Source organism: Capsicum annuum, chromosome 12, assembly GCF_002878395.1.
Source record: "Capsicum annuum cultivar UCD-10X-F1 chromosome 12, UCD10Xv1.1, whole genome shotgun sequence".
NCBI lineage: Eukaryota > Viridiplantae > Streptophyta > Magnoliopsida > Solanales > Solanaceae > Capsicum > Capsicum annuum.
The window spans coordinates 217,603,017-217,670,100 of record NC_061122.1 but is presented as its reverse complement, the minus strand read 5'-3'; the positions used below and the strand labels follow the sequence as shown (position 1 = coordinate 217,670,100).

The 67,084-nt window shown below is 32.0% G+C and overlaps 2 protein-coding genes, 1 non-coding gene and 1 pseudogene across 3 annotated transcripts; 2 read left to right on the top strand and 2 right to left on the bottom strand.

Moving 5' to 3' along the window:
- Window positions 1-12,128: 12,128 nt before the first annotated feature.
- LOC107851860 lies at window positions 12,129-16,191 on the bottom strand (annotated as a pseudogene).
- A 2,456-nt stretch (window positions 16,192-18,647) lies between these two features.
- Window positions 18,648-21,261, top strand: LOC107849789. The gene is made up of 8 exons (XR_007048420.1): window positions 18,648-18,731; window positions 18,833-18,917; window positions 19,527-19,629; window positions 19,853-19,940; window positions 20,026-20,119; window positions 20,207-20,250; window positions 20,360-20,778; window positions 20,875-21,261. It is a non-coding gene; the product is annotated as an uncharacterized LOC107849789 (transcript).
- Window positions 21,262-21,336: 75 nt separating this feature from the next.
- On the top strand, window positions 21,337-21,837 carry LOC124889749 (digalactosyldiacylglycerol synthase 1, chloroplastic-like). The gene is made up of 2 exons (XM_047401724.1): window positions 21,337-21,391; window positions 21,497-21,837. The coding sequence occupies exons 1-2, from the start codon at window positions 21,379-21,381 to the stop codon at window positions 21,835-21,837; spliced, it is 354 nt and encodes a 117-aa protein (XP_047257680.1). The 5' UTR covers window positions 21,337-21,378.
- A 346-nt stretch (window positions 21,838-22,183) lies between these two features.
- Window positions 22,184-23,746, bottom strand: LOC107844255. Its single transcript, XM_047401723.1, has 4 exons — window positions 23,559-23,746; window positions 22,521-22,749; window positions 22,301-22,421; window positions 22,184-22,206 (listed from the first exon to the last, which is right to left on the bottom strand). Exons 1-4 carry the CDS (start codon window positions 23,744-23,746, stop codon window positions 22,184-22,186), a joined length of 561 nt encoding a protein of 186 aa, XP_047257679.1.
- Window positions 23,747-67,084: the final 43,338 nt, after the last annotated feature.

The window sequence follows — 67,084 nt, the reverse complement described above, 5'->3', positions numbered from 1 at the left end:
TTTTCATGAGGTTGAGCCGCCCCTAGATGTTATCACTATCTATTCTCACGACTCTTCGCATTCACTACAAATAGTAACAACCCCCAAGAAGAAAAAGAGAAAAAGAAATCAATAATAATTGGAATTCGATAAATAAAAGAATCATTGGTAAATTAATTTCAAATTAATAATGTTTCTGTCGTTTAATTTATGAAGAAATGTTCTTGAGAGTTAGTTTTCTATTTTTTAGTGATAATTTTGTTGTTATTATTGACTTGCATAAGAGATAAAAAAAAAAAAAGAATAATAGATAACAACAATCGAAATATGAATTTTATTGATGTAGTTGACAAGTTTAAGTTTTTTAAAATGTATTTGATATTATTGTTGTCCATTTTAATATTTTTTAAACTTCATATTTTTTCTATATTTAATTCAATTGTATGCCATTCATAATTGTTTGATTTCTATATCTTATATCACATTCATATATTTACTTTTGTTAGGAGGATTATAAAAGAGATTTGTAAACGATATTTAGATATCTTAATTTATTAATCCTCTTTTAATTTTACTTGCAAGTTTACATTTATGTATAAACTTTTTAGAAAGTGATTTTGGGATTCATTTAATTTCATCATATAAAGAAGAAAATAAAGAACACAAAGGTAAATCATAGAATATGAGGTGAAGTTATATTTCAATTGTGTGAAAGTGTGTAACTTGAATTTTAAACCATAATCATTTCTAACAATCTACTTAATATCTTTAAATTGTGAATAATATAATTAAAAATATTTTAAAAAATATTTTCTTACAATCATACACAAAGGTAAATCATATAGTACGAGATAAAATTATATTTCAATAGGGTGAAAATGTCTAACTTAAATTTTAAATTATAACTATTTCTAACAATCTACTTAATTTCTTTAAATTGTGAATAATATAATAAAGAAAAATATGAAAAACAAAAGATTCTTTTACAATTACATGATTGTTTTTTCATATATATTTGATTAGACGTCAATGGGTTTGGGGGAGGGGATAGATTATTTTTGAAAAAAAAAATTGAGGTTGGGTGGAGGTGGGGGATAGGGCTGGGATTAGGGAAGGAGGGGGTAATTTTAACTAAATTTGAGAATATATAGTGAACTTAATAAGATAATACATACATATTTATAAATTTTCAATGAAAAAGATGGGAAGGCAATAGCATAGCAATTTAAATTATTTTTGATAATTTGAAATCTATTAATTGTTACACGAAATAATAGAGTATAATAAAGGAAACATGAAATTTAATAACTTTTTTTATATGATTGTTTTTACAGATATAAATTTGGTTAAAGATGTGTGTGTGGAGGCGCGGAGGGGAAGGAAGAGAGATATTAACAATCTACTTAATATCTTTAAATTGTGAATAGTATAGTAAAGAAAACTATGAAACATAAAATATTTTTTACAATCATATAATAATTTTTTCATATAGATTTGATTAGAGGTGGAAAAATTAGGGTGGGCGGGGGTGGGGTGGAGGAGGGGAGGAGAGGAAGAAAGATATTAACAATCTACTCAATATCTTTAAATTGTGAATAATATAATAAAGAATGATATGAAACATAAAATATTTCTTTACAATTGTATAATTATTTTCTTTCATAAATTTGATTAGAAGTCGGGGAATTGGGGTGGGTGGGGGTGAGGAGGAAGGGAGATATTAACAATCTACTTAATATCTTCAAATTGTGAATGATATGGTAAAGAAAACTATGAAACATAAACTATTTTTACAATTATATAATTATATAATTATAATTTCATATAGATTTGATTAGAGGTGGGGGAACTGGGATTAGGTGGGGTGGGGGGTGGGAGGGAGATATTAACAATCTACTTAATATCTTTAAATTGTGAATAGTATAGTAAAAAAAAATTATAAAACGTAATATTTTTTATAATTATATAATTATTTTTTCATATAGATTTGATTAGAGGTGGGAAAACTGGGGTGGTGGGAGTGGAGGGGTGGAGTAGAATTTTTTTTTTTTTGAAAGAAAATTGAAGATGACTGGGATTAGGTCGGTGTGAAAATGCAGAAAGGTAGAATTTTTTCTTTTCATATTTTATTGAGAAATAATATGATAGTTGATCTTTCTTTTAAGATAATATGATTGAACACTAGACGTTTCCATATGAAATGATTAAAATTAATATTATAATATTATTCACGCATCACGCGGGTATGTATACTAGTATATTTAAAAACACTACTAAAAATTTGGTCAAACACTAATTTATGCTCAAAAGTGATTTTTAGATTTATTGGTCGAATACAAATTGTTTCTCACCACTTTTGAAATGAACACTTCAAAGTTCAAAATAAATTGATTTTAGAAACTTGGCCAAGCAGACTATAAGTTTTGTTTTGGTTATTATTTAATAATGTAAAAGTTAAGTGAAACAGAAAGCTGTTAGTTTTTATGTATTATACTCTCTTCATTTACTTTTACTTGTCACATTTACATTTGTCACACCCATTAAGAAAACAATAATTGACATGACTATTTTACCACACTATGTCTCTTAATTAATGTCTAGTATTAAGTCTTGAAAAAATGATTGAAGAATAAGTAATTAACGTCAAGAGTAAAACACGGAAAAAGTAAATATTTTTTCTTGATATATTAAAAGTGACAAATAAATGTAAAAATCTATTTTAAAATAGTGAATGATAAAAATCAACAGAAGAAGTAACATCATAATAACGTGACATTCTATTTTTGGATATTGAGTGATAAACGATGAAAGAAACTACAAAGACAAATCAAACTACACAAAGGTTTTGTTATGTGTATTCCATTTATTCTCAAAGTTTATAAGACCATATAGTATAATGCATAGGCAAATTAAGTTCTTCCACAAGAAGGTACCACTTGCTAGAGGTCTCGGTATCCGCACCAGAAAACCATATTATTCTACTCAATACAAATTCGGACTAATGAGACTATATATTAAATTTCGATACACGATGCTAAAAGGAAAAAAGTACATAGACAAATTTACATTTATGTAAACGTATAACCCCGTTTGACAGCATATTGAACAAGTTCATTTATCTCATTCTCAGATATATAACAATCATTGTTTTTATCAACAATGTGCATTGCTCGATAAGAGCCCAAACCAGTAAACCATATTTTGTAAGCAGCCATGAATTCTTGTTCGTTCAATTTCTTATTGCCCGCTTTGTCATACTTCTTAAGAAAATAGTTTCGCTCCTCCTCAGATACCCATTTTTTGTGGTTCTTGGGCTTGAAGCTTAGCTCCTCCTTGGATACCGGTTTTTCGAGGTTCTTGTGCTTAAAGAAGAACACCATGTTGGATACTGTTAAGTGTTAATGTAGTGTTCGTTTTGAGATGATTTGTGTTACAATATGCTTTTCATGAATCACATGAAATGGGGGTTTTATAATGCTAAAAGTGGTAAATAAATGTTCTTAAATAGTGGATTATGTTGCATTCAAGAATTGGATTCTTGATCTAAACTGGAGTACATGATTTATCTTTACTAGTTTAGAGTACGCGCTTCGCGCGTGTACCTTGCTTTAATGAGTTCAGTTATATAATATTATTAAAGAAAGTATGTCTTGAATAAAAATAAATTGATGATTTTATTAAATACGAAAAATACTTAAATAGAAAATTAATATATTCATACAAAATCATATAAAAGCATTAAAAAGAATTTTAAACTAAATTAAGAAAAACTACAAGGAAACTCCAAAAAATGCTTAAATTTTTTTTTTCGATATGACATATGAAGCAAGTCATATGTGTGTCGTTAGAAGTGTAGAGGGCAACAAATTAGTATTTTTACTATTATAAGAAAAAGTAATATGCTACGGAAAGAATTTTAACAAAGAAACACTAAAGACAATCAGCAAAATATTTCAACATGAACTATATGATACAACAAACAAGCAGTGCATAAAAAACATGTCGAAAAGGAGAAAAATAATAACAAAATTAATTGAAATCACTATAATAATAGTGTTATTTGATGTTGCTTTAAAAAATTTAGCACTACACATTATCGGAATATATAGCAAATATACTTATAAATTTTCGAATACATGTGAAAGGAGTAAAACTTGCAATAGTTGGAAGGAAAAATATAACTCCCGTAAAAAGTAGTTGGAAAGGGAAAGAGATAAACCTTCAATTTTTTCAGCTACTTCATTCGACGGCAACATGCTTGTTTCGTATAATTTTTCAACTGAAAGAGAAACATGAGAAATTATTAAAAAAAAAAAAATCCCTTGTCAATTATGTATAACACATATATATAATATTTAAATTTCATTAACTAAAAGGAATGAAGAAGAAAAAAAGGATGATAATAAGGTATCGAAGAAGAAAACTTTAATCAATCATCAATCAAAATATCAAATAACAAGAAAACGTAGAAGCACAACAAATTATAAACATATCAAATCAAAATAAGAAGAATACGTAGAAGCACAACAATTTATAGACATATCAAAATAAGAAGAAAACGTAGAAGTACAACAATCTATAGACATTCTTTTTTTATATAAAGTAAAATTCTAACTAATTTAAAAGTGTTAAATTTTATAATTTCTTACCTACCTTATTTTAATTAATTTGAAAGTCCTAAATGTTAGGATAATTATTATACTTTCTCATATTTGCTTCTTAATTATTTTCTTTCCATTTATAACTTTTTTCTTATTTTGATTATTAAATTTATTCCTTTCCATGCAGAGCTTTTTACATAAAAAGTGGTTCGGACTTTTGTTTCCCACTAAAAATTTAGTAATTCTTTTACGTACATTGCCCCCCTCCCCCGCTCCCCCGGTCAACCTATGGATTCCTCAAAGTTTGACATTTTTAGTTTCTTCTTTATTGTTCTACAAATATATTGATTTAAAAGTGTTAAATCCGCTTAAAAAAACCCTCAATGACTGTTAATGGTGGGTTAGAACCCAAAACAAAGCATACAACAGCTGAATGCCAATAGTCAAGCTCCTCTTTAACATCTTCAAGTGTAATTTTGACATTTGTCCCCAAATTCTACTCACTTCTCAAGTCGAACCTCTCCGTTGGTACAAATTTTTCCACAATAGTACTCCATGATTTTGCCTCAATTTCTGACTGCACCTCCTCCGTCTTACTCACCTCTTCCTCTTGCTCTACTTGCTCTGCCCACGATGTGGATCCTGGGCTTCGAGGTTTGACTGTTTTACCTTTTGTCAATGGTGTGCCTGCTCTTCTTTGTAAGTCAATGGATCAGACTTAATGGTCTGGACCTGAAGTATTGGGGATGAAATGCACTGACTAAAATTGCAGGGCTTATGGGGAAGCCAATGAAGGATGACACATCCACTACTACAAAAGAGAAACTTATGTATGCTAGGGTGATGGTGGAAGTGCCCTTGAATAAGACATATCCTGATAGAATAATGTTTGAGAATGAATTGGGACAGATAGTGGAACAGGGGGTGGAATACGAGTGGAAACCAACACTCTGTGAGCATTGCAAGATTTTTGGGCATACTAAAGAAAACTGCAGGGGCTTGATGAAAAGAGCAAATGACGCAGAGGCACAAGAAAAAGGGAAGGGTGTGGTTGATACGTCTACACCGGCTGAAAACAAATTGATATCTAGTAAACCACAGAGCCCCAAGAAAACTGGGATGCCGCAAAAACACATATCAATAGGTAACTCTTTTGATGTGTTGGGGGACGAAAAGGTAATTGGTGAAGAAAAGCAAAGAACTGAAGAGGCTATTGCTGAGACGAGAAGGGGAGTGAAAGGTCCTGCTACACATCAAGGACATGATAAAAGGAGCCCTAGTATAAAAATAGTGGGTCCAAGCACAGGGAGAGGGGTGGGTATCCCCTCCCCCAATGAATAGCCTAGGATTTTGGAATATAAGGGGCCTGAACAGGCAGGGAAAACAGAAAGAAATGAATCTGTTTCTCCACAATAAGAGAGTTGGCCTGTTTGGGTTCCTGGAAACAAAGATTAAGAGAACTAACGCTACAACAGTTGCTTTTAATCTTTGCACTGGATGGTCCTTTAGTACTAACCTTAGTTACAACCCTAGTGGTAGAATTTGGGTGGTATAGAAGCCGAATATCTTTCTTGTAAATTTACTTAGAATGTCTGCACAAAGTATACATTGTGAGGTGGAGCATCGAGGCACTAGGCACAAATTTTATGTCACATTTGTCTATGGATACAATGACCACGCTTTAAGGAGGGAACTGTGGCAGTATCTGGTTCAAATAAGTGGTGCTACTACTGCTGGTTGGGCGGTAATAGGAGATTTCAACAATGTGCTAAGTAGGGAAGAAAGAATAGGAAGGCCGGTTACTTTGGCTAAAACTTGGGAGTTCAAACAATGTGTAGGACCATGTTCCCTGCAGGTAGGGGTGTTCATGGGTTTGGTTAAAAACCAAACCGAACCGTAAACTGAACCAAACCTACTAAAAAAATCGACGTTTGGTTTGGTTTTAAATTTTAAAAAAGCGATGGTATTTGGTTTGGTTATGGTTTTACTTTTAAAAAATCATGAAAATAACCAAACCGAGCCGATAAATTTTATATATATATATTTTATAATTATTTATATATAGTTTATAAACAAAATATAAATATTTTATTAATTTAATCTAAAACTAAACTTTAATCTATGTTTAACCCAGTCAATACTTTAGCCCAATTGCTCAAAGCCCCAAACCCAAGCCCTACTCTGCCTACTATTACTAATAAGTTAACCATACGGTCCCTACCTCACTTTTTCTACTTCAGCTTTCACAATACGAGTTACCATGGTCCCTGGTTCAAATGGTAGTTTTATGTCTCCTTGTTTTTTCAATAGTTTCCCTATATGATTAGCTCACCTAGTTAGTCTTTAAAGTAAATTGATAACTCAAATTTGCCCAACTCTGTCTCTTCTTGCAGTACACTGCAACAGAATACAAAACTCTATTTTATGATGTACATGTATGTGTTTGTATGTTGTTGGATAATCTTAGTGCCTATAATACAAAGCTGGTGCTTTTCATCTCAATGTTGGTTATGTTTAATATGTTTGTTCTGATTTTTAAGAGTTTATAGTATCATTTGTCCATCACTGTACAAATATTTCATGAGAAATTGTTCAATGTGATACTCTTTTCTATGGGTCAGAAAAAGAAGTTTATTCTAGAGATGGTTGGAGTAGGCTAGTCAATAACCGAAAAATCCAAAAAAACGAACCAAACCAACGGTTATTTTCTTTTTGTGGTTTGATTTGGTTTTAGAAATTCGAAAACCGACTAAATTTGTTTTGGTTATGGTTGTAACCACTAATCGATCTAAACCGACCCATGAACACCCCTACCTGCAGGACCTGAAGTCCATCGGGCCTTACTTTACATGGAATAATAAACACTTAGATGAAAGTAGGGTGTATAGCAAAATTGATCGAGTTTTGGTCAATAATGCTTGGCTGATAACTTTGCCTGCATCAGTAGTACACTTTGGAAACAAAGGGGTGCTAGATCATTGCCCTGCAATCATTAACTAAGAGAATGGTGTGCAGCATAGAGCTGTCAGATTCAGTTACTTTAATATGTGGAGCCAATCACCTGGGTTCTTACAACCGGTGAAGTCTATCTGGGAACAATCTTTAATCGGAACAAGTATGTATAAGCTTGTGGGAAGATTGAGTAGATTGAAGAGCATGTTGAGAAGAATAAATAGAACACATTCAGTGATGTCGAAAACAGAGCAATGCAAGCTAAAGCAAGACTGGATGCTTGTCAAACTGCGCTCCAGTTAGACCCTAAAAATTTGACACTGATTACACAAGAGGCGAGTCTTGCTCAGGATTTTATAAAATGGAACAAGGCTAGAGTTATGTACCTACAACAGAAGTGTAAGGCTCATTGGTTGAAAGATGGGGATCTAAATACAACTTTTTTTCATAGTGTGCTTAAGACCAGACGAAATGCAAATAGGATATTCAGGATACAAGATCAGCAGGGAAAGGATATCACTGATACCCAAGGAATTGCTCAATCCTTTGTGCATTTCTATACCTCATTGCCGGGTACATCAATGCAAAATTGAGTAAGTGTCTGCAGCTCCATAGTGAAGGAAGGTCTTATAATCTTGGCTAATCAGAGAGAGATGTTGAGTCAAAATTTTACTGAGAAAGAGTTTAAAAAAACCTTGTGGGGCATTGCAGGGTATAAAACCTCTGGGCCTGAAGGCTATGGAAGCCAATTCTTTAAGGACTGTTGGGAAATAATACGTATAGATCTAATTGCAGGAATGATGGAATTTTTTCGGACAGGAAAAATTCTTAAGGCTTGGAATACCACAGTGCTAACAATTATCCCCAAGCATGAACATGCCAATACAGTGGAAGATTACCGTCCTATTGCATGCTCAACACAATTTATAAAGTGATATCCAAGATGTTGACGAATAGGCTAAACAAAGTTCTGCCAAATGTTATTTCAGATAACCAGTGTGTGTTTGTGGAGGGTCGAACAATTTCTCAGAATATCCTCATTTGCCAAGATCTTGTTCGATTCGAAATAGGAAGCAAACTTCTAGTAGCTGCTTGATCCAAATAGACCTACGCAAAGCGTACGACACAGTTGAATGGGAATTAGTTAAAAAAATGATGTATGCTTTGAATTTTTCAACTAGATTTATTGTATGGACAATGAATTGTATTTCTACAGTACAATTCACTGTTGTATTGAATGAATGATTATATGGGAGTATTACAGGGAAAAGGGGACTTCGTCAAAGAGATCCCATTTCCCCACTTCTTTTTGTCATTTTTATGGAGTACTTCACTCGTATTATGGGGTTTGTTGCACGCCAGGATGGGTTTAGGTTTCACCCTAAATGTCATAGCCTGCAACTGAATCACCTCTGTTTTGCGGATGATGTTCTGATGTTTAGCAAAGGTGATTTCTAATCATTTTGCTTATGCTTAGGGGACTGCGCACATTTTCTGAGGCTTCAGGTTTGCATAGAAATGCTATAAAATCTAATATTTTTGGAGCAAACATGATGGAGAGCACACTCAATGTCTTGGTGAAAGTATCCGGCTATGCTAGAGGTTCTCTTTCTTTCTGCTATCTCGGGGTTCCGATTTCAACAAAGAAATTATCCAACATAGATTGTGAAATTTTGATAGATAAGATCACAGCTCGTGTCCAAAGGTGGGGGTCCCGACATTGTTCATATACCGGAAGAGTAATGCTTGTAAACTCTGTTTTGTTGCACATTCAAAGTTATTGGTCATCAATATTCATGCTTTCGAAACAGGTACTGAAATGCATCACTGTTATTTGTCAAAAAATTTTATAGGAAGGAAAAATTACAGCTACAAAGGCCCCATTAATAGCTTGGGATCTGATATGTCGGCACAAGAGAGAAGGTGGCTTAGGGATAATGAATTGTATTAAATGGAATGAAGCATCAACAGGAAAATATGTCTGAAACATTGCACAAAAAGCTAATTATTTATGGGTGCGATGGGTCAATGCAATATATGTCAAGGATGTGGACTGGTGGGATTATCTCCCCCCCAAATGATTGTTGTTGGTACTGGAAAAAGGTGTGCATAATACGAAATGTGTTTGCGCAGGGTTATAGACGAAATAACTGGATGCAGGTAGGGGGGAAGTACACTGTAAAAAGTGGCTATTGATGGAGAATGGGGACTAGAGAGATATGCTCTTGGGGAAGATGGGTGTGGAACAAAGAAAATCTGCCGAAGCACAGCTTCATATGTTGGCTAACCATGCATCATCGATTGATGACCAAGGACAGGCTGTATCGGATAGGTGTGAGCCAGGATAACAAATGCACCATATGTGGGGAGTACGAAGAAACAGTGCAACACCTATTTTTTGAATGCACAACGGTGTCTTAGACTGTCTGGGGAAAGGAACACATCATACAGATATTGATGGCATACGGAGACGTGTGACACAGAGCACAACTGGCAAGGGAAGCAGAAGTTTGGTTTTGGCTGTTCTAGCAGCAACAATCTATAGGATATGGAAGGCACACAATACTGCCTTATGGGAACTTCGGGTGCTTAAGTCGGAGAAATTAATTGACCAGATTAAGCAGGAGTGCAAGATGTGAAAGACAACATTTTTTATCAAGAAAATGAGCAGTAAAGATAGGCATTGGATTAACTATATTCTTAGTTGAAATTGATCTGTAAAGAGAGGATGAGAAGGATGCTGTAAATAGATATAAGTTTTAACTGTTTTGTGACGATGAAATAATATTTTTCCTTCATAAAAAAAAAAGTGTTAAATAATATGATTTCTTACCTTAATAAAAAAGAACTCTAATTAACTTTAAAATACTAAATATTAAAGTAATAATTTAATATTATAATAATTTAAGAAAAAAAGTGAAAAAATGATTTTGTCTAAAATAAAGACATTTAATGAAGGACAAAAAGTTTAAATTACTTTTCTAAGAGTCTTCATACTTTTAATATATTATAGATATAAATTATAGATTATAGATATAAATTAATAAATAATAATAGAATCTAGTTCTTGTTGCCTTAGGTAACTTTTAATTTAAAATGATATCTATATTGTTATGAATCAATTCCAACCCACACTAACCATCATTGGGTCGAAAAGAAGCAATAGGGTCAAAAGACTTTCAGAAAGGTTGATTTGGGATCTAGACCTATCAACTAGATAAAAAAAAAGATGGAATTAGAAAGAGAAGTTATATGTATTCTGAACTCTGATTATGCTTAGGCAAAGATTGTACTTATCATCTCTAATTCTCATCCCCTTAGGTTATTAATTCAACAATCAGCCTTTTCTATTATTGTGAGTGTTTGTATTTGGAGGCTGTTACATAATTAAAAGGGAAACACTTAATTATTAGTACTATACTAGGCAACATGTCCGCGCTTCGCGCGGTCGTATAACATGTTTAAAATTATTAACCTCCTTTTTTTATGAAAATAAAAACATTTATAAAGAACATACATTTTGATTCACTTTTTCTCCATTTGGATTCATTCAACAATGTGAATGTTAACAGAGATCTAGAAATAGTAGTGAATTATAGAACTAAAATTAAATTACATCCGGTGAGGTTACGTTTTACTTTTGGTAATATTAATTTTTTGGCAGTACTTTGAGCTTTTGATATCCAGATCATCAGCCTCGTCAATAACAGTTAATTATCTATAATCACATTTATATCGACGATCACAATAACAGTTGTCACATGTTAAACAAAATAAAGCACTCAAATTCCTTTAATCACGTTCCTTAAAGTTCAATATGTCCCCTCGATGGAAGTTTAACAAATTGATAGTAAATCTCTAACCAATTGGTGGTATTTAAGTATCAATTTGAATATAAATCTTCTAATATTATTTCTAAAAGACATTATCTCTCGACCGGATAAAATTACCAATACAAGTATCACCGTATTGTAATATGAAGATCTAACCACACAAAAATTTGAAAAAAAATTACGTTACTCTCTAATTTACTCTAATTTTTAACATCGAAGAGAATGTGTAACTACGTAACGTCACTTTGACCAAGTCTACCTCTTTTCTCAATGCTGAAGGAAACGTCAATAACCTCCCAATTCACCTATGGAAATTTCACAAAGTGACAGAAACTTCATGCTACTAAAGCTCGTTGGCAACAAAAAGCAGACAACTTTTTCTCAAATGATCAATAAAGCAAAATTGACTCCACAACTATGACGTATGAGGACTGAAATATTATCCCACTAACCCACCTTCAAATTTCAAATATATGACAAAACTTTTATTGATTGTGAAAATATTGCATAACATAGTATAAAATTCCATCAAGATAGTTACTGTATATATAAGATTCTTCGGTCTCCGCACATAGAGGAAGTTTTAGTACATCGGACTTGCCTTTTCTTTTATATATATTTTTACTTCCACCCGACTACCTTTTTACACCCTTACATGCTATTCAACTTACGGTAACAGTTCCTGCTCATCATGTAACCAAATTAACTTGTTAAATATAAATGCAAACAAAATTGATATTTCATAATCAAGTATTCTGTGAAAAGGTGGATGATAAACATGATAATGTGATTTCTAAGAACTGACAAAGAGATAAGAAAACTCAACTATAGAAAAACAATAGTAGAAAGAAAACAAAACATTACACTTATAGCAGACAGTTACATGCTGTCTATGTTATTGCCTCAGATGTTTCCCTCTACCCACAATGATGTTTTGATCTTATCATTTTCTTGCTCCAACAGAACCTGAGCAACCTTTGGGTGGATTATTGGGCTTGATATTTCTGGGAGAAGTTGACTGGCTTCCTGCGGATACCAACAACTGATACTCAGCATCCACACCAGTCCAAAGACCATATAGTTACTTAAGAAGGCATACAATGATGATTTCTTTACTTTAAAACAGAGAACGTGAAAAGAGAATAACCAAGTCTATTCATGTTGTAGAAATGACAAACGTTAAAACAATTCATAAGATGTCCAGGTATAAATATAAAGCAGAATTGGTTTCATCACATAAATTCTGGCACATGTTACAACTCGTTAGAGAGCAAATATGAGATTAACAATAATATATAGGACAAGATTATAAGATGACTCGGCCTACAACACAGTACTCTCAGCAGGTTTCCATCCTTACCCTCAGAGCCGGAACTCCTTCATCATCTAAAAGGGAAAATGTAAAGGATTCCAATAGCGAGTGCTTGGTCACACCAAAAGTGGCAGAAAAATCATCAATGATGTGTCTCCACCCCTCATCAGGTACTGTCCATGACGGTCAAACATAAAATACAAGAGCTTTGAAGGATCAAGGAAAAGAAAAAGGGAACATTCTCATGAAAAAATCGACTAATCCAAAAAAAAAAAAACACTAAACTAAATATTCTATTACAAAAGGATACAATTGCTTGTTTTGCAACCACCAAGTCTGAACTTCCTCATAAAAAGAGAATGTCAACAGTAGCTCGCAAAGTTTCAAATAGATAGCATCCAGCCATTCCCTGTATTTTTGACCATGAATATAAAGAGCCCCCACCCTTCTGCAAATAGGAAGTGCTAACTCTTCTTCATGGTCATCCAAGTCTCCCTACTCTGCTGCTTCAATATTTGAAAGAGCATCTTCAATAAAGAGTGTGGAAGCATTGTATTCGTCAGAATGACTTACTGAATCGGGCCATGCACGTTTAATTGCAGTAGATTTCCTTTCACGGATCAGAACTCGCCAAGATTCAAAATTTTTATGCCTAGACTTCACATTCTCCAAGAACTCATGTCTTATACACAAAATCATTATCTCCATGTGCTGAAGACTGGCACAGTAGTTATAATCTCATAAAATGTTATCAAGAAGTTGTCAGGACGGCAAGATACAAAACAAAGCAAAACAAAAATTGGTAAATTACAAAATCAGATCTTTCTGACATATAAATACAGAAACACACATTGGAACTGAAGTTTTTCAATCAACGTGCATGTGTTGATAGATAATCACTAGCTCATCACACCAACCAAGATCTTTAATTAATGCAAGTAGCACAAAGAAACAATAAATCTACCTTATTTTTGTGCTCATATATATGTGTTTCTTCAAAAAGCAAACCAATAAATAAAACTGGTAAAATAATAAATGAGGAAAAAGTGGCTAAGGTCTACTTGACAAGAATCTCAGGAAAGTTAACCTATTTTGTCTTTAAGATGCACTCTTGAAGGTGGTGTAAATCATGAAGTTTTGCGGAGAGAGAGCCTTTGAATAATGATTTCAAGACATCAATAACGTTAACTTCATAGAGAACTTGAGAAATAAACTCAAGTTTTCTTTCAGTTTACTCATGGTTAGATTATCTATAATGAAATCAAAGGAACATTAACTGATCATTTTTTCCCTTTTTACAAAGAATTAGAAACACAGTATTAAGTTTAATAATTAGGATACATATCACTTGAGTCTCAGTTAAAAAATTGTTGAACGTCCTCTTGCACCAATCTTTGACCACCACTTCGTCAAGAAAGAAAGCAATGATGGGAGAACCGGACACAACACTTTCATCCATACAAACATCTGTCACATATGTTTGCTGCTGTTAAGACAACATAATAAATTATGTAGCCATCTACTAAGAATTTAATTGGTTCTACTTTCTAAAGATCTTTTTTTTATGGTTATCTTCTGACTATACATTACTAATCCTTCCTTTCATAAAGAATTAACAAAAGGAAAGCCTGGTGCGCTAAGCTCACGCTATGTGCGGGGTTTGTGGAAGGGCAGAACCACAAGGGTCTATTGTACGTAGTCTTACCCTACATTTCTGTAAAAGACTTTTTCCACAGCTCGAACCAGTGACCTCCTGGTCACATAACAACAAGACAACAACTTTAACAATAAAGAAAAAAAGGATTAATAACTTTTTAACTCATTTCTTTGCAAGAAATTTAACCGCAACTCGGAGGATGTTAGTCTACCATAGGTCTTAGTATGAAAAGGATACAATGAAATATTAGAGAAACCAGATTGTTTTCCCGTGCCACATCAAACAAAGCATAAAGCCGCTCAATATCAGCAACCAATTGTTTACACGATTCTTTTTCTCTTGTAATCTATCATCACATTTCTTGGAGATGAGACCTGCCTCTATGCACTCATAGTACAGGCTTAGTCGAAGTCTACAGACATCTTATGGTAAAGTGATTCTACCTATAGGGAAAACATCACATCTCTGACTGCATTCCTCGCCTAAAGAGGCATGACCACCTTATGCAATTTGATCTTTTAGAATGAGAGCCGGAATCTAAAATAAACTCAAATGTAGAATTTTAGTTTGCAGGCTTTGCTACAGCGGTCGTATTCCCGCTACAGTGAGCTCTATATGCATTCTGCTATATTTATACCTATTTCTCTCCAATACTAATTTTAAGCTATACAAATATTTTAAGCGAACTTTTAACTACATGCATATGATTTCAAATTTTAAGTTTGCGAAGAGGGTAAGATACTTACCAACAGACAGATGGCACAATAAAATTTAAACTGATAGGAGAGGAAATAAATATAGACTCTACTTAAATAGAATCGACATAAAGCAGTCTCACCTTCCTTATTCTTTCAAAGTGGTACAACAGGTTATTCGGCTTCGCTACAACAATCGTATTCCCGTTACAATGAGCTTTGTATGCATTCTGCTATATTTATACCTATTTCTCTCCATTAGTAAGTTTAAGATATACAAATATTTCAAGCGAAATTTTAACTATATGCATACGATTTTGAGCTTTAAGTTTGTGAGAAGGGTAAGATAAGTACTTACCAACAGGCAAATGGCGCAATCAATTTAAACTGATAGAAGAGAAAATAGACATAGACTCTACTTAAATAGAAGCGACATAAAGCAGTCTCACCTTCCTTGTTCTTCTGAAGTGGTAAAACAGGTTATTCAGAGGGTTCTCAATAAAAGAAATAGCAATTAGAATAAAGAAGAAATATACAATATACAATCAAGGGAAGGCGTAGAGAAATCTTGAACCTCCTAATACACTTTGGATGAATAGAACTCAAAATAGTGTACTTTGGATGAATAGAACTCAAAATAGTGTGACAACCATTAACAGAGGACCAATTGCCCTGCAAAAATGGAAAGTGATATATCACAGATGGTGTGCATTCATAATTTATGTATCAATCTTATACTTACCAGAGATATTGCTGAAGAATTAGAGATTGAATATTCTAAAGCACCATCTTTTGAAACGCTGTCGAAGTAAGATGGTGATGTTTTACATGCATACTTTGTCAAAACGTGATATAAGGAGCTGAAAAGAAATTAATTAAGAAGACAATAAAAAACAAAAACCAATCAAATATTAAGAATTTGTACCCTCTGTCAAAACTTGATGTAAGGAGGTGAAAGAAATTAATTAAGGAGACACATAAGATCAAATATCAACCAAATATTAAGAATTTGTCTCAAACAAAAGTTGTTTCTCTTCTATGGCTGCCATTAGAAGTGAAATTAAGTTTTGAACCGATAGATCCGACGGTGATTTATCTATATTGGTGAAAGTTGTTGCAGTAAAAGAGCTTTATTAGGTTAAACCAAACGACAAGCTGGGCACCGTTGGAAAAGAAAATGGGCATAACCGGTGTTTGTCAATTATTGCTTATATTAATTTAATTAACTAGAGTGCCGTGGTGTATGCTTTTTGCAGATGATGTAGTTCTGATAGATGAGACTCGAGGGGGTGTGAGTGACAAGTTAGAGGTGTGGAGGTAAACCCTTGAGTCTAAAGGGTTCAGGGTGAGCAGAAGCAAGACAGAGTATGTGGAATGCAAGTTTAATGACGTGAGGCGGGAGAATGAGGTAGTAGTGAAGCTGGAATCACAGGAGGTAGGTAAGAGGGAGAGTTTCAAGTATCTCGGATCCGTGATCCAGAGTAACGGTGAGATTGACGAGGATGTCTCGCACCGTATTGGGGTGGGGTGGATGAAGTGGAAGCTCGCGTCGGGGGTGCTGTGTGATAAGAAGGTGCCGCCTAAGCTTAAAGGCAAATTCTACAGGGCGGTAGTCCATCCGGCCATGTTGTATGGAGCGGAGTGTTGTCCAGTTAAGAACTCCCACATCCAAAAGATGAGGGTGGCAGAAATGTGGATGTTGCGCTGGATGTGTGGGCTGACTAGAGGGGATAGAGTTCGAAATGAGAACATTCGGGAGAAGGTTGGTGTGACACCAGTGGAGTGCAAGATGCGGGAAGCCCGATTGAGATGGTTCGGACACGTGAAGAGGAGGGGCATGGATGCCCCGGTCCGTAGGTGTGAGAGGCTAGCGTTGGATGGTTTTAAGCGGGGTAGGGGTAGGCCGAAGAAGTACTGGGGTGAGGTGATTAGGCGAGACATGGAGCAGTTACAGCTCACCGAGGACATGACCCTAGATAGGAAGGTCTGGAGGACGCGAATCAGAGCAGTGGACTAGGGCCAGTCTGAGTCGCTAGTATAGGGAACTACTGGGTGGGGGTTTATTCCTGTTAGGAGTCCGTGTCCCATGTTTTATTATGAATCTGTGTGCTTTTCTCTGTTTTATATTACTTATGGGTGCCGTATTTATGTTATGTAATCTTGTAACCTTGTGCTGTGCTTTACTATGTGTTTGTGTGGTACCGCGTGTCTTGAGCCGGGGGTCTATCGGAAACAGCCTTTCTACTTCTTCAGAGGTAGAGGTAGAGGTATGGACTACGTACATCCTACCCCCCAGACCCCACCAGGTGGGAATACACTGGGTTTGTTGTTGTAGAGTAGCGTACTGCATTGCACGTGTCAAATATTTTTTTAGAATAACCGTATGTAGAAAATATATTAATTATGCATGTGTTATTTTATTAAATACAAAAACATTAAGAAAACAACACAAAATTTTCAAGATAATAAAATGCAGTTGATTAAAAAGGAATTTTGTCAGTATACTTAATTATTTTATACTTCTAAAATAACGTTATTTCTAGGATAGGTTTTTTATATTCTTAGGATATATATATATATATATATATATATATATATATATATAACGCAAAATATAATTATAATGAAATGATTTTAAAATATAAACCAATTTAAACCATAAATAGTAACAATTTTTTTTTAATTTTATACTCTTTTAAAATATACTAACTAAATTGATAAATAGTGAGTAAAATTTATACAAAATTTTAAATCTTATATATTTAAAGAAGCATATTGAAGAGTGAAATGGTAAAGGCCCAAATTTATAAAGGCCCAATAACTTTAAAATTATGAAAAAAAAAAAAAAGAAGAATTAGGAAAGTATACAAAAAATAAAAAAAGAATTAGGAAAGCATACAAATACAGTAATACTTACTATTTGTTTTTGTCTGAAGTCCATAAGGTTTCTTTGAAATTATTTCTTTCCTCAAACATGTTCTTTATTTTTTCAATGTAAAAATTTTAATATTTATACTCTTCTTGGTTTAGAACTCTAAAATCTTGAAATTTTGTTTTAAATAGCAGTATAATCCAATTAATTGTTCTGGGGTAACAAATTTTTTATTAATAATGCTGATTATAATAAAGTTGAAAATCTAATTACCATTTTCTTGTTAAAATGTTTGAATCTTTACTAAAGAAATGAACACCATTCACTTTGATGTCTTATTTTTTCAATTTTTTGGGGGCAAAAAGTCTCAATCTTTACTACAGAAATGAAGGACTTTTGGGGCTTAAAGCTTGTAACTTTTCTTGTTCTTGGGATTTGTGCATTCTTGATTCTTGGTGTAGAGTGTGAAGATGATGATGCTTCAGTAATGTTAGTTTTGAAAAAGAGCTTAAACTCATCTAAAAAAACAGGTTGAATAGACCCAGATCTATGTAAATGGGAACCATGTTGGTTGTTCTGACAAACGGGTCATGAAGATTCAAATTGGGAACCAAAATATTCAAGGTACTCTACATCAAGAATTTTCTTCATTTTTTGTTCTTCATTTTGCTTTGCATGTTTGATTTAATTTCTTATTTTAAGTGTGTTTTGCTTGATGTTTACATATAATATGTGTCAGGTATGCTTAATGTTGCCAATTTTGCATGTTCTGATGTTTGCATGTCAGCTTATATAGTTGAATTTGAGGTATGAAATAAAAATGGAAGCAGGTAAATAGAAATATTGTGATTTTGTTTCTCTTTTCTGGGTTATTGTACTTGAACTCACCATTTAAAATTTTAAAGTCATAAAGATAGGGTAGGAATCGCAGGTAATGAGCGGCTTGCTGGTGTTGTACTATTTGCAAGGGAAAGACTTCTACAGAGGTTGACAGGTGTATCTATATCTGGAAATAGGTTGGTAGTTTCAATCCATGAAACCCTATAGTATGAGCTTTTCTTGGCAAGCCATTGTAGTTTATGATATTTTATGTCCAAAATTCAATCTTTGATTAAACAAATTCAGAGATGGTTAAGTGTACATTTCAAAGAAGATAAATTTCTGACAAAGCGACCTCAAATCAATCTGTTTGGGTCATTAAGAATATGCTAAGATTATTTCTTGTCCGCTATTTGGTTTGGTATATTAAGGACAATTCTATCTTCAACCTTGTTTATCTATATATTAATGATGCGAAATGGAAAAGGTTCCTGCACTTTCATTATTTGTAAAGTTTATATAGATACTGAATTGTGACCTGGCTGTATAAAAAATCATATGTTTTTGGCTCCATTCAGTAAGACATTGATAATATGGGAATGTAGGTTCATTGTTCGAGTCTTTAAAATCAGCATATGACTTCAGTAATTTAACTTTTTTAATCAAGGGTAAGTTGTTGAACTAATGTGCAATAGTCTTCTGACATATTTGAAAAAAAATGTAAAAGGCGAAAAGGATATTCAATATCAACCTACACTTCATTTGATAACAATACTAAGATTCGACATGTCTCTTTTGTCTTTCAGTGATTTTCCTTTTAGGTGGAGAACAGTGAGCCAAGAGACGAAATACCTTACACTGATGAGCCCAAAACTGATTTCTAGAATTTTATAAGAATGGGGAGGGATGGTGAGTTCACATACTGTGTGTAGGTGTAATGTAATTGTGCCAGTTAGTTCTATGTTTTTGCATGTGTTGCACCTCATGATTTAATGTTGTGGTCACCTGAGAAGTGTCTTTAAAAATAATATTTAGTTCTTATTTTGAGAGGTTTCTTGCTGTAACTAATGTTGAGCTTGAAATGTTCACTGCATTAATGAGTTTTGCTAATGCAGTCCGGTCATTTTTGTAGGGGTGCTGGAAATGTTTTATATGACCATCGTCCTCTTCAGTTGAATGAAGATGACCATCAATATGTATGCCAAATTTTCAAGAGAAAGGTATAAATTTTTTCTGTCATGTCATTGGTGGTAATTAAGTGATGAGCTCCTTGTGGTGTTGAATTCTTGAGCTCTTTGATTGTAGGGTGCAAATTCAGGGACTTGACTGGAGTTCAGATAAAAAAGTTGAATGGGACCCAGATGAGAAGAGAGTATTGCTACCTTTAGGGAAGCCTTTGGTATGATTTTTTAAATTAATATTTAATGGCAAGACTTAGTTATTGTTTTATTTGGTTTCTGGATCTTATGATGCTTAAAATCAGCAGGTCCCAGAGTATGCCATGAGGTTCGTTGGTGGTAGTTCCGCAAAGTAATGATACATCTACTATTTTTCTGATTTAATATCCATTTTGCATTTTCACCTGCCTTTTCTTCTTGCCAAATACTGTTTTTAATTATGTGACATGTTACATATACAGACCGTTTGGTCGTTTGTGGTGGGATGAAACTGTCGCAACAGTTGTGACGAGAGTTGAACTACATAATCAGGCATCTTTTTATCTTTGTCATCTTATTCAATCCATAAAATTAGCTTGTATCATCCTAAAGCCTTATCTTTTATTCTTGTACTCCTTTCAGACCATAATACATCCACTACATGATAGAGTTCTCACTATTCGTAAAAATGCAAGGCTCCAAAGTTTTCCGAACTATTACAAGTTAATAGGTCCAATAAAAGAAAGGTATAGCATCAACTAACATCTAACTGTTTGGTTGAAGATCTGATTTTTGTGTAAGGCTGATGAATGATGACCGAGGAACACAACAAAGTTTCAAATTGCCAGCTCAAATATTATTTGATTGCTGCAGGTTTCCAAACATATGGGCATTGCAATTAGTACGTGAATTATTACAATGGAATACTGTAAGCTATCTTTAAACAGTCAATGATAAAACCTAAATTTGATACATATGTTGTCTATTTGTGTTTCAGGCTGTTGATTCTGTATTATGTTGGACTGCATCTTTCATTTCAGGAAGATTGACAAAGTGTTGATGAGGTTCTAAAGCACCCCTACTTCTCGTAAAGGTGATAAAAATTTCAGGTGGTATACCTATTTCCATATGAACAGCTAAAAGAAACACAACCTGCAGACCTTTTACTGAGGGTCTGTGATTCAAGTGAACCAGATATTCTTGACCAATATTTTACACCCATTGCCTTCTACTCAAACCATACATATATACTATTTTTTGATACATATATTTATACAGAGTTTTGATCCTTTGTCGCTCGGGAGAAATGATTGCAATGGTACTCTACATGCATACACTGACCTTTAAATTGTGGATCCACTTCTGTTGTCATGAAATGTTAAAAATGACTTGCCAGAAAAGTTAAAAATGACTTGCCAATGAACTAAATAGTATCTTTTTACTTTTTTTATTTGTAGCATGGCAGTGAATCGGCTGATGTTCATAGTTACAGTGGGGTTCAATGTTGTTGCTAGGTCAGTTTTCTTTCTTTACTACCCATTAACCATTCATTGTATAAATATTCTATTTAAATTATATATAATGACTGTTCAAATCACATCATCTCTCCTATTACACAGGATTTACCCAGGTCTGTGGTCTGCAATGTTCATGGTGTAAACCCGAACTTTCTAAAAATTGGAGAAAAATGGCCGCAGAAAGGCAAAGTGGTCAGCAAGTTTTCTCTAAAGGTGCATACGTCTTAGGAAAAATGGTTTGGGCAAAAGGCTACAGGGAGTTGATAGACCTGTTAGCAAAGCACAAAAGTGACCTTGATGATTTTAATATGGACGTGTTTGGAAATGGGGAATATGCTCATGAAGTGCAGACAATAGCTTGGACGTTAAATTTGAATGTCAACTTCATGAAAGGCAGAGACCATGCCAATGATTCTTTTCATAGGTATGAACCCTTTAGTTAAATCCCTTTTAATGCGAAAATGCTAGTATATGTAAATACTTAAAGCTGCTTTAAAACGTCTAAGTTTGGATAAAACATAGGGACCACCGATACTTTACACATGCATACATAGTCTATTTCTTCAATGCTAGCTATATGATTATAGTAATAAAAATACTAATATTAATACTAATAAACATGTGCAAAACTGTGGAGGGGAACCAATAATCGGTTTTCTACTGAAATCATAAGGAAAAAATTAAAATCAAGTGACTGTAGGCTTGTTTGAATTTAGTTCTCAGTAACACGCTGATTCTAAATTAGTTTTCGTTTGATTAAAGATCTTTCAAAGTGCAAGTGTATTCCTATCAACACTGTGTATCTTCTGAACCTGCAAAAAAGAATAATTGACGTGAGTGAGTTATAGTATATTTGAAAGTGTATAAAAAAATTTGTATCATGCATTTTCATGTATTGTAACTAACCTAATATCTCTTTACAGACGATGTTTTTAGTGTATGTCCCTTTTCTTCGCTTAAGCTGTTCCGTCATGACCAAAACCTTTGTTGTTGTCATTGATATTCCCCTTGAAAGTACAACATATAACTGACCATGTGAAAAAATGTGTTACGGCAAGTACAGTCCAACAGTTGGTATTGTTTGTCCTTGTGATTTATTTATCGTCATTGAAAAGCATAATCGCACTGGAAATTGTTTTCTAATGAATTTGAATGGATAACCTTCATTTTCGGGAGGTGATAGCTGAATTCGTGGAATAAAGACATGCTTGAAAGCATTTTGGCCCATCATTATTTCTGCACATATGACATTATTGTCAAAACCTCCGCATATCATTCTCATGCCATTGCATAAGCCATTGGAAGCATCTAAATTTCTCAGTAAAATGATAGGCACATTTTTTTTAAACACCAATCTGCATATAAGTGAAAGATATTTTAATAAATGCTACAATTTATCAATTTACTTCACTGTAAAACTCTGTCATTTAAGTCAAATTAGAACATATTCCAGTATAACCAGGGTCTTATGATCTTTATATTTCAAGGCTTTAGCATTTGTATATAGACAGTTACTTCACTGTAAAATTCTGTTAGTTAAGTCAAATTAGAACATATTCCAGTATAACCAACGTCTTATGATCTTTATATTTCAAGGCTTTAGCATTTGTATATAGACATTTACTTCACTGTAAAATTTTGTCAGTTAAGTCAAATTAGAATATATTTCAGTATAACCAATGTCTTATGATTTTTATATTTCAAGGCTTTATAATTTGTATACAAACATTTAGATTAATTTGTATTATTGTGATCGCTATATACTTTTTGCATAATTATATTGTGTTACTTTATATTCAATTTGTATTACCTTATATGTTATAATAGTTTGTGCTCATTATGACTATTTTCTTACACTTCAGATCATGGTCCCTGAGAATTATAGCGAATTTATTGATATTCTGGCTTCTCTAGTGAAGGCAATATTATTTCTATGAGCAAAATCCATCATGCTATGAAGCAGATACTGGGAGTCTGATCTATTCTTGGCAAAACAATTCGATAGCTAGGTAAAAGAATGTCACTTAATTTTTCTCAATAGTCTTTTAGTAGCTTGGTTTTATCCTATATTGCACGAGCATTGAAATATTTCTAATTGTTGTTATTAGACGGAATTTTAATATCTATAATACAATTGTATATTACTAAATATGGAAGAAGATACTTGTGTCGAAGTAGACCGTTTGGTGTTAGAGTATTTAAGTAATCTTCCTGATAGTAGTTGTTGGTATCATCCTCTGCAGAATCAAAACTAAGAAACATTCTGCTTTCACCAGGAAATCTGGAAATTAACATTTCATTTAGCTGATCAACATATTCATTTCTGCTAGCTAGGATAGCACGTTCAGTCATTTATTTTGTAGAATTAGCATTTTTATCCAGCTCTGGAAATATTTGCTCTATTAAAGCATCTGTTCCAGTACCATCACTCTTAGTTTCAATAATTAATTGTTTTGGAAGTAGTACCAAATCATCTCTTATTGTGGGCTCCTCCCCATTACCTATGCGTAGTAAGAGTTCACTAAATGATGAAGCTGTTCTCGCCCTCATATTTCTTGTTAACTTAATCTTTTTCATCTGATGCCACAAGTACGACTTTACCAAAATTGCATTTACCATTTTAGTCGTTGTAGATTTTGGAATTACTGGTAATACCTGATGAAAATCACCCCTAAAAACCATTACTTTCCCACCAAGGGTGCGTCAATATCTATTATATCTCTGAAGCTCCTATCAACTGTTTCAATTGTCCAACAGCTAGCCATAGGCGCTTTATTCCAGATAATCAAGTTGGATTTTTTTATCAATTTAGCTCCACCACTCTACTTTGACATGCGTGTGACTGTTATATCAGTTGTCTGAAGCGGTATCTCAAATCTAGAATGAGTCGTATGACCTCCCAATAAAAGAGCCGATGCTACACCACTTGTTGTTGTCGCTAATGCTATCATGCCCCTAGATCTAAATTTGCAAGTAATGCACGATAGGAATGTTTTTCTGGTTCCTTCGGGTCCATCAACGAAGAATAATCCCGATTGGCCAGATTCTAACGTTTGCAATATAATCTTGAATGCTTGCTTTTGTTCGGGATTTAGCTTTGTTTGTGCATTCAATTCTTCTGAAGGCACTATTATAGACTCTTCTTCCATTATTTCTCTGCATTTTGATATAATTCCATCATCCATACTTTGTTCAAGTCTAGGTATGTCATAATTTTCAATTCTCTTACCTATGCTCTCTAAGAAATGGTTTATGCTTTTCAGTGTACATTGAAATTGAGCAGTAGGAGAATTTTTGTATATTCTCTTAAAATCTTCTGACATGTCATCATATTATGTATCCCATAGCTTTCTAACATCCGTCGGATTACAATGAACCAATATTATTGCAAATAAATTTCTAAGAGTCGATGGCATTTTGAAGATGACAGTTTCGCGTAAGCATTCAGAAATGTTGTTATCTAACTCGAGCAAATCTCTTTCTTTTGCAGCTTCTTTGAACGTGTCACACAATCTTCCATTAACAGTTAGCAAGTATTGAAAAAAAGTCGGTCCTTGTACGTGATTCAATAATAATCTCAAATAATACCTTTCGCCTTCTGCTGGATTAGCTGTGAATTAAAGAAGAAAGAGTAAATAATTATATTTGAACAGTTACAAATATTAAGAGTGGCCGTGTTGAATTTCTTACCAATAGCAATTTGACCAGTTACTGATCTTGTTTTTCTTTGCGTCCAAATTTTACCCTGAGCGTTCCAAACATAGTACTCTGGAAATTCCTTGTATATGTATTTACTCACTTTGTTGTCTATTGAACATTTGTGAAAATACTCGGTGAGCATAGTTTTTGAGGCATATTCCCACGCAATAACGTTTTTCAAATTTTGGTTGCTCCAATAGCACACTACAATGTGAACAGACAATATTAAAAAGATTAACAAAATATTCCATACAACATAATTTTATGTATTTCTTTTCATGATAAATTCATAGCTAAAAACAGTTTATTACAATTTGAATTTTATGACTATTTTATAAGAAGGGTAATGATGTGGAATTCAGATAGCTTAAGGAATCCTAATTGTTTACCTATTTGTTTATTTGGAAGATGTAGTTGAAGGTTAATAACCAGAGGCTGCATTTCACTTAGATCAAATTCATAAATTCTCCATAGTGCTTCTGGTGCAGCAATCCAATGTGCATCCTGAAAACTCTTAATTTCATCAACGGTTTTTTCTCCATCATCTGATTCGATATAAACATCGCACCTATCATGTCCTTTATATATATAATTGTACAGATACTTTATTGCTTTTACCCTGCACAAGACTCAACATTGATATGACAATTATATCTACTCAGTAAATAAGAATTATACGGAACAACCCATTGGTTATTCATTGTCATGCCTCGAACCTTTTTTTTCTTTCCATCATTTCGCCTCTTGTAAATAGGATAGCTATCCTTTCCTTGTATTGATTTATTACTAAATGGTCGAGGATAATGACTCTTTCACTGACCATCTCTCATGCATGAATTTGTTGGATATTTTTTTCCACATGGACCATGCATCATATATTTGATAACCAAGTCATGCAAATCTGGAAATTCTTCTTTATCAGGAAGTTCAGCGGAAATAAACTTGTCATAATCATCTGGTGATGTCATCTTGTATCCTTGTTCCAGTATTAACAAAAGGTGAATGTGTGGTAGGCCTCTTTTCTGAAATTCAATCACATAAACATATGTTGCAACAGGCCTAAATATTTTTTTCTTGAAGATTTGATCTTTTAAATCTTGTAAATTTGATCTGAAAACTCTAGTCGCCAAGTCTGGTCTGTCTTGAGAAAGTTGCCCTTCTACCAAATTTTCTTGGATCTCTGGCCAATCGGGATTACATGTCATTGTGATAAACAAATCTGGTTTTCCAAAATATTGAACCAAAGCCATTGCATCCATATATCTACGATGCATATCCCTAGGACCTCCGACAAATGATGCAGGAAGTATTATTCTTTGACCAACTTTTGAGCCCCTGTTTTGTCCAGCCATAATACTATCAACTATGCCTTGCAATATTTCCCTTCTAAATTTTGATTGCTTAAACCTAAAATATTCAAGTCGAGTAGTTTCTAGCTTGATGTACATGTCAACAATAAATTGTTGAAATAATCGCCCACATAATAGTATTATCGTGTTTTCTCCACTGCGTATTTGCAACTTATAGCAATAGTACTCTCTATAAGAGACACAATTTTTAGCTCCACGTCGTACGCCTGCAAAATATTTTTAAATATATTGATATGGAAGTTGTAAGTACACAATTCTAAGAGATTTTGTTTTAAAACTTTACCTTGTTTCTCATTGTCAAACACCTCATGAACGGACACAAATGTAGCGTTGTTCTGGTTGAGGCCTGCAACTTCAGTTCCACGCTTACCTTTACTTGTTTTATGTTGTTTTCATATTTCTTGGTGCCAGCCTAGTTCACCACTTGGAAAAAGCAAAGGATACTGAAGTGTGTCATAACATCCGTAATAATGTTTAACTCTATGAATATTATCCGAATGTTCATGAACAATAATTTCTCGATCAAATGGTACATTGGGGTTGTTTTCGTCTATCCAAATTGCAGCAACTTGATCTACTGATGGTTTATTGTAGACACATTGATCTAATTTAGCAGTGGAAGCAATTCAAATTTCTAAATCCTTAAAGTTTGAGTGATCCTTTAACTGGCAAAACAATTGTGCATAAGGATTGCCATCTATTATTTGTTTAATTATTGCGACAACTTCCTCAGATAAATTGGCTTCTTTGACTTTTGAAATCCTATTGTGTGACTCATTTTCTGTATCCCAAAAGTACATCTAAAAATAGCATGGATTATTATCATGGGGTAGCAATAAGGGGAGATCATGATATACTTGACCCTTTGCTCGAAATGTATAAACTCCTTTTCAAGAAGATGCCAAATCATTGTCAAGTCTAACACCAAAAGATGTAAATCCAAATATGTTGTTATATGCTCTAATGTGTCCACAAAATTCTTCTGCTACTTTAGATTTAGATAAGAATAAATCATATAATTGAGTTAGAACTGCAGTATTTGCAAGTTTTATTGATCCATTGTCGCAACAAAATGTTGGAGTCTCATGTTGAAATCTCATAGCATGACAATAAGTGCATTCAGGAACCATTTTCAACTTTTGAATACACGATATTGATGGTATGTAGTCAATTTTACCTAAATTTATTGTGTAAAATGTTAGAAATGTTAATAAATAATAAAGCGAGTAGAAATAGAATGTAAGTAACTTAAATTAATAAAATAGTATTGCATTACCTTCAATTTCACACCTTTGCGATAGAGCCTTTAGGAACCAATAGATTTTGTGTCTTTTTGTTGGCCTTGTTTCTTCAATATCGAGATCTTCTATGGACTCAGTCCTTTTATTATCTTTAAAAAGAAGTAAACACTACATTCAGTTTGATTCAAAATTGGAGGAATCTGATAAATATGTTATCATTTTGCATTTTAAAGATCTGCAATGACAAGATTGAAGCGGTGATTTGTGTTATTGGTAGATTTTGCGACAGAGCTAATATGTATTAGCATGGGACAAAAGGCATGAATTTGCCCCTGGATTCACAGAAAGAATCCATAGAAAGTGCTGGTTAGTTTTATATTATTCAGTTTTCATAGCCACTTTGTGGGAATATACTGGGTACGTAGTTATTCTTCTTCATTTTTGATACTCTTCATTGTTGTTAATCTATGATGCACCTCAATTTACTGGTTTGTCCCAAGCGAATCTCTCGTCTCTGTATTTGTTGTTATTTACTTTCTTGTGATGTTTATTTGGGTTCTTTGCAGGCTTTGTCTCACATTTCTAGCATTCGATGTGTTCTTTGTTGTTATATGTGTTGCCGTGGTGTGTCTCATTGGAATTGCTATTCATTTCTATCTACCATGTATTATTGCTATTTTATATTCAGTGGCAGATCAGGTAATTGTACATTTTTTAACCTTAAACATCACATGATACATAAGAAACTACTTTTTTGGGATCTAGTGCTAATTATCAGCTAAAAAAGAGTCTGTAGGTGCAAGAAATGGGTTGATATCTTATTCTTATGTTTCATCACTATGTCTTATTATGGTTCTAATTAGGACCTCTTTTTTTAACTCATGGTTAATGTTGATGCTCGTTTTATATGCTAAAATGTTATCCTCACCTATGCCCTCCCTCACCCCTCGAAATAGAAGAAGAAGAAGAAGAAGAAGAAGATATTGCAGTTGTGACTCTGTAGTTTACTTTTTTCGTACAGTACAATAACAATAACAACATACCTAGTAAAATCTCAAAATCCCACAAGTGAGATATGGGGAAGGTAAAGTGTATGCAGAACTTAGCTGCATATAATATTCTAAAGACTTTGGGAACTCAGTTGGGAAAATATGTACTAATTTCATTTATTTTTAACATTAACAGTTTTTCATGTTACCGATCAACATGGCAATAAGGTTACAAACAACAATACTATTGGTCATATAAAAAAGGTAAAGTATCCCTTATTTCCTCGCGTATTGATTTCATATTTTTTTATAGTCTATATGCAATTACTGCGGGGATAAGACAACAATTACTTTGATAGTTTCTTGTATGATATGATACAAAAAAGGGAAAGAGGGATGAATTAAAACATAGAATCTTCCAAATTTTGATATAAATCATACACTCCAAGCTAGCCATTGTAGTTGATATTATATTACTTTGGGTTTATATGCAGGCATTGTCGACATTTCTACACATGCATTTTGTTGCACCTAGCATATATAAGAGTTACTTTTGGACTCTTATGACTTTAGGAACATATCCCTGGTGACTAAAATTGTTACAGAATAGATGCTCATTTGTTAGATAAGCGTCACCAACTGTTTGTTGCTATCTACCATGTATTATTGCTATTTTATATGCAGTGGCAGATCAGGTAATTATGCATTTTTTAACCTTAAACGTTACATGATACATAGGAAACTACTTTTTTGAGATCTAGTGCTAATTATTAGCTAAAATTGAGTCTGTAGGTGCAAGAAATGGGTTATGGAAGTATGTGTTGTGATATCTAATTCTTATGTTTCATCACTTTGTGTCTTATTATGGTTCTAATTAGGACCTCTTTTTTGAATTCATGGTTAACGTTGATGCTAGTTTTATATGCTAAAATGTTATCCTCACCTATACCCTCCCTCATCCCTCGAAATAGAAGAAGAAGAAGAAGAAATTGCAGTTGTGACTCTGTAGTTTGTTTTTTTCGTACAGTACAATAACAACAACAATATACCTAGTAAAATCTCAAAATCTCACAAGTGAGATGTGGGGAAGGTAAAGTGTATGCAGACCTTACCACTACCTCGGAGAGGTAGAGAGGCTATTTCTGGAAGACCCTTGGCTCAAGTGTTTGTCATAGACAGTAGAGACCTTTTTTTTAATGAAGTGATTGGTTGATATGCATCAAGAAGATGCAGCAAGTGCAAAAAATAGTTAGCTCCTATACATTTATACCGTCTAAATTGTGATCACAGTTAATAATTTTTTTTAAAAAGATTAATGTTACTCAATAAAGTTGAATTACTCTAGCAAAAAAAGTTGAGAAGATATCTAGCTTTAAGGAAGTTTTTGGGAGTTGGGATTCTATCAAAACATCTGTGGTTTCTGTATGTTCATTTGCTCAATATACTTGCATGTTAAGTTGCTCGGACTTTCCAAAATCACAAAATGGCCCAACCATCTAAATTGACAATACTGCATATGTAAGGGACATTAACTGTGATATACTGCAAAATTGTCAAAGTTTCTGACTTGAAAGTTTTTGAACATTATAAATTACCCTTTTAGTGTAGAAAGTTTCTAACTTGATAATCAGCCATTCTATATGCTGAAAGGGTATATACTGCATAATTGGGTCCCTTTTAATTGGTCTCTAAAAGGAATGTAATCTTTCTACCAAATCATTCAGGAAAAAAGATAAAAGCGAATTTTGAGAAAGGTGTTATTATGAAAGAACATGAATTTTTAAGTATTTTTGGTTGGGTGAAAATGTTTGTAATCGTCATGTTTACAGTGAAGGATGATTTGTTGAGACGATTGGGGATGATATTGATGATTGTGATCTATTCATTCTTGGTATTAGAGAAGATGAACAACTATCTTGAGGGGAATGTTAAGTTGAATATGCAGGGCAAAGAGTTGAATGGTGAAAATTTGGACGATGAGAAGATACATGTTATTATGAAGTAGTAATAACTTATTGTTTAGAATAAGTTGAAGTTTCTTTCAATGGCCAGTCAACCTCAGTTACAGGTTGATATCTCATTTTCATGTTTTGTTCCTTCTTGCTGCTTGTATGGTTAGAACCTATAGTACGCATATTTTTTTGTAGGTCTTAGCTGCTAGAAAAAACAAAATCTCTACACTAAAAGGGTTCTCTTATCTTCTTTGAGGTTAGTAATGAACATCTAGTTAATTTCTTATTATTGGTAAATGTGTTTCTATTTTGTATAGAAGTGAATTTATTGTTGTTAGTAGAGAGCTAAGTTTACTGTTTTTTATGTGTTTTCTCTATCTAGTCAAAACTATATTATAGAAGATTTAAATTTAAAATGGGTACCTGAATCTTCTTGTTCGTCAGAATTGTTGATTGCAGTATTTAAATTTGTTGCAAGTGCAACAATATATTTGTTATGCATTCGAATAACTTTATTAACTTTTGCTTGATCTATATAGAAAAAATAATAAAATTATTTATTAAAGTGATAAAAAGTGATGAAAAATGAATTAAAGTATTATATGCATCAATTAGTTTTAAAAGCTACCTTGTTCCATGTGCTTAACGAATAATAACCTGCGATATAGAATAAGCTATTAAAAACATATTATAAGTAAGTGAAAATAAATAGTGCATAGCTAGATGAAGTTAGATAAAGATCTAATAATCAATATTATTTGTTATGCCAACAGAATTTGTCTAGCATTTAGAATAGGAAAAAGAACAAAAAATGAAGAACTACCTATTAACTATTGAGACTGAAAAAATATTAACTTATTCCTAGAGAGAAAAAAATGACTAATCCTTTTCTACTTTGATTCTTTTATGAGACAATGTGTCAACAGGGTTTTCATTTTTTCTGATTCCGTTGACTGAGTTTTTTGAGTTGACGTCTTCATCTACTATGTCAATTGTAACAATCTTTTTAACTTCTTGGACTTCTTCTGCAATGAAGCGCCTGCCTGCTCAATCTCCTTCACTTTTTGCATCAATTTTGATAAGAAATGTGAAGCCTTTTTTTATACTTAGCATCAAGTTCTGATAAAATGAGGATTCCTCTTTCTGTATCAATGAAAAGAATGTATTAATTAAGCAAAGGATAAATCATTGAATTCAAAATAAAGCAGATTATTTTAGTGCTTGATAATTGTTAAAGAATAGTGTAATATGACCTTTTCCAAAATTGATTGCTCATATGTTGTAACATCGCAACCAACCAAGTCAAACAATGTAACGGAACAACGTTCATACCTAACAAATACATCAACTTTTAGAAGAAATATGTAAAGTCAGTGGAAATTAGACATTTATCTTATTTTCTGAATTTTCAAATAGCTGAAAGTAATTTGATGGTTGTTGTGTGTGTTACCTGTCCACATAAGTAATTTTTCCGGTGGGACAGCCAGGACATTTGGCAATATTATCATTAATTTTCACTTTTTTATAGCAATTGGTGTAAGAATCATAGTAGGGTTCATCACTATTCACTATAGCTGCGATAGTTGTGGTAAATTTGCCATACTTAACCTACAGAGAAGAAAGAAAAGTTAGGCGTCATACTAAGACAAAAATAAAACATTAAATTATTGTATTTGAAAATAGTACCTCTTTATCACAAGATAAACAATCTGCGATTTCACCAATTGTCATTTCTTTGGCCCTTTTAATCTGTTTAGTTGGCAGTAAAGTAATATCATTATGAGTTTTCTTCTGGGAAATAGACCTGCATGTTTGTTACTTAGTGTAGTATAATAAAAATAATCTACTATAATTTATTTGCATGAATATGAATAGACATATTACCATTCTTGGAGAGACGTTGCTTTCTCAAATGTGGGGTCCACTCACATACTACTGACATAGGTAGAACATAGGCCAAAATTTCTTGCAACATAAAATGTTAGGAGAAGAAAATAAGACAGTATTTAGTATAAATGTTGTAATTGCTAAGATAGTACCTACCTTGATATAATGCAGTCCTTAAATCGCAAAATGTCATGACAGAATTTTCTACAAGATAACTTTTCTAGCAACGCGTCATTTATTTCAGAGAATTCGCCCCATAATGTGATAGTTTTTCTATCACATCTTTATTTTTCAAACAAAGAAAATAATATTAAATTAGTAAATTAATAAGACAGTTTATGTATTATACAAACACTTTCGTTTCGTAAAAAAATTAAATTTAACTTACTCTTCATTCATAAGTACTATTTCTCTTCGGATTGTGCCTTTTGTGAACAACTTAGAACTGACGAAGATGTCAAATATATCTGAAAAAAATATTAAGTATGTATGAGTAGATAAATAATAGTAAAAAGTTGAATTTATGACAATGGTAATTACTTGATGAAAGTTAAAGGAATTACCTACTATTGTTTCTTTGGTATGCAATTTTTCATCTTCGAATGAAATAAAATTCTTAGAAAAAGAAAATGTAGAAAAAGGGTTGTGACATTCTTGAACTATAGTGGAGGTTAAGAACCCAAGTTCAATGTCCTTATTAACGGATTGAAAATTAGGATTGACCCCAGTAATGCGACCGTTTATGATATAACAAACTTTGGATTGTTGTAAAGAATGTCCAAACGTTTCAATATGTTCATTGAAAAGTGTACCATTAATTTTTGTACCTTAAAAAAAAAAACATAATATGAAATTGATAGATATAACAGTAAAACAGAAAGTGAGAAATATGTATTTGTTGATGTGTGTGAAGCAATCATGAGGTTACTTTTAGTTGCCAGTAAATAGCTACATAACGACCAACTACTAAATGTAAAAAGAATAATGTGTAGTTGTTCCACTAAACCTAACATTATTTTGTTCCGCTTTCCAAGTGGGATAAATTAATTCAAGAGTAATTTAATTACCTCCTCATCAACTAATATCACCATTTTTCGAGAACCGCCTCCATTCTTAAACGGCTTCGTTGGGCCGCTTTCGATGACCAAGACTTTGATCATCCAGATATAATCCCTTGGCTTCAAAGTGTTGATACTCACAACTTTGGTGATAGGATCCATTAAATAATCTTTAAGAAAATAAAAGTTAGAACGATAAGAACATAAAATTTCATAATAGAGGTAAATTTTTTAGATGAGAAGAATGATACCTGAATATGTGAATCTTCTTGGTAGGCGGGTAGATAAAGAAGTTAGTTATGAGCAACAGAAATTATAATAATTAAAATGACACATAGAACGATAACAACGTAGAATTCATAATATATTGAATTAATAGGTCACATTAAGCTACACACTAAATTAAATTAAACTAAGCAATTTAAGTTGGCATAGCAAGTAAAATTGTGTTTAAATTAACAATGTAAAAAGGGAGAGACGATATAACGATCAAAAACCTGAAAATAAAATTATTGAAACTATGATGAGACGAAAAACAATGAAAGATGACAGTTGTTTATACAGAAGACTGGAAAAGTCGTATGTTTATTGGTTGAAAGAAACCAAGTAGAAATCAAATAGGATTAAAAAAATTATAGCTAAATTTGGAAAGGATTTAATTATAAACCAAGTAGGAACCAAATTGAATTTTTTAAAATGGAAAACGGTGGAAGGCAAATTTTACAAAAAAAAATGGTGGATTTAATTGTAAACCAAGTTGGAACCAAAAAAAGTGTGGATTTAATTGTAAATCAAGTAGGAACCAAAGTAGCTAAATTTGGTAAGGAAAATAAAAAAAAAAAATGGGTGTTTGCTAGAAAGTAGGAACCAAAGTAACTAAATTTGGTATGAAAAATTTTACAAAAAAAAAAAGCGGGTGTTTGTAGGAAAATTTAGTATATTTATTTTATAGAATTTAATTAGAGGAAAAGGATAAAAGACAGTTTTGTCTAAAGCGAACTATTTTAATGAAGGGCAAAAAGTTCAATTCACTTTTCAAAGGCCTTCAGACTTTTAATATATTATAGATAATTAGTACATGAGAAGAATGAAAGAAAAAAGGCAAAAAAAAAAAGGAAAAAAGATAAATACAAATCGTGACATTTGGGAGCACCACATAGGCAAATTTATTATTCTCCTTTAATATTATATAGTAGGAAACTTAGCTGTGCTTCGCGCGACCATAAAATACGTTATTAAATATATATTATTTGATCTATTTTAATATATTAAAAATAATCAAAAAACCTTAAATTATGAAACTCAACTGTGAAATATTTTGATTGTATACATTAATATCAAACACATGCTGTATCATATTAATATAAAATTACAAAAAAATACTTTTTTCATCTCAAAAGTATAATGTGAACCTTTTCAGTGTTCATATATTGTAAATTTGTAGTCAATTGAATCCACTTTGTTATCATCATGTTCTAATACATATTTGATCTAGAAAAAATATGTTTATTTCATGGAATATAAAATAATTGACAGAAAAGCATCAATGATTTACACATAACTATTTAATAATTAATTGTCACATTATACATTACATATAAAAAAAAAGATTGAAAATGAAATTATGCATAATTGTTCACATTTAATGTAATTATTAATTGTAGTGGTAAAATGAGAAAAGTTGATTAATTCTATCCTAATTTAGTAAGTGATCAACTAATAAGAGACATTTATTGTTAGTAAAATGACAAATTAAAATGTAATGGAGAAAGTATTATTTATGAGCACTTTTTGTACGTACCGTATTCTAAAGAACCCCAAAGTCTTCTAATATATCTATTTAACTTTTTTCTTCCACTACAATATTATTTTATTTTAAAAATTGTTTCAATCTATTATGAGATCAAACCTTTTTCATTATCCTATAGTTACTTATTTCTTATGCATTTTATATTTTTTCTAATCATAATACGTAATAAAAATGTTTACTTACTTCTCTTCAATAAAGGAGAAAGACAATTTCATTTCACAATTATTTTTTTCTACAATGCAATATGCAAAGAAGAAAATTAAGTTATAATATTAACTAAAAAGCAATTTTTAATAATATTTCAAAAACTAAATAGGTGAATAGACGTATAGCTTCAAATCGAACCATCTAAATTAGTGAAAGATTGACAATTATAGAGATAGATATCATAAACTTATACATCAATTTTTGGAGTTTATAAACATGAAAGGTTACACTGAAAATTATGATTATCATTAAGAACAAAACTAATAAATATAATTAAAGGTGGAAGAGTTTTAATGAAAGATTGTCAATTATTTATGGAGAGAAGTATTATAAATTTATACATCAATTTTGGAGGTTATAAAGATGAAAGGTTACCTTGACAATTATGAGTATCATTAAGAACAAAACTAATAAAGATAATTAAAAGTGGAAGTTAAAAGCTTTAGTGAAAGATTGTCAATTATCTATAGAGAAAAGTATTATAAATTTATACATCAATTTTGAAGGTTATAAACATGAAATGTTATATTGACAATAATGAGTATCATTAAGAACAAAACTAATAGAGATAATTAAAGGTGAAAGTTAAGAGTTTTAATGAAAGGTTGTCAATTATTTATAGAGAGAAGTATCATAAACTTGTACTATAATTTTGAAGGTTATAAACATAAAAGGTTAAGTTGACAATTATGAGTATCATTAAGAACAAAACTAAGAGGAGAGAAATTGAAAAGGATACAGTAATCGCTACAGTAAAATGAAAAAGTCATCATAGAGAAATAATAGTGACAATTTAGTGCTTTTTTCTAGAATAAAATGAATATATATATATATATATATATATATATATATTCAAAACCTAACTATACCATACTATAAACAAACTCTAATAAAACTACATGAAATATTTCTTTCTTTGACCTTTTTTCTCGTTTTCTCCATTTTAAATTTTCAGATGTAATAGAGTGTTATATTTTTCATGAAGTAAAATATCTCAAAATTATACATTAATTTTTGGAGGTTATAAACATGAGAGATTAAGTTGGCAATTAAGAAATCATTAAAAATAAAATTAATAAAGATACCAATTAAAGGAGAAAGTTAAGAACATTATCAAATTCATGTGCATGTTTTTAGATTAGTTGCCAAACCTTTAGTTATTTCTACTTAAAAATATAGAAGTATTGAAATCTAAATTAAATTCTTATCAACAAAAAATGTACTATCTTTTTTCTCCTTTGAATGTTACTATTCTTAAACTAAAATAAGTTCCATTTTATAATAGTAGCTCAGTAGCACTTTAATAAATGTGAAAATAGAGCTTTTAAAACTATAGATTTCATACAATAATAAATAAAATAATTAGCGTTAGTAAATATTGATTTTATCTTACTTGGATCGTCCAAAATTAATTAGATATTGATATGTTTGTGGCTAGAATGATAAGGATGCAAGACTTGAAAAAAAAAAAAGAACGTCATTAATAGAGAGCAATTGGGAAACAATGTCGAAAGAAGAATTAAATAAAAAAGTGAATCATATTTGAAAGGAGTTTCCTAACAACGCAAACCTATAGAGCTAGTTCGAAAAAGAAACATCTTTTTCAAGTGAAATGAATATGGAAATAACTCCAGCAAAACATTCAAATTTCTCGCAGTATTGCGACAAAATATAAGGATTCATTATCCTTGATCTCAACATCAAATGAGCCCTTGGTAGTCCAGATACTTACATAACATAGAATAAGTTAAAACAACTCAAGAATAAACTACAACTCAAATTGAAAAGGAGACTACAATTAGTCGAAAGATATTAAAAAAATGTAGTAAGCTAAACGAATTTTTCCTTCTGATAAATTCAAAATGCATCGTGTAATTAGTACTTACATATATTCTTTCACGCAGGAATATTGTATTACATTGCAAATAAAAAATTTACCTTAAACAATAATGAAAAAGAAAGAAAATTCTCTACTGCTAATTTAAATCAAAATTTAGCATTTTCATTGATTGACTCGTATTAGAAAAGATCAAGAGTAGAAATCAAACATGAAGGAAAGAGAATAGAAATGTACATTCAATACTTCATGATTGTTATTTATAGATTAGTTGGGCCAAAAAGAAGGAAGGTCAAGAGACATGTTTTTAAATGGAGAATATAAATAGATGAAGTTTTTTTTTTGTAATCTATAAAATCTACTAATTAAATAAATAAATGTGATAGAAATTTTTGAACAAATTGATCAATGCAAGAAATGAAAGAAAAAATTTAAAAAAGTTACAAAAAAGATAAATATGAATGGAGGCCATAGAGAGGTGGCTCATCAACTTCTCTATGGTTTTTATTTATATATATATATATATATATATATATATATATATATATATATATACTGAGAAATTTATCTGCGCTTCGTGCAATCATTAATATTAATATCCCAATAAATGAATTTAGATAGTATCACTAAATTATATTACAAATATCAAAGTTAATTCAAAAGCAAACTCATATATTTTTATAATATCTCAAAGGAATGATTTGATGAGTAGTTGAAAGAATTAGTAGGTAAAATTAGAATTGCATCAATTTCATCTTAAATCTACTTAGCATACAAATAATGATACTTTTATTTGTAATACAATAAAAAAGCCTGAAATTACTACTCTTTCCATTTCATTTTTCAGTTTATTTAATCAATGTTGATTTAAACATTTATTAATAGCTTTATTAAATACTTTATATAGTCACTTAAAAGGGACAATATTAGAAAAAAATGATAAAGCATTTCAACATATTCCGAACATATTCAAATTTTAAGATTCACAATCTTTGTAAACTATAGTAAATTTAGAATTAACTATGGTAATTCAACTTGGATTTCTTTAATCTGCATGTTCTCGTATTCTACCTAAAAAAGGACAGTCCGGTGCACTAAAACTAACGCTATGCGCGGTGTTCGGAAAAGGGTCCCACCACAAGGGTGTATCGTACATAGCCTTACCTTGCATTTTTGCCAGAGACTGTTTCCAAGGCTTGAATCCGTGACCTCCTGGTCACATGGCAGCAACTTTACCAGTTACTCCAAGGCTCCCCTTCACTCATATTCTAACTATTTCTTTAAAATATTCTTCAGCTCATAACAAAAATGAGTTTATCCGTTTTAAAAGTTGTTTGAACACAATTTTCTCTTTGTCATTCCTAAATTAAATAAATTAAGTTCTAAATTTATTTTATTTTTAGCCATTAATAATTATATATTTCAAAAATTATAATCAAACTTTTTGACATACAAATGTTCGACAATAATTGAAATGAAAGCAAAAATTGTCTACTCTCTATACATTAAAAGAACACCTATGTTTTTTGACAATTGATTACAAATCTCTAGATATCCATCAAGTTCTTTTTTTAAAAAAAAAACACAGGAAGAAAAAATATGAATAAAATAAGATCTCAAAGTCCAAAAATTTAAAAGGTCCAATTTATAAAGTACTTTTAAGCAGACCAACTTCCAATATAATTATAAGAATAGCACAAATCTAAATAAACCTAATTTAATTATTTTAAAGAAATAAGAAAGCAATGTTTGGATGAAATCTAAAGGGAGAAAAACCATGTTCTAATTTCTCTGACATCGAATGAACCTTTGGTTATAACTCTTCTCGACTTCTATGGAAGCAAACAACAAATAATAACTTCCAAAATCAAATTGTGATTTTTTTTCTCAATAATAAATGTCTCTTGTATATAAATTAAGAAACTATAGATAATCTGTTTAAATCATGCTATATATTTGTTGCATATATTATTTTTTAAATTTAATTTATATGATTGAAAGTAACGTATTATTTAGGTTTAGGGCATTTTAGTACGTAATTCTACTTTAAAATTTTGGAGTGCTAGGGTTTTTGCCCTGATTTTCTTACTATATTTAAGTTTTATTTTTTCTTAGAAGAAAAATAAAAGTTACCATAATTACTTTTAATTTTTCTGAAAGAAAAAAATATAATTCTTTTCCATATTTGGCTAACCTCTTTTTGGAGGAAAGGTTTTGGACATCTATAAATAAAAGACCACCTTCTCATACTATAACACAATAGCATCCACAATGTAGTGCTTTAAAGAGTCTTTGTTTAGGGGGAGATTTTCTCTCTCATTAGCTTCTATGTTTTGAATTTTATGTTTTATATGTAGGCCAATTGGCCAAATCATATAATAATATTATATTTTTTAATATTGTTTTATGTGTCTTCTACATTCTCACTATGATGGTTTGCAACTAATAGCTTCCGCATGACGTCCTCTCAATTTCGAACCCAACAAGTGGTATCAGAGCCTATAGTTCAATGATCTGATGGTTCAGATTGAGGATATGTTGAGAACAAAGTTGCAACAAATTTGATGATAATGAAGATATATGTCCAAAAACTACATGTGGAGACGATTGTCAATCATATTTTTAATAATCCTGCTATTACATATTTGAAAAGAAAGCTTACTTTTGACCCTATAAAGGGCTCCAATGTTTTTAGCCCGAAAGGGCTTATATATTTTTTAACCCAAAAAGCTTCAATTTTTAAAGTATGTCAAACAACAGTGATATATAAAGAATATATATGAAGAACGAAGATCATGCACAAGAAGAAGCTGGATCAAGTGAAGAAAATCAAGCCAAAAAGGAAAGATTTGTTAGGGTTTTTGCCCTGATTTTCTTACTATATTTAAGTTTCATTTTTTCTTAGAAGGAAAATAAAAGTTACCATAATTACTTTTACTTTTCCTGAAAGAAAAAAATATAATTATTTTCCATATTTGGCTAACCTCTTTCTTGGAGGAAAGGTTTTGGACATCTATAAATAGAAGATCCCCTTCTCATACCATAATACAATAGCATCCACAATGTAGTCCTTTAAAGAGTCGTTGTTTAGGAAAAGATTTTTTGTCTCATTAGCTTCTATGTTTTGAATTTTATGTTTTATATGTAGGCCAATTGGCCAAATCATATAATAATATTATATTTTTTAATATTGTTTTATGTGTCTTCTGCATTGTCACTATGATGGTTTGCAACTAATAGCTTCCGCATGACGCCCTCTCGATTTTGAACTCAACATGGAGTTCATGTTTTTAAGGTCGTGTATATATAGATATATATAGCATAAGGAAAGAAAGAAGTGACCTTTTGATTTTTTTTTAAGATCAAAATACAATCCAAGTTCTCAAATTCGCGTTATATTTCCGGTTATGATAAATTTGAATGAGTTTCAACCAATATCAATTGCTAGTACAAATTTCTCCAAGAGAACAACATGCTCTTGGTATTCATCAAACTGTTGTTAACAATAACAATAATATAAATATATTTTATAAATAAATTTAGAAATAATGGATAACATGTTATATCAAGATCAGGGGCGGCTCAAGCATATTCGTGGCCTAAGGTGAAAATCAAACAGAGGCCTTAAAATTTTAAGAAAAAATAACTTTTTTTAATGAACTCTATTTTCAAAATTATATAATCCGTTTTTTCTAATTATTCTTTTTTAAGTAATAATATAATCTATGCATTTAGTCTTTCTTGAGACATAGTATTCTAGATATATGAGTTTCGTCTAATAATTCTTTCCTTTTAATATAAAAAATTATTTTTCTATAAATAATATTCAATTTATATATATATATATATATATATATATCATTATAAAAATGAAGCCCCTCAAATTTGGGAGCCTAAGGCGGACGCCTATTTGTTAACAAGGTAGATCTGCCCCTGATCAAAATGATAAAGGAGGAAATATAAATAAAATGCATAAGAGAAGAAAGAAGAGACCTTTTGATATTTGATTAAGCAAAATCCAATCCGAGTACTTATCATGTTTCAACTTATGATAAATTTGATGAATTTCAACCACCAATGCGTAGGGAAACTTTTTCTGAGGGAATTACACACTTTTGGTCTTCATCAAAGCATTGTCAACAATTTCAAATTATGATTTTATTTTTTCAACGATAAATATTTCAAATAGATTAGTTTAGAGACGATAGATAATCCGTTACATCGAGACGATAAAGGTAAAAATATATAAATAAATAACATCTAATAGCAAGGAAATAAATAAAATTTTAAGACTATTGACAGCAAAATGGAATACCTGTTACCATCCATAAAAGTGACAACAATCTTCAATTAGGAATGCTTAAAAGATTTTAAGGCTATTGATAGCAAAATGGAATACCTGTTACCATCCATAAAAGTGACAACAATCTTCAATTAGGAATGCTTAAATATTCATCACGTGAAATGAGGATTAAATAGGAAAATGAATGAGAATAGGAAGCATAAAAATACTACAGGAACGTTAGCATTTAGCATCCAATTAAAAGCCACATTACCAATGTTTTTGTTGTGTCAAACGACAATGTATTACTCCATCAAAAACAGTAATCATTGATGTACTATAGGCAAAAGGCAGTAATTTATGATAGGAAGAGTTTTTCTTTTTCTTTTTTTAATAAATGACGCATAAAATACGTTAAGTTGAAATTTTATGTAGTCTTATTGTTTTGATGGCATAAATGATTCACTAATGACTGAATTAATAGTGACTTTTGGTATTTCAAACTAGGTCTGGCAACGGACCGGAACCGGTACCGTCGGACCGATTTGACTGGATCCGAAATGGGTACCGGAGCTTCCTTACTGTTTTACGTTGCCGAGGTGTTACCGAAACCGGAATACCGAATTTTTTTCCTTGTTCGGACTGGTCCGCTATCTACTGGTGTGGAACCTGATCGGACCGGAGCGACACCGGAACATTACCGAAACATAACGTACTGCTACAGTGTTTTTTTAAAAAAATTTTTAAAAAAATTTTAAATTTTAATTTAAATTATATATATTACATTATGGGCATTAATAAATTATATAAGTTTTTTTATATATATTAACTTATATAATTTATTAACTCTTTTTTAATAAGTTTAAGTTTTAATATATCTTAAAAAATTTAAAATTTTAACTTAAAAAAATATATGTTAAGTTTAAGTTAATATAATATTTTTAATAAGTTTAAGAAGTTAAAATTTTTTCTAACTTTATAAAGTTTTGTATTAATTTTTTTTTTTCATAATTGCAACAAACAAGAGACAAATTTTAAAATAAAATTAGGCGAATAACCGTTATATTTATTCAAATTTCATACGTTGTACATTTATTACAAAGATATTAAATAAAAATCTAATCTACGCAGCCACCTTCTAGGAAGGGTTCTGTTTGAATTAGATCTCTATTGTAAAATCTTATTAATATCTAAATTGTCTATAATATTTTTGACGTAACTTTTCTATTTCTTCGGCGGATAAATCTTTCGGAATTGGTCTTTTTCCTTGTTCTTTCATTGCTTCCATTCCGTCATCACTATTTTCCTCAAAAATTTTATCTATTTGGTCTTCAATATGAGGTGGTAATTTGGGGAGCCCAAAATTCTTCGTTCGGCATTGATCTAATCTCTAAATAATACTGAAATCTTCAAACTATCTCTTGCTAACGAATATCGATGATCTCCTATTATAAATCATCCTACGCTGAAAGCTTGCTCCGAAGCAACTGAAAAAGCTTGAGTTGATAGCAAATCTCGAACCATCCTTGAAAGTTTTGGAAATTGCCTAATACGGGTCTTCCACCATGATAAAAGTTGTTGTTTTCCATTTTCATCTCTAATACTTTCCCAATCGTGCGAAAGATACGAATCAAAATCATTACTCCTACAACATTGAAGATCAAGTTCTTTGCCCATCTCGTCATCTAAATCATCATATCTACGTCTAGAAGTAGTAGGTTCGATCGGTCCAATATTTTATTCCATAACTTGATACAAGTTATATAAACTTTTAGCGGTAGGTACTATGTTCGAAATTTCTGATGGCTTTTCATGAGGTCCAATTTCTAAATTGTTGTTTAATTTTCTAACCAACATCAATGTACCATGTACTTTACAAAAATGGTTGAATAAATTAGTTGCCAAAAAAGTTTGTGGAATAGGAAAATAATATTTTTAAATTTTTTCAAACATAGATTCAATTGCCTCTTTGTAAGGGCATAATTTTTTATATTCAGCAGTATTTTAGAAATGGCAGTAAAAGTTACCAAAACAGAAGAAATAGTTGGAGTATATTGAGCAGATACTGTTTTCGTAGCTTAATGAAAAGTTTTCAAAAATTTACAAATTTCTTGTATTTCAATCCAATCATCTTCATCTAACATTAAATTAACATCCTCATTATAAGCATTATAAACTAATTGTATAGGTTTACGATATATAAAAACAATTTCAAGCATTTGAAACAAATAATTCCATTGAGTAGGAATTTCTTTTGGAACTTTTCTATATGGAAGTACACATTGATTACATTTATATTTAAAATCATCCATTACAGCCTTTCTTTTATTTTTAAAAATATAACTACAAGCAATTTGAACTTTAAGACAACCATTTCCAAACAAATGAACACCTTCATGTACTATCAAATTTAAAATATGCGCAACACATCTAACAAGAAAATGATCTTCATCCATAGGACATAATCTAGTTTTTAACTTTTCAATAGCTTTCAAATTATTAGAAGCATTATTTAATGTGTATGTCATAGGTTTACCAATAAATCTAAAATATTTCATGCTCTCCACTATTGTACTAGCTATATACATGCCGGTTTTAGACTCATCAACATATTTCTAAGCAATGATTCTTTTTTGCATGTTCCAATCGTGATCAATCCAATGAGCCGTGAGAGTAAATAATCATTACCGATAACACTACAACCCATATCAGAAGTAATAGATATTCTACCATCAAATTTATCAAATAAGCAATGAAGAAAATGGTAATGTTCAGCTTGAAATTTAAAAATATCATTTTTAATAGTATTTTGTGAAAAAACTTTAAAAGAGGGATTATATACTCGTTGAATATAATGAATAAAATCAGGATGAGAAGGAAAACTAAAAGACAAATCCATAATAGAAACCATTTTCGCTAGTTCTTCTCTATCTACACCTTCACTATATGTCGATGAGAACTTGCTTCAGCCGGGTTAAACATGTCTAAACACGTTTGAACCATATTACCTTCTACAGATTCATGCACAAATTGTGTACCATCTTTTTTTTTCCTTAGCCTCATTTTTTAGACGAACAAATTCTTTATTACATCTCGTTAAATGCGAAGTTAGCAACCCTGTCCCGCCATTTTTTTCCTCGGTGAAATGTTTAAAAACTTGCTTGCATTTATTGCAAGTAGCAGTACTTTTTACCCTATCATGCTCCATAAATTTCCAAATTAAAGACCTTTTAGTACGTTCGGTACCTTTGGCCCTAGTAAATTTCGGTAAAGGGGAAAGTTCTTCACCGTATTCCGATAATTCTGTAACCGGACTAGTAGGGGTAGGGGTATCACCTAACTCTTGTTCTTCTATATCATCTTCCTCCGGTAAGTCTTCCTCAAAATTATTATAACGTCTACTTAGGGCCTCATTATCTAATTCCATACCGATACCAACATCGAAACCATTAGATTGTGATAAAGAAGTTTCATTAAATCTAGGCGGTAATGAACTAGTAGTAGTACTAGCCTTACTTTTTTTATTTCTACGAAAAACCTTATCAAAGATTGATTTTTTACCACTACTATTTTTTTCGAAATCCATAATTTAAATTAAAATATTAAAATAAGCAATACAAATATTATAAATTTAAAAATTAATGTAAGTAAACAAATGTAGATACTAAAAAATAAAAATATAGATATTAGCGTAAATAAAAAGAGATTAAGGTTGGAATGAATATACCGAACGTCTGCATAAAAGCAGACGTATACCAAATGTCGGAATTAAAAGATGATAATTGAAGCTTGTAATATCTTCAACAAATCTTCAACTCTAACTAATATAATAATTGAATCTTCAACTCCAACTAATAAAATAATTATAAATATTTAGAGAGAATGTGAGAATATTAAGAGAGAATATGAGAATTGATAATATTTGTGTGAAAAAAGAATTGAAATGAAAGATATTTATAGTGAAACTTTTAAGGGGTGGCGTGGGGTAATTGGGAGGGGGGGGGGGTTGTTTAAATGGCTACAAAGCAATGGCCAAAAGAGTCGTTGCCAGTGCCGTGCCAAATACCTCCCCATTTAAATAAAAAGGCAGATATTTAAGCGTCTGATGGACCAAAATCGGTTAATCGGTATCGGAATCGAAACTACCGGATTTTTTCAAAGGTTCACACCGGTAATGTTATCCGGACCATTGGGTACCGGTATACCGGCACTAACCGGTACCGTGGCCTTACCGGTAACGGAACCATGCCGGAATCAGAGTTGGCGGAACGGAACGAAATTTTTCGATTTCGTTGCCAGGCTTATTCCAAACTGAAAAAATAAGGAATAATTAATAGAAAGTATTTATTTAATTTTAAATAATTTTATAAGCTAAAAATAAGAGAAAAGTGTCAAAAAAATGACAAAAAAGATAAATCTCAATCCTCACTTTGATGCATGCCACATCAGCATGCCTCTAATCCTCCATTATTTATATATATATATATATATATATATATATATATTAGAAGGAAAAGAAGTGCAAGTTGTGTGAAATGTGCAATTGATCTTTTCTAATCCAATTCGTTTTGGAGAGTCTAATTTATCAAACAAAAAAAATTAATAATAACTACGGTAACTAAAATTAGTACCCCTCGATCCCAATTTATTCTTATTAGTCATCATGTGATTAGTCAATATTTTCTGAGTATTAACGGTTTATAGTAACATCTTAGTCATAAGTTGTCGTGCAGGAGTTGAGACATTTTTAATTACGAAAAATGACTTATAATTACAAGTGTGAGAGAGTGCAATTTATTTTCTTTTTGCAGGAGATCACAGTTATCTTGAAATTAAAAAAATATATATTGTCTTAGAATTTAAAGTAAACAAACACTGGAAAGTTTTTCACAAATCAAAATGTTTGCCTGGAAATATAAAAAGCCATAGTTGCTAAAGTTTTAACATTGCAAATCACATTTTAGGGTCTATTTCTATGTAAATAAAACTACTTTCTGTTACTAATTGGCACAAGAGAATAATCAAATTTAGTTCTCTCAATTCTAATAATAGACTTCTAACTAACTCCTGTATGTTAGTCTTTGAATTGAAAATGTTGATTAAGTTATACAATTTAAATCTTGAAAAACCAAAAGTGTTACATCAATTGAACCACAGAAGCTAGCTTTTATATATGTTATAACATCATTGTCACATGATCCACATTCTATATTTGTTTTGGTTATTATTTAAGTTTTGTTTTGGTTGTTATGTAATAAAGTAAAAATTAAGTGAAATACAAAGCTGGTTGTCTTTTTATATGTTATAGGGATAATATCCACGAAAATATCTGAACTTTGACCGGATTATCAGTTGAGCATACTGAACTTTGCGGGGGTCCTATTACCCCCCAGACTTTTTTTTCCCGTATTTTAATGGCATATATCTGCCACTTGGACAATTGCGTGTTAGACACGCGTATTGAGCGTGTGAAGGCATTAAAAAATGTTATAAACTCATTTATTTTTTTTTTGCCAAACAACCCCAAAATCTTCTAATTATTCAAATTCTTATATTTTTTATTTATTTTCATTCTCTCTTCCTCTTCTTTCTTACTCCTCTTCAACAATGAAGTCTTCAACAACGGTTGCTCTATTGTTGAATTAAATTGAACACAATTACATCACACACATACACACCCAAATGAGTCATCTTCAACATACCCAAATTCAATTGGATACTTTGAATAATTTTAAATTCAAATTCAATTTCATATTGAATTCAAATTTGAAAGCTTGGAAGCAAACGTATGTACTTGCTGTATACTTTTAGCGGCTCATGAATGATTTTGCATTACTACTAGCGCTAATTTATACCATTGAATGTTTTCAGTTTTTTCTTCGATTTCGACATGACTTATGTGGGAGTTGGAATGATTTGTTCCCACATTGTGAACATAACGCAAAAGAGCTTGGTTCCCTTCAAGTTTACCACAGAGCAGCATGAAAAGTCTAACCCTGCAAATCAGTTTCTAGTTTCCTGTTTTTTCATTTTCAGTTTCCAAATTTGAAGATTCCACTAATGAAAGTTTTCAATTTGAATTTGAAATTTGAGTTGGAATGGACTGGAATCATTTGGAATTTGATTTGTAGGAGGAATTTGAGTTGTGGAATCTTTAATATGGTTATAATGGAGAAAAATGTTGAAAAATGATAAAATGGAGAAGAAACAGCGCGTGTACCACATTTTTTGGCATCAAAACTGGGTATAACTTTGTAGGGGGCAATTAATTTCACTTTTAAAAAGTTTGGGGGGGGGGGGGGGGGAATTAATTCCACTTAAAAAGTATAGGTGTGTAATAGGACCCCGCAAAGTTTAATATGCTCAACTGAAAATTTGGTTAAAGTTCAGGTATTTTTGTGGGTATTATCCCTATGTTATACTCCTTTCATTCACTTTTTTTTTTTTGGTTATATTTGAACTTGACACGCTCATTAAGAAAATAATGATTAATATGACTGTCACACTATTCCTGTTAGTTAATGTCTAGTATTAAGTCTTGAAAGTTAATTTGAAGAATAAATAATTAATGCTAATTAAGGGTAAACATATGAAAAAATAATTATTTTTTCTTGATATGTTAAAAGTAACAAGTAAAAATGAAAATTTATTTTAATAGTACACAAGTAAAAAAGAACGGAGGAAATAATATTAAGTGTCTCACATCAGAAAAGAAATGGGTAATTAGTCTTCTTATATGAACTAGGACAATCCCTTACCCCCCCCCCCCACCCCTTCCGAGATAAACTGACTTTTAGATTGAGTTAGGCTCAAATATCATATCTTTACATGATATAAGAGTTGGGTCAATCTCCGCTTGGGCTCCGGTCTATGCTATAGTTGAGTCTGGACATGGAGCGGATGTTAGGGTGGAAAAAAATCCCATATTGATTGGGAATATAATGGTTCGGACTGACGGTCTACTTATATATAAGGATAACTAATTGGTCTCCTTACGTAGATTTGGAAACTCCCACCCCGCTCCCCTCATGAGCTAACTTTTAGGGTTGAATTAGGTCCACGTGTCATATCTTTACAAGTGACATAATAATTATGTGACATTCTACTTTTGGATATTGACGGATAAACTATGAAAGAAACTACAAAGACAAATTAAAGGCTGGTTTGTTATGTACAGTAAAACCTCACTATAACATCACTTCGTTAAAGACATTTCACTATAGTATGTTGATTTTTTTCGAAATTGATTTTTCATGTTATATTTTGCTCTTGTACAATGACATTCTTCCCGATAACAACAATGACGTTTATTATAGCGATACACTCGTTGAAAGATTACTGCTCTATAACAACATACTCAAATTTTAAGTAATAATATTCTATAAGAATAACAACATACTCAAATTTTAAGTAATAATATTCTATAAGAAATATATTATGTACAAATTAAAATATCAAAAATATTTATTGTAATCATCATTAATGTCATGCACATAGTAATTTTCAAGTATGAATATCGAACTTTAAAAAAAATTATATTTGAATAATGCACATAAGTTAATTCATAACTTTACGAAGAAAAGACAACTAATGTTTGTCCTTTTTATATTTACGTTCTTTTTAACTCTGCATACTTATGTTTATAACAGTCAAATAAGATATGAACATCAAATATTAGCACCTCTTTATAGCAATCATAAAACTTTGGACAAATATTGCTAATATAGAAAGATTTAACTGTACTCCATTTATTCTCATCTCTCAAAGTTTAATAAGATCATACATATTGCATAGGCAAATTATATGCTTCCACAAAAAGCTAAGGTATCACTTACTACACGTCTAGGTTATCCGTGCTGGAGATTCATATTGTTTCTACCCAATACAAATTTGAACTAGTCAAATCAGTAGATTATTTCGATACATGATTCTAACAACCCAGAAAAAAGATTACATAGACAAATTTACATTTATTTTGTAAATGTATAACCCCTTTTGACAGCATATTTAGCAAGTCATTCATGTCATTATCATATATGTAGCCTTCATTGTTTCTATCAGCATGTCGCATTGATCGATAAAATCTAAAACCACTAAATCATAAGTTGATCCTGAGTTCTCGCATGCTCAATTTTTCATCGCCCATTTTGTCCTACTTTTTAAGAAAACATTTTAGCTCCTCCTCAGATACCCTTTTTTCAAGGTTTTGGTCAGGTAGGTAAAGAACGATATGTTGGATACTGTAATTGCTAATGTGACGTTTGTTTTGAGATGATTTGTGTTACAATATACTTTCCAAAAATAGGTTTTTTATTATAGCACTAGAAGTGGTGAATAATGTTCTTAAATAGTGGATTATGTTGTTCTCAAGAATTGAATTCTTGATCTAAAATAGAATAAATGATTTATCTTTTTCTATAGATAATAATAGAATCTAGTTCATCTTGTTTTGGGTAACTTTTAATTAAAAAATGATATCTATACGTTATTAAGTTGACAAAAAGTAACAGGGTTAAAAGGCTTACAGAAAGGTTGATTTAGGATCTAGACTAGGGGTGCCAAAATAAGTCCAAATTAAGTGAATTTGTCCAACCCAACCCACTATTTATGGATTGGGCTGAAGATTTATTGGGTTCAACTCTAACCTATTAAGTTCAACTCAATCTCCACTTCAATCCATTTGATAAAGAAAAATGATTTTCTTGATGAAAGAAAAGAAAATAAATGAAAACTACCCCGACCCCTACCTACCCACCCACTTACCCCGTCCCATACCAATCCCCCTCCCCCCAAAAAAAATAAAAAAATCTCGCCCCAAACACACATCCCTCCAAATCTCAATCCATTTTAATATCTCCAATTTCAGCTCAACCCGTCCATTTGACATCTTAATCTAGATCCATCAACTAAAACGTAAAGGAATAAGAAAGAGAGCTTATACATATTCTAATTAGTTGGTTGTGTGGACATGGTTCTTTGCTTTGAAGGATTATCTTACCTGCTTCCCCCTTACATATGCTCTATAGACCTTTTCTTCCTTGAATTTGATTTAATGCAAGCCCACCACCAGAGGTTAATTTCTTCAGCTGTTTGGAGGGGGTCATTCTCAATTGGACTTAGACATGCCAAGTTCATATCAAGTATTCCCATGATATCAGCCTTATACAAATTTCTATGCCTCTTAGCAGTTAGAATAATCTCCTTTGTATTCAGCTTCTTTACCTTGCAACCTACAGAAGTAAAAGTTACCTTGTTTCCTTTGCTACAACATAGCTGAAGTTAAGGCAACATAGTTTGGAGGAAAATGGTGTAGACAAATGGTTACTCAAATTTCATCGCGGAGCTAGAATCACTTTTGATCAGCAACATGCTAAATGAAAAAAAAAAGCTAGCAGTTTCAAGTTGAATGGAATCCTAGAAGCTGCCTCCTCAATGCTAGATCATACAAGTATCAAGTTTGAACATTGCTATCAAGAAGTCAATCAACTTGCAGATTAGCTAGTAAAAGTGGCGATGAATTCTCAAAGTAGCAACATTTATCTCTCGGCTCAACAACTCCCCAAGGCCGCAAAAGGACCTTATATCCAGGATAGTGTCAAAATTTGACAAGTCAAATTTTTTTGTTAGTTAGGCTTCTCTTCTTGTTGTAGTAGTTTAAGGGTAATAAGTTAGTTTTTGTACTATTAACCCTTTTTGATAGATAGTCTATCCTTGTTGTAATTAAAATTTTGTTATAATACTCAAAAAATATTGCAGCCTTATTACCCTTAAACTACTACAACAAGAAGATAAGCCTAACTAAAAAAATTTGAGTTGTCAAATTTAGACCTTATATTTGGGACTTGTCTTATATCCAGAATATAATGTCCATTTGCAGCCTTAGGGCGTTGTTGAGCTGAGAGATAAATATTGCTCCTATGAGAATTCAGCGCCATTTTTACTAGTTAATCTATAAGTTGATTGGCTTCTCGATAGCAAAGTTCAAACTTGATACTTGTATGATCTAGCATTGAGGAGGCAGCTTCTAAGATTCTATTCAACTTGAAACTGTTGGCTTTTTTTTTCATTTAGCATGTTGGTGACCTAAAGTAAGTCTAGCTCCACAATGAAATTTGTGTAACCATTCTGTCTACACCATTTTCCTCTAAATTGTGTTGCTTTAGCTTCAGCTATGTTGTGATAAAAGGAAACAAGGTAACTTTTACTTCCATAGGTTGCAAGGTGAAGAAGCTAGATATAAAAGAGATTGTTCTAGATGCCAAGAGGAATAGAAATGTGTATCAGGCTGATATCATGGGAATCCTTGGTACGAAGTTGACATGTCTAAGTGCAATTGGGAATGACCCCCTCCTATGGAACAAAAGACTTGAACATGCAAGTCTGAAACAACTGAACAAACTAACCTCTAAGGACATGATGGTAGGTTTGCATAAAATCAAGTTCAAAGAAGAAAAGATTTGTAGCGCATGTGTAAGGGGGAAACAGGTAAGATCATCCTTCAAAGCAATGAACCATGTCAACACAATCAAGTGCGTTGACTTGGTCCATATGGACCTTTGTGGATCAATGATGGTACATATTAGATGAAGCAAGATAATTTTTTTGTTATTGTTGATGATTATTCCAAGTTCACCTAGACACTATTTTTAGCTTCCAAGGAGGACACCTTTGATGTCTTTTCTATTTTTATCAAGAAAATGAAAAAAAAAAAAAAGACTACGTAGCTCACTAATTTCCATCGGATCTGACCAAAGAATTGAATTTGAAAATGCAAAATTTTTGAAACTTTGTTCAACTAATGAAATAGATCATAATTTTTCTACTTCCAGAACACCACAACAAAGTGGAGTAATAGAAAGGAAAAATAGAATGTTGAAAGATATGGCTAGAAAAATAATGCTTGCAAAAAATCTTGCAAAGAATAGATGCATGATTACGACCCTCCTTGATAAGACTCTCTATGAATTACTCAAAGGAAAAAAATCTAATATTTCTCATTTTAGGACCTTTGGTTGCAAATGTTCCATTCATAATAATAGAAAGGATAATTTGAAAAAATTTCATGCAAGGAGTAATGAGGGAATTCTCTTGGAATATTCTCACCATGGTCAAGCTTATAGGGTCCTAAATAAAGAACAAACTGGGTTGAAGAAAGTATGCATATTTTTTTTAATCTTGTATTATGTCTGAGACTAATAGGCAAGATGGAAGTGAAACTGAAGAGCAGTCACAGGAACAGGTTGTAACGCCAGGTTGTAACGCCTGGTCCAACTAGAGACTAGACTGGAGGACATTGACGGGGGGAACTGAACCACCACCAACACAAATTCAATATACTTACAATGCTTTTAGTAGCTCATAAGGGGTAGTGCCTAAAATCTACAAATATCAAGGATCTCATCCAATTGAAAATGTTCTCACTAGTCTCACTTCTGGAATCACCACTAGATCAGGACTGAAGAACTTGTGTACCGTCAAGGCCTTTCACTTCTGAAATCACCACTAGATCAGGATTGAAGAACTTGCATGCCTTCAAGGCCTTTCTTTCATTTCATAAACCATAAAATATGAAGAAATTATTCAAAAGATTTTCTACAGAGGAGGCCAAGGAGATAGGCACTCCTTTTTCTATAGCCACAAAATTGAATATGAATGAAATAGGTTCATCTATAGAATAGAGTCTTTATAGAGGAATGATTGAGTCTTTCTTGTATCTTATTGCAAGTAGACCTGACATTGTCTTTAGTATTGACTTATATGCAAGGTTTCAAGTAAATCCTAAGGAGTCTAATCTCAAGTTTGTCAAAAGGATATTAAGATACCTCAAAGGAACAACAGACTTAGGTACTTGATATCCTAAAGGAAGCAATTTCAAACTGGTAGCTATGCAAATTCTAATTATATAGGTTATCTGGTAGATATAAAAAGAACCACAAGTATGGCACACTTCTTTGGATGATGTTTGATCTCCTGGTCTATTAAGAAGTAAAATTATGTTGCCTTGTCCACTGCTAAGGCTATGGGTGTCAAACGGGCCGGGTCGGGCCAACCCGAAATCGGCCCTTCTATTTTAACCGGGTTGAGGGCCGGTTAAGGGCCGGTTTTGGTGCCGGGCCGGGCCGGATCGGGCCAAATAGTAAAAAAATTAAAACCTACCCTAACCCGGCTCACTTAATCCAACCCGGTCAAACCCACCAAAACCCGGTCAAACCCAATCAAAAATATATAAAAAAAAACTTTCTTTCAATATACATTACATATATCCACCTATATACCTTATAAATACGTTAAATAATATATATACACTATATATATAGTATATACTACATTAGAATTTAAAAAATATATACACATATACACAATTAGTCAATTACTCATATATACGCACCATTCAATGTATATATACTACTACTTATAAAATATACTACAATATATATACATTACAATATATATAGATATACTTATATACTAATTTATAAAACATATACACATGCATACGTTAATATACACTTCTAGAGAAGATATATACACGTGTATACGCACCATTCAATGTATATATACTACTACTTATAAAATATACTACATTATATATACATTACAATATATATAGATATACTTATATACTAATTTATAAAACATATACACATGTATACGTTAAATATACACTTCTATAGAAGATATATGCGCAAATATACAAAACATATGCTACTTAATATAATGAATTAATAATATTTGGTAGTAAATTAATAATATATTAGAATTAAGTTTTTAATTTAAAGTATAAAACTAGAAATTCAATTTAAAATTTTAAATCGTTAAATGAAAAAATATAAAAAACAAGGACTAAGGAGTGAATGAATTTGGGGAATTTTATTGATTGCAAAATGATCCAAAATTTATAATTTACATGAATGAAAAATCTACAAATTGCGCATCATTTTTTCCAACTCATTCATGTTAATATTAACGGGAACTTGCATAGGATAGTCGAAGTCAACGGGGGCAAAACCATGCATTGGACTTGATTCTGCTGTGTTCTCCCGTGAAGTCATAATTTCTTCAAGTTTCAGCTCATCGCTCGGCTCCGGTTCCATTCCTTGGTTTCTTATTTTTGCTCTAATCCAATCTCTGAGGCAAACTAGAACATTCATTGCATTGCTTCCCAATGAGTGTCGGTTGTCTCCAAGCTGCTGTCGTCCCTGACTAAAGGCACTCTCTGATGCAATGGTTGATATTGGAACATTCAAGATATCTCTAGCTAATCTTTAAAGCACAGGATATTGTGTTTCATTACTCCTCCACCAATTGGAACATCTAAAAGAGGCAGTAATGAGTACTGAAAACAAAAATGGAGATAAAACAGAGGTCACATTTGATACCATTGGAGAATCGATAGTTGGAAGTGCCATTTAATAGTTATATTCTTTCTATTACTCATTTTACAGCATCGCTCTGGAGTATGAGTATAGGGCTGGAGGTAAATGAATTCAGCAGGGGCATCCCAAAAGCACAGTTGTGGCTGGCCATTATAGTTGGTTCATTTGGTGTGTGGATCAGATGATTCTTAGCACGACTAAGAATATATCAGCAGCTTCCAGTAGTTTCAACCGTGAAGAAAGTAGTGAGTATAAATCTCTAGGTTTTTCGCCTTTTGTGAATAGCTTAGAAGATACGAAGATTCCAAAAATATCTACGAAATATAAAGTATGAATTATTAGGCAATAGAATAAAATATTGTTCTTATATGAAATATTGAATTAGGCAACAAAATCAAAAGGAATTACCTAAAATTGTTCCTGTAGTATACAACTTTTCATCCTCGAATGAAACAAAATTGTTCGAAAAACAAAGTGTAGAGAAGGGGTTCTTGCATTCTTGAACTATAGTGGCATCGTTGAATCCAACCTCAATATTCTTATTGACTGAAAAGAAGTTAGGATTGCGAGGAGCAATTCGGCTATTCATTATATAGCAGAATTTGCTTTGATGTAAAAACTTTTCTCATGTTGTAATATGTCCATTGAAAAGAGTGGCATTAACTTTTATGCCCTGAAAAGACAGGAAAAGAAAAAAAAAGATGAATAAAGAAAAGGGGCTAAAGGAATGTGAAACACTTTTGCTTTTGGTAAAAGTAAATTTGTGCCATGTCTGCAATTACTGTCACAAAGTAGTAGTAGTAGTAGTAATAAGTTAGTTGTGCTATGGTGCTCAGTAATTTTAAAATCTGGATATGTTCTGTTTGTATGTATGCGCTGATTGAACTTTTTCAGTATGGCAAGATGCACCTAATGTAAGGCCGAGGATGCTAGAATCTGTTGATTTGGAGAAATACTTTGATCCCTTGCCCACTGGTGAGACAGGAGATAATTCCCTCACTTTCATCCCCTTTCCGGTGTGTTTCAGTTGTAAAACTGTCAACTTTCCTTGTTTTGAATTTCAGTTATCGTTTTTGAGTAGGGTGAATATAAATGTCCAGTTATTCTGCTGTGTATTCAGTTTTTAATTGATTTCCCCAGCAAGATCTCAGAGGTTGTCTCATCAAGTGAAAACCCAAGTTTTCTTTAATCCATCTTCAAAATTAATGTGTTAAAAGTTTATGTATATACAGAGTGATTTTACAACATAGATGTTCTTGATGAGAAGAATAGTAGAAGAAAATTAGTTATAAATAAGTGAAGTGATTGATGAAGTACCTCTTCATCGACGAATATGAGGTTTTCGAGTACCATTTGTTGTTCGAGCAAATTCTTTTGTTTCTTGATACCCTATGACCATGATTTTTATTATGGAGGTACGGTCGTGGAGCTTGACTGTGCTAAGAGGAACAACTTAGGTAATGGATTCTGTTAATTCTGTAGGTGAAACCATTGAGTTTGCTGATTTGGTGAGTGAGTCCATTTTGCTGATTTGGTGAGTGAGTCCATTCGCTGTATCTAGTACAATAATATTCGTAAAAAAAGTTATAATAGCCGTAACACATAATTATATAACAAAAAGTACATAGTGAGGTGAGAATTTCACCTGAATATGTAAACTTTATTGGTTGATTAGTAGAATAGTAGGAGAGAAATGTTAGGGGATGAATTAAGAATAAAGCATGTACAAACTAACATAAACAATAATATTCGAAAAATAAAGATAATAATAGCAGGAATACATGATTATATAACAAAAGTATATAATGAGGTGAGAAGCTTACCTGATTATGTGAACTTTATTGGTTGATAAGTAGAATAGTATGAGAAGTATTTTAAAGAGGATGAAGTAAGAATAAAGCAAGCTCAAACAAACATAAACGAAGCAACTTTTAAGATGGCACAACACGAGCTTAAGTAAACAAAGCAACTTTTAAGCTGGCATATAAATTAATATTATGTTTGAATTAATTACTAACATTAATAACAATATAGGAGGAAAATTGCATAAAAAGATTTTGGAGAAGAGACAAACTGGAAAAAATTGAGGGAGTAGCGACTGGTATATTGAATGCTACAGAGACAATATCCAATAGAATGGTATTTATAGAAGTTAAATTTGTTGGAACGTGTGTAATAATTTAGTCAGAGTAGGATTTTATTGTGTTTTTGTACTAATTTAGTGAGAATAGGATTAAGGGATTTTTTTGTAAATTTAGTGTGTTTGTACTAATTTAGTGGGAATAGTATTAATATTTTTTCTGTAAATGTAGTGGCGTTTCTTAGAACGGAATCGGATTAGATAATCTTTAATTGTATTGATTTAGTGAGAATTTCTTTTTTTTCTTCTTTTTTTTTTGGGGGGGGGGGGGGGGGGGGGGGGTGGGGGGGTGGTGGTAAATGTAGTGTCATTTTTTAGTCAAAATAGGAGTAGAATAGGGTTGTATAGTGCATTAGCAGTCGCCTGAAATTTATAATGTTATTGGATTTGTAGGCAAATTTTATATTGTTTTATTGGATTGGTAATTTAAATAGACTATGTGAAAAGACGATTTTGTTTAAAGAAAAGACTTTTAATGATGGGCAAAAAGTTCAAACGTGATTTATAAGGCCCTTCACATTTTTAAGATAATAGAGATAGAGATTTAGGTTTTGTTGTGCCATATTGTCAAGTCCTTCATTACATAAAGATAAAAAGTATAATTCTGTGTAATGATTAATTTAGCGTGATTGCATCAGCACTTTATTTTTTTCACTTGTGGGATCCGGGGGGACCACCACGACTCCTTAAAATTTTATATTATCCTTTAAACGACTTTTTTCATTATAACTACACCTCGTACCATAATTATTTTGTAATAATATAAGCTCATTATTCAAATTGTTGATGGTATGGCATTATGAGACAACAAAAAACAAAAAACTATGCAATTTATTGAAATATTACATTTATTAAAATTACACAGTACAATAAAATATAATATGATATAGTATGAAATGATATGCAATAACCATTTAGCACAAGTTGTTTAAAGACAAACTACACAAGGAACTATTACACACTGAATTTATTTATGAAGTTTAATTTGATCATAATTTATAGTCACATTAAATTCCCCATAGAGGGGTATCGGAGGTCTCGAGTATTCGGGCAGAGAACCTTTTGGTAGAATTAGTTTACGTCCTTACTGATTCTACACACAACACGAATTCGGACTAGTTGATCCAGTAGATCTCATACACGATGTCTAAGAAAACTAAAAGTAAGAAAAAAGAAAAGTTACATATATAGACAAATTTACACTATTATGAAAGTTTAAACCCCCACTTCATAGCAAATTCAACAAGCACATCCATCTCATCATTGACTATAAGACCATCTTTGTTTTTATCAGCATGATGCATAGCTTGATATGCTCTCAAACCACAAAACCATATACCTAAATCTTTGAAGGCAACCTTCAATTCTTGTCTATTTAACTTTCCATCGCCTGTTTTATCGTACTTTTTCAGAAGACATTTTAGCTCCTCTTCGGATAATGGTTTTTCAAGGTTTTTGGTCTCGAATGTATGCATGTTTGATACTGTGATTGTTAATGAAACGTTTATTTTGAGATGGTTTTGTTGCGATATAATTTTCAGGAACCATATCAAAGGGGGTTTTATAGGAACTATAAAGGGGTGAAAAATGGACTATGTTGTTTTCAGGAATTGGATTCTTTGATCTAAAATAAAGTAAAGGGATTTCTTTATCTATAGGTAAAGAATCTGGTTCTTCTTTTCTTGGGTAAAGGAATCTTTTCTTTTTCCGTCTTAATTTATGTGAACTGATGATATTTGACGATGAACAGTCCAGAAAGTTAAGAAATTGAAGATTTTTTTTAAAAATTTGTGATTTAAAATAAGTTATAAGTTATATAAAGATATTTGTGTAACTATAAATTAATTATCTTAGTAAGGGTAATATGGCTTACACTTAAATTATTATTAATTACAAAAAATTAATCATTCTATTTGATATTGACTCACATAAATTGGAACAGAGAATTTCTTGCGAATTACATCTGTATACAATAAGAAGGGCTCATATCATTTTTGGACCCTGGTTATTGATAAATTCCTATTTAGTCATTATAATAGATGACTCAACATATTTAACTTTCAATTAATTAAAATATGTTCTTATGCTCCATTTATGTCAAATATGTTATGTTCAAACTATTTCTAAACTTATATTAACGCTAAAATATGAAGTAACGAAACAAACTTAACCTAACTAACAATATTGAGGTAAAATAAAATTAGCTAAAGTTCACCATCTCGAGTCGGGCCAAATTGGAAACCTTGTCTATGACTAGTTCTCCCCAAGAACGATGTCAAAAGTTTTACAGGGAAAATGCCCTTTCGGTCTAAGCAGGAACGTTGTAGGGTCATCAGCTATGCGACTACACGTTAAAGGACAAATAGGAAAACAATGTGTCAGGTCTCTCAGGCAAGAGGACGATCCTCGGCATGCCTGTACCAGATACAGAAATTTTTAATAGCACTCCCCAATGGATCCTCGACAAGTGGTGCACGATCATTGGTCGCGGTACTATAAGACTCGGGTGGTGTTCTCCTATTAGTCATAGGCCAATCTTGTACAATATAATTATAGGCCCCCTCCCCATTGTAAAGGCATCATCTGCTCCCTCTCTCTCTACCTCATATCAATAAGAATTCTCTTTATCTTTGTCTCCAAGTTTTCTTTATTTTTGCTTTTCCTTTGCATAGTTTAGTCTCATTTCCGATGGAGGCTAGCTCGTGCTCAGATTTGTTTTCTAACTTTAATTTGTTTGTTGCTTACATTATTGTCAATTTCTACTTATTATTTTGCAAACTTTCGCTATTAATTTGAAGCTAAGTCGTGGTCAGTGCTCTTGACCTACCGACAAGTTCAATTGTCCCAAATCAACTGTAAACACCAACAAACAATAAAATGATTGTTATGAAAATTTTTAAAATTTTCCCAAACAAAACGATTTTAAAAAGGATACATTTTTAAATAGTGAATGTTTAAATACACTTGGGAAAAGGTGGAGAATCCTACAACAGTTGAAAAGAAGAATTTGTTCGATTATATTATCCATGGGTTCTTGACGCAAGCTGCTAATATGTCACCTTCTATGACATCAGTTCAATGAAATTAATATCTTTTCTGATTATTTGCTTTGCTGAAATAATCAATCATATTATAATTTCAAGAACTCAGTTCTTTAGCGAATTAGGTCAGACTAGGTAGTTATTTCTATCCGTGATGAAGTCAGAAATTTCATTAAGGGTGTTAATATATACGTATGAAAAATATTTTTAGTTCTATATACTTTGTATATATATATATATTATTTATATACATAATATAATTTTTCAACGAAGAGTGTTGAATTAGCCACGTTCATTACATGTGGCTACGCTAGTCACCACTGATTTCTAGAATATATACTTAGTCTGACCTACTGAAATTTTAGCAAGTTGACGTATCGAATTATACTTTTATCGGCTAAATTTGACACCTTTACTAGCTATATATTCCCTCAAGACCCTTCCAAGTTGTCTTGAGACATTAGTTACTTCAAGTTGAATTTCAAATATATATATATTTGGTAAAAATTTATCCACATTCGATATTTACATCAAACTAATGTAATTTATCATGATAAGTAATTTAATAAACTAAATTATTGACAGTTAAGCCTTTTGTAAAGAAGTCTGCATTTGTTGCTACGCTTTAATCTGTTCCAAGTCAATCTCTTCTTGTAATATTTTTTCTCTAATGAAGTGGTAAAGTATTTCCATATGCTTAGTCCTTGCATGAAAAAATAGGATTTTCAGCTAAATTGATCGCTGATTGATTGTCACATACAAGAATCTGCATAGCCAACTGGTTGCTGTAAATCCTTCATCAACTGCATGAGTTGTGTACTTTCTTGAGCTGCAATTGCTGTTGTTCGGTGCTCTACTTCTGTTCTTGACAATGACATTGTTGGTTGTTGTAACACCCCGCATTTTCGGGCAAGAATTCAAACCATTGTCTCGACGTGTATAAACTTGAATCTAATTATTTCTATATAAAAACAAGTGTCATGATCATTCTCCTAGTTTGAAGAGTGCTTTGGAGGGAAGAATGTTTGTAGTAAACACTTAGAGTGAAGTGGAGTTAAAAAGTTTCGTTATCGACCGAATTTTGGAATTCGATTCTACTGTTGGGTTCGAAATCGAGAGGGCGACATGAGGAAGCTATTAATTAGTTTGCAAACCATAAGACGATAAATCAGACTACAAAAGAAAATATACTAAAAATCTATTATTGATATGATCTGGTTAAGCGACCTACATATTGAAAACTAATATCAAAAAGTATAAAAAACTATTAGGAGAAAATATCTCCCTAAACAAGACTCATAAATGACTACATTGTGGATACTGTGCTATGGTATAGAGTTCCAAAACCTTTCCTCTTAGAAGGAGGTTTGCTAAATATGAAAAAGTTTTCTATTTTCCTTTAAGGAAAAATAAAGTAATTATGGTACTACTTTTATTTTCCTTCAATAGAAAATTAAAACTTAATTTTGGTAAGAAAATCAGGGCAAAAATCCTAACAAATCTCTCCTTTTTGACTTGATTTTCTTCACTTGATCCTCCTTCTTCACATCTTTAATTTTTGTTCTTTACATAATCTTCATCACTGCTGCTTGGCATGATTAAATGGAGCTTTTGAGTTAAAAAATATATTAGCCATTTCGGATTAAAAATATTGGAGCCCTTTGTAGGGTTAAAAGTAAGTTTGATTTTAAAGATGTGACCGCAGAATTGTTGAAAATATGACTGAAATATCATCTCCACATGTCGTTGTATAAAAATGTCATTATCGCCAAATTGGTTGCAACTTGATTTGAAACCGCTTTGAACCTGTTTAATCTCGTTTCACCAAATCATTGGATCTTTAAATCGTAAACTCTGATACCACTTGTTGTGTTCGAAAGTGAGAGGGCGAGATGCAGAAGCTATTAATTAGTTTGCAAACCATAAGACGATAAATCAAACGACAAAAAAACATACTAAAAATCTATTTTTGATATGATTTGGTCAAGCGACTTACTTATTGAAAACTAAAATCAAAAAGTATAAAAAAACTATTAGGAGAAAATCTCTCCATAAACAAGACTCATAAATGATTACATTGTGGATACTATTGGGTTATGGCATGAGAAGGGAGGGTTTTCTATTTATAGAGTTTCAAAATCTTTCCTCTTAGAAAGAGGTTTGTCAAATATGGAAAATTTTTCTATTTTTCTTTAAGGTAAAATAAAGTAATTATGGTACTACTTTTATTTTTCTTCAATAGAAAATTAAAAATTAATTTTGGTAAGAAATCAGGAAAAAAATCCTAACATCTATAAGGGTCAACTTTGAACGTGTATAACTTCTGGAATATATGGAATTTTGAGGCTTAAGCCTACCAAATTATATAAATGTGTTCTCTTTCCAACGTATCCAATTTCACCTTAATCTGATACCCGAGCAAAAAGTTATGAGTATTTTTGTGAGGAGGCAGTAAGGGTTGCGATAGGAGCGCGTGGCAAAGCTCATCACAGAGATTACCCTCCGCGACGCTCCGATGCTTTAAATTTGTCAAGTTTTTGGTTTGTTGACTTGGAAGGAGGGGTATTGAAGTCCTTTCATTTATAAAGGGCCCCTAAACACTATATTAACCTATTTCCATCCACTTTTACGACATACCTTCGATTATTTCACCTCTCTAAATCTCTAATTGTCATTCCTTAAGCAATAAAGGACAAACTACCTAGGGTTTGAGGATTTCAATCTCCAAAGTCCAATATCTATACGTTCTCTTTGATTTTTCCCCGTTAAAGATATGTGGAACTATCCTAAATCTCATGGGCATAAATTTATCATTTAAACAATCTTTAAAGGTATATAGTTATGTATATGAAATGAGTTTTGAAATTATTGAAGAGTATGTATTGTAAACCCCATTTTATGATAAAATCTTGGATAAACCATGGAGTTTTCCCTAAACTTGAATTGTTTTCATATGTACATATGTTATGAGTATTGAGAATTTATATGAGAGCATAATGTACGGAATTTCCTCTCTTGTTATGAAATCCATTGCCTTAACATATTGTGGTTACTTATACAAATGGTTAAAAGCTTGAGTTTAAATGTTTTGCTATCATTTGTGATTTTGCATTTCTTTATGATCCAATAAGAGGTTATTTTATTAATTTATAAAAGATCTGGTGTCCTAATGAAGGATTTCATCTGACTAGCCATCACATGTTAAAGTATTGAAGAGAGAATATTTTGCATAAGTTCATGTGCTTTTGAAATAAGAACCCTCTTGAAATGTTTAAATATTTTGGTGGACCAATATCATGTTTTGAATGAAAAGTCTAAGACAAGATACGATATGTCTTATATGACTTGCAAGTCTTGGTATGACGATATCAAATTAGATAAATGCTATGACAGATTCAAAATAGAATAGACTACAAACTTTTCAGATTTTAAATCATGATTCAGAAGATGCATGTTTTAAAAGGCTATAAATGGGCTCTAAGAGAGGCAGATAGTTACCCGAAGAAAGCACGAATTCAAACAATTCATTGCCTAAAACTATGTTTTCCCAATGTAGGATTGATCTTGTCCTAAAATATGGATGATCATTGTATACTTGCTTTGTGTAGTTGTATACTCAGACCAGACACTCCTATCCTTGTGGAAAACTAGGAAAGGTGGCCTAGTTGGCGAGTTAATGTGGATCCCATATCCCTCATGGGATAACAGACTTGTAAGGTACCTATCTCAGAATTAAAATCAAGAATTGAGTCAATATTTTACAAGAATGATTGAAACTTTTCATATCACGCCCATGTGTTTTCATATGCTTTATGTTAACTTGTTTTATGAACTGCTCTCACTTATATTATGCAAATTATATGTTATATTTTGGATTGTCCTACATACCAATACTCTCCAAGTAATGACACCCTCCCTCCCTCATATTTTAGGTTCTGTGGTATAGTCCCATGGTCCATCACATCAGTAGAATATTTGGGATATAAAAGAATCAGTGAGCTATCCATCTTTCAGAAGGCATTTACTCATATGTTGAGTCTTTCAGTTTATGGTCCAGGTGGGGGCCTTGTCCCGGGCTAGACAGTTAGTGTTTAGTAGAGGCTTTGTGGACGAGTTTTGGTTATTGTATTTTCATAACATTATTGACATAATTTGATTTTCAGATCTCCTTAATCTCATTATATTTTTCTCACTTTGGTTTATGTATGGATTATGCTTATGATAGTATGCTAAGGGGTCTCTCGGGCTTTCATAGTTTGGGATGTCCATCACGGCCAGGGCTTCGGCTTGGATCGTGACAAGCTTGGTATTAGAGTACGGTTCATGGTCTCAGGGTTTCTATAAAATTGTGCCTAATAGAGTCTTGCTTATGGGTGTGTTGAGCACCACATTAATAATCAGGGGGCTACCGGACATTTAGAAAATGTTTTCTATTCATTCATACTCTAGATCGTGGTATTGTGTTGTCCATATGGAAGTTATTCAAATTTCTTCCTTACTCTAATTTTATTAGCTATATTTTATTGTCGAGGTGATACAAGTGCAAAAACTTAGAGTCTAAGTGATGTGGTCCTTTCTAATTAAGTCATAAAAGGTTATGGTGTAGCACAAAGACTTGAGAGCATTCTGTTAGTACTTCAAAGTGTGTTGATTTAAGTGTATAATCCTATCTATATCAATCATGCATTTGAGACTAAGGTAAGGAGTGTATTTAGTCTTTTTCAGAACCTTTGTAGCAGATGTCATGCTTAAGGGAAGAGATATGTAGTTGTAGACACGTGAATTCGACCCTCCCGAGCATTACGTTGTCAACTCACCCATCGATATTACACCCTCACGTTATCACGCACCCTCACCTATTTGATAAATACCCTCCACAAGAGAACAAAATAACAATATCTAATAAATTTAATCCCTAATATTTCCTCACACATCATCATCCTAACAAATTAACCACTTCCACAATAAAATTTTGACAGCTTTTCATCCCACCTTACACCCTCCCCCAACCCCTCTCACGTTTTCCCTTCCCCTCTAACAGTATTTACGTACACACAGCCTCACTCTCACTAGCTATACACAAAACATATTCACCTCACAAATACAACACACCCACTGGAAACTCTCGCAATTCACACATAATACACTCATTGACACACTACACATATACACACACTTACCTCACAATATACTTATATACGCATAAAATAGAGGGGGATATTCTTCCATTTCCATTCACACATTAACACTACACACACAAAAAATGGTATAAATTGAGTGATGAGAGAGAGTTATAAAATTGAGATAGAGATACTTCTTCGGCGAGTTTTTGCTGGCAATCTGCCGAAATCCCACAAGGAAATGCACGAAAGTCACTTTGTGGTTGCTGTTACAGCAAAACCGACCAAAAATAGCACCACCGACTTCATCTCGACCAAATTCACATCGAACAACCACTCCCTTCCTCGTTTTCAGTTCAAATCTCACTGAAGATTCCACCGGTTGCCCAAACAAATCTAAAAATTGGATTTGTGGTTCGATTATTGGTCAGATTCAGGTAACTTTGTTCTGGTTTGTTCAATTTACTGTTGGGGGTTTTCTTTCAAATCCTATTTTTTTTGGGAAGATTTTCATGGTGGAAGTTGGTTTATAGTCGAGATTTCGATATTTGTTGAGGCTTTTTGGGACAACTCTTTATTCTCTTCATAAATTGCTCGAAAAGTATTCAAAAGGTATAACTCTTTAAATCTTTATCTTCATTTTATCTTAATTTATTGGATTGATGTTATGATAGTTGTTTGATGATTATGTTTGGGTGTTTTTGTGGATATTTGATGTTGAATAGTTGATCATGTTACAAGTTTGATGTTAATATGGGTGGATAATTATTTTTATGTGGAAAATTTATGTGTTAAAAAGGAATCGAGGAGGGATTGATCTTGATAAAAGTGAATTTAGATTAATTTTGATTCATTGATGATGTTGAACGTGATAGAATTATGATAAGTCAAAATGATTAGGCAAATGGTAGGTTGGGTAGGCAAAACTTAGGGATTGTGGATTGTTGAACGTTTGAATGACCTTTATTTCATCACATCTAAATTCCTTGTACTCATTTGGCTGGAAAATTCCCCGAGGAAAATTGTAACACCCCGTATTCAAGTACGTGTATTGGCGTATTCAAGTACGTGTATTGGTCTTATTTATATGAAATTAATTTTTTATTTTATTTATACCGAAATTTGCCCGTCGATGGTTCCATGTGAAGGTTATTGAATAAGATTTTCAACGATATAAATATTTCCAAAAACGGATAGGTTTCGGATATAATCGAGCATGTTCGAAACTATAAAACGGTGGCCAAGATATTTGGGAATAGTAAATGTGCAGGAAATTTCCTGCACACAAACTACTGAGGTCAGCCGAATTTTTAGGTCAACTTCTAACGATCAAAACTCCCTTAATATAATGAACTGGGAAAGATGCGACCTATGAAAACAAATATCTTTGAGTATTCTTTCCAATGCAATTGGTTTCATCCAAATCCAACGTCTGAGTAAGGAGTTATACTCGTTTTACTTCAGCCTATCAAAATAGATTTTTAGGGTCAACTTCAAACGACCATAACTCCTTGTACAGGATGAAATGGGTGGCCTACTTTATATGAAATGAAAGCCCTTTGAATTATCCTTCCAACGATACAAATTTCACCCAAATCCGATATCGGAGAAAAGAGTTATGGTCGATCTACTTTAGCTTATCAAAACAGTCCACCAAAGGACAGATTTGACATTATTTAAA

Excerpts from the sequence above, each read along its gene's own strand:
- LOC107844255 (XM_047401723.1), bottom strand. The coding sequence starts at position 23,746 with ATGACTGAACGTGCTATCCTAGCTAGCAGAAATGAATATGTTGATCAG. Across the intron at positions 22,750-23,558 it reads AACGGTCTACTTCGACACAA|ATTGGTGTTTAAAAAAAATG; the intron begins GTATCTTCTTCC and ends ACTTATATGCAG. Across the intron at positions 22,207-22,300 it reads CGTCTGTAAAGAGATATTAG|GTTCAGAAGATACACAGTGT; the intron begins GTTAGTTACAAT and ends TCTTTTTTGCAG.